This window comes from Gopherus flavomarginatus, chromosome 11, assembly GCF_025201925.1.
Source record: "Gopherus flavomarginatus isolate rGopFla2 chromosome 11, rGopFla2.mat.asm, whole genome shotgun sequence".
NCBI classification, from domain to species: Eukaryota; Metazoa; Chordata; order Testudines; family Testudinidae; genus Gopherus; species Gopherus flavomarginatus.
In genome coordinates, this window is record NC_066627.1 from 11,866,823 (window position 1) to 11,938,911 (window position 72,089).

Here is a 72,089-nt window from a genome sequence, read left to right on the forward strand (position 1 = left end):
TTAACTGGAGTGTAAACATCTGAGCTAGGGCTGACGACCAGGCTCTAGGATCCTATGAGATGAGAGGATCCCAGAGCTTGGGCTGCAGCCCAAACCAGAACATCTACACTGCAACTGAAAAGCTCCACAAAGCCTGACTTGGCTTCACGGGACAGTCACGGGTATCTAATTGCAGTGTAGACATACCCTACTAAGGTTGTGCACCGTCCCAGGACTGGAACACCAGAGGGAGCTGCAGGTCACACCAGTGATGCATTGAGAGACCTCTGTGTGTGTGTGTGATGGGGTGACTATGACTAGCATAGGGTTAGGATCCAGGGGAGCTGCCAGCATTGTGTGTTTGGGGCAGGACAGTCAGGACAGAAGGGGTGGTAGCTCATAACTGTGGTGTATTGGCGGAGTGGGGAAGTAGTCTGGGGCAAGGAATAGTAGTGGTGTTGTGGGTCAGGACCAGAGCTGCCCAGAGGATTCAGGAAGCCTGGGGAAAAGCAATTTTGGGGGCCCCTTCCATAAAAAATGTTGCAATACTATAGAATACTATATTCTTGTGAGGGCCCCTGTGGGGCCCGAGACAAATGGCCCCACTTGCCCCTGCCCCCAGGAAGCCCTGGTAAGAATGAACATTTAAAAACCTTCCGCATCTCAACGCAAACCCAGTTTTGAGAAAACTTCTTTACAATATATCACTGGTTCTCTGCATCAGCTAGTGCTAAAAGGCACTAAAGATCATTAAAAGGATTGGACAAATATTTTCCGTCAAAATTTTTTTTGGATTGAAAACTAGGGTTTTTTAAAAAGCAGAAAAAAATCATGGACAATGTCTGCTTTCCTTCAAAATGTGTTGTGTTTTTTTTAATTGAAAAGCTGAAATTTTAGTCTGGCAAAACATGAACATGGTTTGTGGTTTCGGAAGTGAGTGGCCAGATATTTGCTGCTTGCTGTGTTTGTTTAAAGAAACAATAAAAAAATTCTGCTTAAAAAAAATCTCAAACTTTTGAACCACCTCAGCTTGTGACCAAACACCTGAGCTCATCCAGTCAGAGATTTTTCCAGGTTTCTGATACCCTGCTGACTTCCTTGACTCATATCTGTCTCCATAACTTTGAGTTCATTTAGCTTAGCCTTAGAACATAAGAATGGGTCAGACCAAAGGTCCATCCATCCAGCTCAGGATCCTACCAACAGTGGTGAATGCCAAGTGCCCCAGAGGAAGTGAACCTAACAGGTAATGATCAAGTGATCTCTCTCCTGCCATCCATTTCCATCCTCTGACAAACAGAAGCTAGGGACAACATTCCTTTCCCCGTCCTGGCTAATAGCCATTAAAGGACTTAACCTCCATGAATGTATCTGTTTCCTAGAGACAGGCTCCACGGGGTCCCTCACAAACTGGAGATGGTTACTATGGGTTTGTCTTTAATATAGCTTGTGTACATACTCCACAAACTGAGCATTTGAGCTTGTTCCAGAATCTGGGATGAGCCTATGTTGCAAAAACTGAAATGCTCAAAATAGAACATGCATGTGAATGGACACAGGATGATAAAATTAAATTAATCCAGAGGTTCTCAAACTGGGGGTCAGGACCCCTCAGGAGGTCATGAGGTTATTACTGGGCGTCACAAGCTGTCAGCCGCCACCTCAAACCCCGCTTTGCCTCCAGCATTTATAATAGTGTTAAATATATTTAAAAAGTGTTTTTAATTTTAAGGCAGGGGGGTCACACTCAGAGGTTTGCTATGTGAAAGGGGTCGCCAGTGCAAAACATTGAGAACCACTGAATTAACCCCCCTGGAGCCTCGGGAAATGCAGGGGAGGGGGGACTCCCTTGGTAGGGTTGGGAAGGAGATAGGTGGCGTAGGATATTGCTCTTCTCATGTGATTCCTCCCTCACTGAAAAGACAACAGCTTGGCTCTTTGTGTTAAATAGCTGTCTGCAAGCCTCAAACTGCTAAAAGAGCTTTAGGGTAGGGAAGGCTGTGTCTCCTCAAGCAGCCTGGCCCTGCTCCCTATCAAGATCTAGACAGATGAGTGATTTATCACAGCAGCAGACTGGGAGTTGCTCTCCACAGCCCTGGCCTGAAATGTCCCAAAGGAAGAAGACAAGACATATGGTTGTTCTAGGCCTAGTACAAACCTTCGTGCCCTTTGGTACCTGAAATACATGATGTCAGAACAAGGAGACAGAGATACACTGTGGTACCAGAAGAACAAGATAGAAAGCTGATTGGTTAAACGTAGCTTCAGATGACAAAACAGGTTGAGTATAAAAAGATGGTTTTAGGGGTATAACTTTGAGAGCACAGCCTCTGCGGAAGGTGAATGTAATAACGCTGTACAAGATGGCTTCCTAGAGACTGGTTTCATATTGAACCTTTGCCCTGTACTATATGACTATTAGTTTATAGCACGGGTGTTGGAGACTTCCCAAAAGTTGGGGGAGTCAGGGGCTCCCCAGCTCCACTCTCACTCCTCATCTTTCCCGCGAGGCCCCACCCTGGCCAAGCCTGAAGCCAAAGCTGGGCCGGGGATTCCGCCCCCTGACTAGGGGAGGGGCCTAAAGCATCCCCCTGCCCGTGTCCCTGGTGTCTGAGCCCTACGCCGAGGGCAGGTGGAGGGTCTGCACCATCTCCCCACAACTGGCCTCGCAGCTCTTATCGTGGCAGGGTTACGGCTTCGAGGCCCTCACTCAGCCGGAGAGAGCCGGGTCGAAGATAGAGCCGCGTGGGCAGCTATAGAGAACTGGTGAAGAGTTACAGACCCTCCAAGTGCCCTGGGCTGGGCAGGGAGCCTGCAGGGTGGTGACACGGGCAGGGGGACTATTTTCAGCCTCACCCCACCCCAGGCTGGACGGGGAGTCCACATGGCTCCCACAATTGCCTGGGCTCCTTGGTCAGGTTCCACCAGCTGCTGGCCTGGCCAGTGGGTGGGGTCTTGGGGGGGAAAGAAGGGGAAGGAAGTGGGGTCTCTGGCCCTCCTACCCCATTGCAGTGCCCCTGGTTTATAGCAATCAACCTCGCTTGTTACTGAGTTGGTCTCTTGAATCTATTTCCCACTGAACCAAAGTGTGATCAAGCAACTAACCGCACAATTTATTCTCAGGTACTGGCAGAGTTGGAGGGAGGGGAACAGGGGGCAGGGCTTGACTGCAGGGTGTCTGTGGGTCGGGATTGAGGTGCAGCAGCAGCAGAGCTGTGTGTGTTGTGTATGTTAGCCCAGAAATGGGATAGAAGGCGGGGACTGCAATCAGCATTAATGGGCATCAACAGAGCTTTAGGGGACATGGAGGAGCCCAGGGCTGGGATAGCAGGAAGCTGCAGATCAGGACTGAGGGGCACTGGCAGAGCTGTGGGGTGGGGACAGTGCAGGGCTGTGACAACCAGGGGACTATAGGATCAGGATTGAGGTGTGCGCATGTAGGTCCAGAGATGGAATAGCATTGTGGGTAGGGGCTGTGGGTCAGGACTGAGGGGCACTGGCAGCACTGGGTGTCATGGGCAGGAGAGCAAAGCCTGTCACAATCCAGGTACTTTGGCACTCTAGTCGGCGGAAGATCCCACCCCTAAAATGGCACCCCCAACAGAGGCAGCAGAAGGTCCCTCCCCTGAAATACTGCCACCGACCATGGAGGCCGAACACCCGGCCACCGCAGTCTCCTCCCCCAAATGTCAGTGCCCTAGGCAACCGCCTAGGTCGCCTAATGGGTTGTGCTGGCCCTGGCTCCATGTCTGTGTGGGCCCAGAGATGGAATAGCATTGTGGGTAGGGGCTGTGGGTTAAGACTAAGGGGCACTGATAGCAGTGGTGTCATGGGCAGGACAGCAAAGCCTGTCACAATCCAGGTACTTAGGCTGATCTCTGTCACTGAGGCCTAGACACCTGGAATTGCCTTTCACTCACTGCACCTGGGCCCTGTGCCTCGGCTAACCCAGTGGGAATCTCATTAGTTTACATATCTGTTTCACTGCAATCCACCACCGCCACCACTCCCTACACACACACACCCGCCCACTGCATCCCCTAGCTAGGTGAGACTCTGGTGGAATTTATGAATGAAGGGATCACCCTTCACAGGAGCTGCTCAAACTGGCCTGACCCTTTTCACTTTACACATCAGGGGGCTCCTTGCCATAGGAACAAACCTTCCCCTTCCTCTGTCTAACATTAATCAGTGGTTCTGACTTTTCTTTCTAATCAGCCCCAATGGGACTGCTGCCGTGACCTGCATTTCCCAATAGTGTTTCCATTCTACTGGCCTCCCTGAGACCCATTAAAATGACGAGTAACTTTGTTTCTGCCACTGGCCCTTAACTCCTTGAGGGGTTTGTCAGATCCCCAGGCAGTGCCCAGGTCTCAGCTGGGCATAACATTTCTCAAGTGTTGATTAAGACATGAGGAGTTATAATGACCTCCGTGTTCTCCTGCAAATCCATATAGAGCCACAGGTGCTGCGTGGCTAGTTGGAGAGATTTCTCTTTAGTAGCTGTGTTGCTAAAGGGGATGATTTTAATGAGCACGTAACAAAGCAAGGATTTTTTATTTAATTATTATTTTTATCCTAAACAAAAGTCAATGAAATTAACATGTTTCAAATGGCACTGCCCAGGGTTCCTTCATGCTGGGGATCTGTCAGTGCAGATCTGCTATCAGACCTATAGAAACAGCTGCATCCTTAAGGTCAAGCACTTTACACCCTATGGACAGTTTGTTCATTGCCACTTGTCTGGTCAGCCACCAGGGACTGAGAAAGCTCTTGTTACAGCCTATCCCCTTGCCACTGATGCCCTTAGCAGAGTATCACAGTTCCACTGCAAGCCTCTTTCCAGCTCCAATTCTCACCTGCTTTGCTTGTGACATTAGTTGCCCTCAGAGTCAGAAGGAATATCCTTTAGCTACCAAAATCATGACATATTTTTTAATTAAATTTAATGTCCATGACTGTGAAATGTACCCACATAGCAACCCCTGCCTACACCATTCATGATTTTATAAACCTCTATCATGTGCTGTCTTAGTAGTCTCCTTTCCTAGCTGAATAGTCCCAGTATTTTTCTCTCTCCTCCTACTGAAGCTGTTCCATACCCCTAATTATTTTGACCTTCTCTGTATCTTTTCCAATTCTAATATATCTTTCTGGAGATGGGGCAACTAGAACCGTAAAGGTACAGTTCACTTTTTTGACTGCTGCTGCACATTGAGTTGATGTTTTCAAAGAACTATCCACAATGACTCCAAGATCTCTTTCTTGAGTGGAAACAACTAATTTAGACTCCATCATTTTAAATGTATAGTTGGGATTATGTTTTCCAAAGCACATTACTTTTCATTTATCAACATTGAATTTCATCTGCCATTTTGTTGCCCAGTCACTCAATTTAGTGAGATCCCTTTGTAACTCTTTGCAGTCAGCTTTGGACTTAACTATCTTGAATAATTTTGTATCATTTGCAAACTTTGCCATCTTACTGTTTACTCTTTTTATCAAATTGTTTATGAATGTGCTAAACAGCACTGGTTCCAGTACAGACCCTGCTACTTACCTCTCTCCATTGTGAAAACTGGCCACTTATTCCTATCCATTGTTTCCTGTCTTTTAGCAAGCTATCAATTCTGAGAATGTGGTTAGATGTTGATAGATGTTTGGCTGTGTGTGTGTGTGTTCCCTCTGTTTGCCACCCTAGACCTGTGCAGACAGGTGGCACAGGAGACCTTGAGCGAACTGCCCAAATGACCACAAGATCCGTTAAGGGATGAAAGCTCCCAGCCAGGTTTATTGTCAATGAAGCACAGTATTAGTATCCCCCAGACTCTACCGGACCACTAATACATGTATACCCATAACAATGGACCAGCTCAGTGAATGGCAGGACTTTCCATTCCTCCCACGCCAGACAATAATAACCCCTCTGAGGTAAATTTTTATACCCGATACAAACAAGTTAGTACTGCGCCTCTGACATAGTTAGCTACTGCCCCCTGACATGGCTAGTTATCACTCATCATCTTGCACATGTGTTTGCATAAGTACTCTCTAACTAGCACTTCTTAGGAATGTGTATTTCTGCAATATGAGCCCTGTTCTTGCCAAATTCTGTAAACCTGCAAGCAAGCAGAGCCTGACGTTTGCTCACAGCCTGACTTTTGCTAACTTTGCTTTATATTAGAAAAGCTTGCCCACTACTTTAACTCAGGACTTTTACCATGCCTCTGATACAAGGGCATATATCTTAGGCTCCCTTTCTACTACAGAGAGGACCTTCCCTCTTATCCCATGACATCTTACTTTGCTTAAGAGACTTTGGTGAGCGAACTTGTCAAAGGGTTTCTGAAAATACAAGCACACTATATCCACAGGATCACCCTTGTCCACATGTTTGCTGACACCTCAAAGCATTCTAACAGATTGGTGAGGCATTATTTCCATGTACAAAAGCCATGTTGATTTTTTCTTAATAAATCATGTTCATCACTGTGTCTGAGAATTCTGTTCTTTACTGTTTCAATCAATTTGCCTGGTGTTGAAGTTAGACTTACTAGCCTGTAATTACCAGGATTGACTCTGAAACTGCTTTTTAAAAATTGGCATCACATTAGCTACATTCCACTGAAGCAGAACTCTCTGTAACCTCGAAAGCTTGTCTCTTACACCAATAGAAGTTGGATCAGTGAAAAATATTACCTTGCCCTGTATAGATGGGCAGTTAGACAGATGGATAGATAATTGGGTGGACAAAAAGCAGAAGGAGGAAAAATGGACAGACATCTTGATGGACAGACAAAAAACAAGACAGACAATTAGGTGGATTGGTAAATGATTATACAGACAAATAAATAAATGGATAGTTAGGTGGACTGATAGATAATTAGAGAGAGCAGTGGGAATACAAGCTCACTTACTCATACATACACACACTCATGCTCCCATCAGGCAATGTGTTTCAAAAGTGACCCAAAGGAGATAATTTCTATGGACCAGAACCCAGAAGTTAGTTGACATGCCACATCTGTCTTCCCTTAATGTGACTTCTGAACCCACCAGTAAATAGGGCAATTGGCATCATACACAGTATTGTAGTTTTCATGTGGCTTCCTGTCAAGTTCTTCTACTTCTTAGCATATGCTACCTTAGGGAACATGTGATCAAGATTCTTCACCAAATTTGGTCCAATGATTGGATCATTATCTTCTCCAGCCTAAGGCCAGGTAGTGCAACATGAATGCTGATCCATGTCCCCTCCTGTCAACTCATAACTAGCGACTGATCCGGGCTGTGAAACTCAGTCCCGGGGCCTGAGACTCACCATATTTATTGGTATTCTTCAGATCCGAGGTTTTTTTCTTAGATGCTGGAGTCCAGGAAGCCTGTTTCTGCTGGGAATTAGACCAGAACCACTAAGAAATTCACAGAGAGGCCAGGACAGAGCTGTAAGATAGACAGTGACACTATCCAGGTGCTGCCAGGGATGCATATGGCCTCACTGATATATCAGGCCATGGTGCACTTACCATCAGCGATTTGCAGTGGTGGTACTGCGGAGCACAGTTCTGCCTGGACATCAATGCTCCACGGGATCAACCAAGGAGAAATGTGGAACTTCAGGACATAGCTTCAGCTGGCGAAAACGGGTGGAACTCAGTTGGCTTTCAGAGCTACATTCATATCCACCAGCTGAGGACCTGGCTTTAGTTGTCCATGCTACACAGCAGATCACAGTTCACACACACAGAGCAGGCAATATATTCACGCACACACACATATTAACCAAGCATTCATTCATTGATGCACATGCACACAAACAGGTGTATGCACACACACACACACACACACACTGCAGATCCACACAACACATACACTGCAGACACACATATGGAGGTACATACATACAGATTCAAGCCCCGAAATGCATGCACTCAAACACAGCCACACAAACACAATGCACACACACTATCTCTATTTCTCTGTCTAAGGCATAAGCACACGCACATAGAAAATCACTCTGATACATAAACCATCAAATACACACCTGTCCTTTCAGTAAGATATAGAAAGGCTGATTTTCTCACCCACACATTCACATTAATTAGTATATGTAGTCTTATGATTTAATTCTCCATTCAGATTAGTTTACGAAAGTGTAACGGTGGTCACACCAACAGATTTCCTCCTGGTTATGCTAACTAAAGCAAATGCACATAAAGGTATATGCTGTAAACCTAAAAAACTTCCACACTTGCCTACCTCTCACCCTCTGCTGCCCATAGTGCCCATTATACAATATAGCCGCCCCTTCCCCACCCCCACCCTCTGCTGCCCCAGTGCCCATTATACATATAGCCGCCCCTTCCCCACCCCGCCCTCTGCTGCCCCCTAGTGCCCATTATACAGTATAGTTCCCCCAGAAATGAAGAGTGAAGTGGCGACATTTGCAGATAATAAAAATTACTTATGATAGTTAAATCCAAAGCTGTCTGCAAATAGTTACAAAGGGATCTCACTAAAATTCAGGGACCAGGCAACAAAATAATAGATGAAATTCAGTGTATATAAGTGCAATGTAATGCACATTGAAAAAAATAACCCCAGCTGTACATGCATGGGGAGGAGGGATAGCTCAGTGGTTTGAGCAGTGGCCTGTTAAACCCACAGTTGTGAGTTTACTCCTTGAGGGAGTCATTTAGGAATCTGGGGCAAAAAAAAATAGTTGGGGATTGGTCCTGTTTTGAGCAGGGAGTTGGACTAGATGACCTCCTGAGTCCCTTCCAACCCTGATATTCTATGATACAAAATGATGGGATTTATATTAGATATTATCTCTTGAGAAAGAGATCCTGGACTCTGTGATAAAGTGGGAAAGTTATTAATCTTTTCTCTGAATACTGTGTGGGTGCCTCAGTTTCCCTTATGCATTTTTTAAGTATCTACATGGTGGGATAAGGGAGTATGATTGTTGCAAAGCCCTAGAGCGGCAGGGGTCTGCACAGAGAATGTCGGCCACCCTGTCTCCTGGCAACTCATGGCCTGGCCCCCTTCCCCACAAGCTGCCAACCTAGGATGTTGGAGAACAAAGAGATCAGGTGGTCTCCTTGCCCAGAAAAGAGACAAAGGCCAGCTGAAAATATGGATTGCATGGTAAACTGGATGCAAGCAATTAATAATATATGATTTAATGTGGTTAAATGTAAATGTATACCCACAGGAAGAAAGAATGCAGGCCTTACTCAAGGATTGGGGACTATAATCTAAGAAACAGTGACTCAGAAAAAGGTTTGAAGGCCATGGCACATAACCAGCAGAACATGAGCTCCCAGTGAGATCCTGTGGCGTAAAGGTCTAATGCAATGCTTGGATGCATAAACAGGGGAATCTCATGAAGGAGTAGAGAGGTTATTTCGGCTGTGTATTTGGAACTGGTGCAAACATTGCTGGAATCCTGTGCCCAGTTCTGGTACAGGCAGTTCAAGAAAGATGTTGATCAACTGGAAAGGGTTCAGAGAAACACCATAAGAACAACTGAAGGTTTAGAAAACACGCTCTAAAGTGATAGACTCAAAGAGCTCAATCCAGTTAGTTTAACAAAGAGCAAGTTAAGGGCTGACTTAATCAAAGTCTCTAAATTCCTAGATGGGGTACAAATATTTATAATGGACTCTTCAGTCTGGCAGAGAAAGTTCTAACACAATCCAGTGGCTGGAAGTTGAAGTTAGACAAATTCAGACTGGGCATAAGGTGTTAATTTTTACAATTAGTGTAATTAATTATTGGGACAATTTACCAAGGTGTGTGGCAGGGATTTTTAAATGAAGATTGGATATTTTCTAAAAAAAAAGTGCAGTAGAAATTATTTTGGAGAGTCCAGACTAGATGATCACAATGGCCTCTTCTGACCTTGGAATCCATGAATCTATGGATTTCTGTACTGGTGCTTTCCCCTGTTACAGGAGTGCTTTTTAGCTATATATCTGTAAATGGTGATTAGATCAGATGCTAGTGGATTGAGCTCAAGTATATGCAGCATAAATCTTTACTATTCTAGGACCCATAAAACTCACATATGTGACTTCTTTTAGGAGTTCTGTATCTGTGTCCAGCAACTGGGAGGCATCAAATTATGGTATTTATCATTATTTCACAGAAGGGGAAAATGAGGCTGAGGGAGGGGGCTGGCGTAACACACTGAAGTTCACAGTGCAAGAAGCATTTGGGAAAGACAGGGCTAGTGTGCTCGTTTCCTATGCTTTAACCAGGCTATCAGCCTGACTTAGCAGAATGTGTTACAAACCCTAGGGAAGTCTGTGACATTCTGCTGGGTTCACATGTCCCCAGAGGGATGGGGAGATAAGGGTGGAGTACAAAGCAGTTCCCCTCATGCGATCCTTTGGAGCTGCCTTTCATGGGGAAGGTAGGTAGGGGGTAAAGACAGTTGGATGGTGATGGAAAGAGATTCTAACCGATGTAGAGATCTACAGACTTTGAGAGAGTTCTCTGGTTGTGGAGTGGCAGATTCTCCTTTATATGGACTACGCTGCACACCACTCTAGCAGTGTACCAGGTTCATAAACGTGAAGTGATGATCACTGAGACTTTAAATCTGCTTGACACTGCTACAGTGGCATAAAATTACTGTCACAGAAATGAGAATCACCTATGAAATCTTCCTCCAATGTGTATATATATATGTATTTGGGGAAAGCAAGATATGCCATCCTATAATGCACCACTTAGCAGCAGTCAAGGCTGCTGTATGTCTTCTGGAGAGAAAAAGTTTGGGAATGAAGGGAGTTTATATTGACAAGCTCCATCAACACAGTTGGTAAGACAGATCCACTAGCCAGACACATCTGAAATTGTAAGAGAAAGTAATTGTAGTGTGAAATAACTTCACCTTTCAGGGCAATATGACCCAGCTGGAAATTGCCACTGTCGTTCTAAACGTCTGGCTGATTAAGGATACAGCTCAAATTTATTTTTTAATATAGTTTGTAGTCTAGGAAATAGCGTTCATTTTAAATTGTGTACCTAATAGAGTTAGTTGGGTTTTTTGCATCTAATATTTAGAGAACATAAGCACATAACATCAGAACGGCCGTGCTGGGTCAGACCAAAGGTCCACCTAGCCCAGGATCATGTCTTCTGACAGTGGCCAATGCCAGGTACCCAGAAGGAATGAACAGAATAGGTAATCATCAAGTGATCATCCTCTGTCACCTATTCACAGCTTCCAGAAAATGGAGGCTAGGGACACCATCCCTTGCTAATAGCCATTGATGGACATATACTCCATAAAGTTATTTTAATTTCCATCCAAAATTTTAATGTATTTTTTCATTGAAAAAATGATTTTTTTTGTTTAAAAACATTCAATTTTAAATTAAAACATTTGTTTGACAGGGTTATTGGTCTAGTGGATGGGGGGAAGCTGTTGATGTGATATATCTTGATGTAAGTCAGGCTTTGACACAAACTACAGAAATGTGGTCTAGATGAAATTACTATCAGGTGGGTACACAAAAGTGTAGTTATGAATGGTTTACTGTTGCACTGGGATGGCGTACCTAGTGGAGCCCTGCCAGGCTCAGTCCTGGGTCCAGACCTGTCCAATATTTTCATTAATAGTTTGGATAATTAAATGGAGTCTATGCTTAATAAAACTGTAGATGACGCCGAGCTAGAAAGGGTTTCAAGCACTTTGGAGGATAGGATTAGAATTCAAAACAACCCTGAAAAATTAGAGAACTGGTCAACAATCAGCAAGTTGAAATTCAAGTAAGATAAGTGCATTTTACTACACTTAGGAAGGGAAAATCAAATGCAAATCTACAAAATGGAGGATAACTGTCTAGGTGGTCATACTGCTGAAAAGTATCTGGGGAGTATAGTGATCCCCTTATTGATTATGAGTCAGCAATGTGATGCAGCTGCATAAAAGGGCAATATAATTTGGAGGTATACTCTATGATTCTGTGACACAAACAGGAATGTGGCAAGTAAGACAGGAGAAGTAATTGTTCCACTTTACTTTGCAGTGGTGATGCCTGAGCTGGATTACTGTGTTCATTTCTGGGAGCCACACGTTAGGAAAGATGTGGACCCACTGGATGGAGTCCAGAGGAAAGCAACAAAAATGATGAAAGCTTTAGGAAACTTGACCTATAAGGAAAGCTTTAAAAAACAGGGCGTGTTTAATCATGAAGAAAGAAGTCTTGGTGGAGGAGCGGGGAAATCTTATAACAATCATCAACTATATTAGGGTCATTGTCAAGAGGATAGGGATCAATTGTTTGCCATGTCCACTGAAGTTATGACAGGAAATAATGGGCTTTATCTGCAGAAAAGGATATTTAGGTTAGATATTAGGATAAACTTCTGAACTCTAAGGGTAGTTAAGATCTGGAACAAGTTTCCAAGGGGGGCTGTAGAATCCCCATCGCTGGAAGTTTGTTTAAATAGGTTAAACGAGAAACTGAAGTTTTCTATTTACAAAGATCCCATTTTTTAACTGTGAAAATATTTTTTGCTAAAGTCTCTAATCCCTCAAAAATGTTTAAATGGAAATATTCCAGGGGGTGCTAATAAATTAATCTCTTGGATTTACTTGTTTAGTAATTTAGATGAGGCAAATAGAGAAGAATTTATATATTTCTTTTTCTATAAATGAATATGAACAGCAATATTGGTTCAGACCAATGGTCCATGTAGCCCAGTATCCTGTCTTCTGATAGTGGCCAGTGCCCTATGTTTCAGAGAGAATGAACAGAACAGAGCCATGTGGAGTGATCAACCCCATTTGTCCAGTTCTATCTTCTGGCAATTGGAGGTTTCACGATGTCTATATCTGAGATCAGGCACAGGGCACAGAATTAGGAATCTGAACTCTTGTGTTCTACGCCCAGTTGTCTCTCAGATTTGGACAAATCACATCACCTCCATGACTCCCCTGGAAGGGAAAAAAATTTGTTAGGAAGCGTTGCAGACCAAGCTGGATAAGCAAGAGTCTCAAACTGGTGATTAAGAGAAAGCAGAAAGTCTACAAGAAATGGAAGATGGTATCCATCAGTAAGGAAGGCTACCTCTTGGAGGTCAGAAAGGGATAAAGTAAAAACTGCCAATATCCAAGCAGAGTGGGACATTGCAAAGGGAATTAAAACCAGTAGTAAAAGGTTCAATTGCCATATAAGTAAAAAGAAAACAAGGAAAGAAGTTGGACTGCTAAGCACTGAGGATGGGATAAAGATCAAAGATGATCTAAGCATGGCCTTACACCTAAAAAAGTACTTTGCTTCAGTTTTTAATAAGGCTAATGGAGAACTTAAGAGTAGCGGCAGAGTGGCTAATGGGAATGAGCATATGGAGGTAAAATTTCCATGTCCGAAGTGGAAGTCAAATTTAAACAGCTTAATGGACTAAATCGGGGGCAGGAGGAAGGGTATCATCTCCATCCAACAAAGTTAAAGGAATTGATATATAAAATTGCAAGCCCAATAGCAAGGCTCTTTAATGAATCTGTAAACTTGGGGGATGTAACCTATGAGTGAAAAAATTGCTAATATAGCTCCTATTTTTAAAAATACAAAAAAATGACCTAGGAAACTACAAATCTGTTAGTTTGACCTTAATTGTATGCAAGGTGTTGGAACAAATTTTGAAAGCAAAAGCAGTTAAGGACATAGAGGTTAATTGTAATTGGGACAAAATACAACATGGTTTTAAAAAAGTTTAATCATGGCAGAACAAAGTCACCTCTTTCTTTGAGAAGCCAACTGATACTTTAGACAAAAGAAATGCTGTAGATCTGCACAACCTGTATTTCTGTAAGGCATTTGATACAGTTCCACACAAGAAATTCTTAGTTGAATGGGAGAAGATGGGGATTATTATGAGAATTGAAAAGCGGATAAGGAACCACTTAAAGAGGAGACTACAGCATGTCATAGTGAAAGGTGAACTGTCAGGCTAGAGCGAGGTTACTTGCGGAGTTCCAATTTTATTTAACATGTTTAATACTGACCTTGGCACAAAAAGTGGGAGGGTGCTAATAAAATTTGTTGAGGACATAAAGTTGGAAGGTATTGCCCAAACAGATGAGGACCAGAATATCATACAAGATCTGGACAACCTTGTAAAGTGGAATAATAGTTGGCTGGAATGATTGTCCCTTGAGTGGGATGATTTAGTTGATGTTGGTCCTACTTTGAGCAGGGGATTGGACTAGATACCTCCTGAGGTCTCTTCCAACCCTATTATTCTATTATTCTATCTCATCTGTAATATTCTGTGTCCCATTTTTAAGAAAGATAAATTCAAACTGGAACAGGTGCAGAGAAGCGCCATAGGATGATCTGAGGAATGGAAAACCTACCTTGTGACAAAAGACTCAAAGAGCTTGGCTTGGTTAGCCTAACTGAAAGAAGACTGAGGGGAGATATGGTTGCTCTCTATAAATACATCGGGAGATAAACACCAGGGAGGGAAAGGAGTTATTTAAGTTAAGCACCAATGTGAACACAAGAACAAATAGCTATAATTGGCCATCAACAAGTTTAGGCTTGAAATTAGACAAAGGTTTCTAACCATCAGTGGAGTGAAGTTCTGCAACATCCTCCGAAGGGGGGGGGGGAACTTACTGGCTTCAAGACTGAACTTGATAAATTTATGGAGAGGATGGTATGATGAGACTGCCTACAATGGCATGTAGCCAATGTGCAACTGCTAGTGGCAAATATCCCCAATGGCTGGAGATGGGTAACTAGATGGGGAGATGTTAGGGTTTCCTCCCCACTCTGAACTCTAGGGTACAGATGTGGGGACCCACACGAAAGACCCCATTAGCTTATTTTTACCAGCTTAGATTAAGAACTTTCCCAAGGAACAAATTTCTTCCTTGCCTTTGGTATCGCTGCCACCATCAAGTGATTTAAACAAACATTTTGGGAGCCCTACCTCCCCCAAAATACCCCCCCTCAAGCACCTATACCCCCTTTCCTGGAGATGCTTGAGAATAATATCCTAACCAGTTGGTTACAAAATGAGCACAGATCAAATCCCCTGGGTCTTAGGACACTGAAAACAATCGTAAAAGAAGCTTATTTAAAAAAAGATAAAAGAATCACCTCTGTAAAATTAGGATGGAAGATAACTTTACAGGGTAACAAAAAGATTTAAAACACAGAGGATTTCCCCTCTAGGCAAATCTTTAAAGTTACAAAAACAGGGATAAACCTCCCTCTTAGCACAGGGAACATTCACAAGCTGAAACAAAAGATAACCTAACACATTTTTTTTGCTATTACTTACTATTTTTGCAATATTCGATGCTTATCTTAGGTATGGCTTAGGGAGATGTATTTTCTCTGCCCTGGATCCTTGTTGACTCCAGGAGACCCCAACAGTAAACTTTCCCCCACAATTTTGAAAGTACTTTTTTCCCTTATCGGTTCTTTTGGTTAGGTGCCACCCATGTTATTTGAGCTTCTTAATTCTTTGCAGGTAAAAAAGGAATTAACCCTTTACAGGGTAAAGAAGGATTTTATGCTACCCTTAGCTCTTTGTTTATGACAGGAGCGCTCTGAGTTACTACAGAGAATTCTTTCCCAGGGTCTGGCTGATGAGTCTTGCCCACATGCTCCGGGTCTAACTCAGGGGTACTCAATGCAGTGCATGTGGGCACCATGGCACCTGTGAGGGCATGTAAATGGGCCCGAATACTAACTGGCGGTCAAGTATCTGCAGAAATGCCGCCAAATTTCGGTGGATACTTGACCACCGCCATGGTCCTTCGTCTGGCGCCTGCCAGACGAAAAAGGGTGGGGACCACTGGTCTAACTGATCATCATATTTGAGGTCAGGAAGGAAATTTCTCCCAGGTCAGATTGGCAGAGACCATGGGGGGGTTTCACCTTCTTCTGCAGCTTGGGGCATGGGTCACTTGCCGGTTTAAACTAGTGTAAATTGTGGATTCTTTTTAACTTGAAGTGTTTAAACCATGATTTGAGGAATTTGGAAACTCAGCCAGAGGTTAGAGGTTTATTACAGGAGTGGGTGGGGGAGGTTCTATGATCTGTGATGTGCAGGAGGTCTGCCTAGATGGTCATGATGGTCCATTCTGACCTTAACATCTAGGAGACTTGAGACTTGGATGCCGCTGCTCTACAATGGGAACAATTACACTTGGCAAGTCAACTATTCACTCCACTGTGCCTTCAGTCAGGCTTCTAGCATGCCGGTGTGTTGTGTGGATGAATGGTCATTCTCTGCACAATGCAGCTATAAAGAGCTACACAAGTGCTAAGGATCATTATCTGTCTGAGGATTTCAAACAACACTACAGACAGAGGTTGGACATTGCAGCTGGGATGTTCAAAGAGCCTAAGGGAGTTTCTGGTGCACTTTCCACTGAATGTTATGGACAACTGGGTACCTGACTCCCCTAGATCCCTCTGAAAATACCAGGGTGCAAGGATGACCGACCATTTATTCTTCATGCCATAAACTGACATCTCTCTCAGCTCTGGGAGCAATCATCATTGTAAAATGTGACAAATATACATGCAATAGTGGGGTGAATTATAGGTTTCTTAAGCATTTGGCCTTGGAAAGTATTTGAAACATTATTCCTAACTCTTGTTCTGGTCTATCCCAGACCTTAAGGTTTGAGTGGAGATGATTTTCAGAGGAGTTGAGTAGAAGACGAGGGTTGTTATGTGAAAGAGAAATGGGGAAGCTATTGGTCTGTAAATCTTGGAAGCTGCATCTTTGGTGTTGGTTTCCACTGGTTTGTGTCTCTTGTCTTTTAGATTGCAAGCTTCTTGGAGTAGGGGTGGCTTCTATGTTATGTTTATGCAGTGCCAAGCACAATGGGCCTCCAACCACAGGTGAGACCTTAAGATTCTACCAGAAGACAACAAGAAATAATACATATAACTGCTAATTTCTATTTTTTCCCTATTAATGAGCATTTGATTTGGAGTTTTCAAAAGACATTAAGAAAAATGGAAATGAGAATTCCATTTTGTGAAAAATGGCATAGTTTTGCACTTTGTTTTCATTGCAATATGGAACAAAAATGACACTCAGATTGGGTCCCCTGCATTCCAAATAAGTACCCTAAATAATGGGATAGAAAGCTATTTTTTCCAGGTTTTTTTTTTTAAATTAGAAATTTCACTCTGTACCTGAGACACCACCTCGATGAGATTTTCAGTCAAACTTAGTGTGTTTTCATGAACTATTCCAGTTTCAACAAAACGGCATTTTTCAAAAAGGATACAGTTTTCAAGATTTTTTTTAACCACTCTAGGCTCACGTAACACAAGCCTGGTTGAAGGTCAGAAGACTGTAAAGAATTTAGGAGTAGAAATCCTGTCAACCTTCAATGAGACTTGTGCAAAAACTCCAACTCTGTCCTGAGTACAGAGCAAAGTTGTCTTCCAAGGTTAGTGATGAAAAGAATGGGCCAAATCCTGAAACTTTCTCAGGGATGAGTTGAATGGAGTTGATGGGCAAGAACCATTAAGACATGAAAGATACCATATGATGAACATGTATCCTCATGGGCCTTATAAGAATGATAAATTGAGATCTCATCTTCATTGTGGAAAGATGCACAAGGCAAGACGGTGTTGAGTAGCACCCCTTTCCCTTCTGATATCTTATCTGCATTAACAGATTGTGGTGCCTGCACTACTGCACATCCAAATGTGTGTTCAGCGTATTTAAATGCCTTATGATCTCTCATGTCTTGACAGATGGACGTCATGACTGGGACAGAAATAAGAAATCAAACCAGTGTGCAGGAGTTTATCTTACTGGGTTTTCCAGGCATTTGGTATTTCTGGATGGCCCTTGCTGTGCTGTTTTCTGTGATGTACTTCCCAACGATCCTAGGGAATGTGTCCATCACAGCCCTAGTGAGGACCCACCCACGCCTGCACACTCCTATGTACTTCTTCCTCTGCAATCTCTCTTTCCTAGAGATCTGGTACACCACAGCATGTGTCCCCAAGGCCATTGGCGTCATGCTGGGCACAAGCCAAACCATCTCTTTCACTGTCTGCCTCCTGCAATTGTTTTTTCTCCTCTCCATGGGCTCCACAGAATGTTTCCTCCTGGCCGTCATGGCCTATGACCGCTATCTGGCCATATGCCACCCATTGCACTACAGCTCCCTCATGAACACAACTTTCTCTGCTCAGCTGGTCCTCGCCTCTTGGCTGTGTGGGTTCCTGGCTATCTCTGTGCTCATGTCTCTAATATCCAGGTTGCCTTTCTGTGGCCCAAATGTCATCAATCATTTTATTTGTGACATAGATTCCTGGATAGCCCTTTCCTGTGCTGATATGCGCCTTGTTGAGCTGGCAACATTCATCGACTCATTCATTGTTGTCATGGTCTCATGTGCAATAACCCTGGTCTCCTACATTTTCATTATCTCCACCATCTTGAGAATCCCTGCAGCCCAAGGCTGGCAAAAGGCCTTTTCCACTTGCTCGGCCCATCTCACCATCGTGACTATCTGGTATGGCTCTGCCATTTTTCTTTTTCTCATGCCATCTGCACAGAACTCAATGAATTTGAACAAAATTGTCAACATCTTTAACACTATCGTAACTCCACTATTAAACCCTTTCATTTACACTCTGAGAAACAAGGAGGTGAAGGAAGCCTTGGGAAAGACAGTCAGTGAAATATTAAGTGGTTTTAGAAAAGTAGAAATTTCATCAAAATGACCAAAACTTTAATTATAATGTCCTGAAGGTAATTGATATAGGAAGCAAAAGTATTAAGTAATCGATTTTTCAAAGGACTGCCAACTCCTTTTCTTTTGCAATTGCAGTCAGACCTGCAGCCTACCCCAAATCCTAATGTAACATTTCCTTTGTTCACGTTGTTGTGTCTTTGTTTTACAGCTTTCCTCATTTACTATAACAACCTTGACAAATGAGCTCCAGTGGGTGGAGGAAACGTTTTTGTGTTTAAGATTCCAAGATGTTAGGTTTGAATGTCATTCAGAAGAATCTATATGGATGGATCCATTTTTAATTACATGAGAGCCAAGGGAGGGAGGTTTCCAACTTCCATTGGATGATATAAGCCTTGCTGAGGCCCTAGGCAGGCTAACATTCGTATGTGTGTGTGGTGGGGAGGTGGGGGAGGGAGGGACACTAGAGCAACCCACCACAGTAGCATTTAATTTCAGAAAAGGAAACTACACAAAAATGAGGAATTTAATTAAACAGAAATTAAAAAGCACAGTCACAAAAGTGAAAGGCCAACAAGCTCTATGGAGACTTTTTAAAAACACCATAATAGAGGTTCAAATTAAACGTGTAATCCAAATTTAAAAAAGCATAGTAAGAGGACCACAAAAGTACAACCATGGATAAACAAAAAAGTCAAAGAAGTGGCTAGAGGCAAAAAGAAAAAGGAAAATAGGAAATTAAATCCTATTGAGGAAAAAAAAAAGAGAATCAACTCTGGCAAGTCATTTGTAAAAGTATAATTTGGGAGGCCAAAAAAGAATTTGAAGAGCATCTAGCTAAAGTCTCAAAGACTAACACCAAATGTTTTTTAAGTACATCAGACAGGAATCCTGTCAAATAGTTGGTGGGGTCACTGCACAATTGAGATGCTAAAGGAGCACTCAAGTAATGTCAGGCCATTGCAGAGACACTAAATTAATTTTTTGCGTCAATCTTCACTGCAGAGGATGTGAGGGAGGTTTCCAAACCTGAGCCATTCTTTTTAGGTGATAAATCTGAGCAATTTTCCCTGATTATAGTGTCAATACAGATGTTGGAACACATTGCTAAATTGAGCAGTCATAAATTTCCAGGTTCAGATGGGATTCAATCTAGAGTTCTGAAGGATCCCAAATAGAACATTGCCCAGCTACTAAGTGTGGTATGTAACCTATCATTTAATAAGATTCTGCATCATATAACTGGAACATAGCTAATGTAACACCAATTTTTAAGGATCCAGAGACAATTCTGGCAATTACAGGGTGGTAAGCCTAATTTCAGTACCAGGGAATTTGGTTGAAACTGTAGTAAAGAATAGAATTATCAGACAGGTGGATGAACAGGATTTGTTTGTGAAGAGACAACACAGCTCATGCCTCACCAATCTATTAGACCTGCTTGAGAGGGTTAACGAACATGTGGATAAGGGTGATATAGTTGACACAGTATACTTGAACTTTCAGAAAGCTCTTGAAAAGGTCCTTCACAAAATCTCTTAAGCAAACTAAATGGTCATGGAATAAGAGGGAATGTTCTCTTATGGATCGGTAACTGGTTAAAAGACAGGAAATGAAGAGTAGGAATAAATGGTCATTTTTCAGAATGGAGAGATGTTAATAGCAGGGTCACCCATGGATCTGTATTGGGACAAGTGCCATTCAACATATTCATAAATAAACTGGAAAATGGCATAAAAACTGATGTAGAAAAATTTGCAGATGATACAAAGTTTCTCAAGATAGTTAAGTCCAAAGCTGACTGCAAAGAGTTTCAAAAGGAATCTCACAAAACTGGGGGACTGGGCAACAAAATGGAAGATGAAATTCAATGTTGAAAAACGCAAAATAATGCACATTGGAAAACATAATCCCAACTATACCTACAAACTGGTTAGATCTAAATTAGCTGCTTCCACTCAAGAAAGAGATCTTGGAATGATTGTGGATAGTTCTCTGAAAACATCCACTCAATGTGCAGAGGCTGTCAAAAAAGAGTGTTAAGAATCATTAGGAAAGGGACAGATAATAAGACAGAAAATGTCATAATGCCACTATCTGAATCCGTGGTGCAGCGACACATTGAATACTGTATGCAGTTTCAATTGCCCCATCTCAAAAAAGATATATTAGAATTGGGAATGGTACAGAAAAAGACAACAAAAATTATTAAGGCTATGGAACAGCTTCTATATGAGAAAAGGTTTAAAAGACGGGAACTTCTCAACTTGGAAGAGAAAAACTAAAGGGAGTGCCCACTGATTGATTTCAACGGTGAGTTACTGGTCTATAAAATCTTGACTGGTGTGAAAAAAATGAATAAGAAAATGTTATGTAATCCTGCACATAACACAAGAACTAGGGATTACCCAATGAAATTAATAAGCAGTAGGTTTAAAACAAACAAAAGGAAGTACTTCTTCACACAATCTACAGTCAACCTGTGGAATTCCTTGCCAGGGGATGTTGTAAAGTCCAAAAATATAACTGGGTTAGAAAAACAGATATGTTCATGGAGGATAGGTCCATCAATAGCTATTAGCCAGGATGAGCAGGGATGCAGCACAATGTTCTGATTGTCCCTGTCTGCCAGAATCATAGAACATCAGGGTTGGAAGAGACTTCAGGAGGCCATCCAGTCCAACCCCCTGCTTAAAGCAGAGCTACTCACCAATTACTTTTTTGCCCCAGATCTGTAAACATCTCCCTTGAGGATTGAGCTTACAGCTGTGGGCTTAGCAGGCCAATGTTCAAACCACTGAGCTATCCCTCCCCCCCTGGAGAAACTGGGAGTGAATGACAGAGGATGGATCACTCAGTTGCCTGTTCTGTGCATTCCCAGTAAAGCACCTGGCAACAGCCACTGTCAGAAGATAGGATACTAGACTAGATGAGTCATTGGTCTGACCTAGTATGGCCGCTCTAATGTTCTTATGTTCTTAAGCAGAGTAGACCTTGTCAGAATATCAGTCAACCAAATAAACATATTCCTGACCAAAGAACATGTTGCAGGAACACACAGAACTCTTAAGTAACTACATAAATACATTGCTAACAAGGTGGTAGAGGAACACACAGACCCCTTGTAAAGAGCAGGATAGGACGACAGGGTAATAGACGAGAATATTTTGTTAGAACTACCAGGTACAAGGCTGGTAACAACCTACTGTAATATGTAACTTGGTTGTGTCAATGTATGAAAGGAAGAGTGTTATGAGGGATTATAGAATTTGCCCAGGGGACAATATTATGTTGACTGAGTGAAAATCTTGTCACAGGGAAACGTGTTAGTAAAACTGTAGCTTAGTGTGTGGTACCATTTGTTGTTGACAATAAACCTAGCTGAGCCTTTGCCACCAAACTGAGTGTTGGTCTTTTTTTTACTGCTGAGTCAAAAAGCTGCAAGCTACACTGGTGCAGCCAACACCAGAGCTCCTGGCACAGCACAGGAGAAAAGCAAATACACACAACAGCATTCACAACAGATGTCAGATTCAGTTTCATGGTGGCATTTTCAAAGGAGCCTGTGGGAATTAATTTCCAATACTTAGTAACACAGCACTGCCCCCATATTCTTCATGAGAGGTCCTCCAACATGCTCCTGGCCAAGATCCATGAGAACATTGACTCGCTTCTGTACTCAGACCTCTTCAATCAGTTCATATGTCTTTTAGACGCCCTTTCTGGTCACTTATGCAACAACAGGACAGGATGACAGAATCTGCTTGGTGTAACGAGTGGTGAGTGAAGACAGTCGTTAATCACTCTCTAGTCACTGACCCCAACAATCTGATCTTTGGGGTTTGACCAGTAAAGGCACATGTGGTCTTCCCTGAACTGGTTTTGAATATGACAGGGAAATTGTGTGGCCAAGCTCTTCAAATGGAGTTTCTGTAATGACCTGCACTGTAGAGGAAGTCAACTTCAGACTATGTAGCATATCCTTGACGAGTGCCCATTGACTGATTTCAATGGTGGGTTACTGGCTCTTCATCTGGCTGGGCACACTGGGCATACTCTGATTATGAGAAGTTAGGAATTTTAGAAAATTGATATGTGTAAGCTCTAAATCTTGCCTCTCCCACCAACAAAAATTGGTCCAACAAAAGATGTTATCTGAGTAACCTTGTCCCTCTATTATCCTGGGACTGAAACAGCTATAACAGCACTGCATACATAAAAGTTTACGCTTTCAATAGTTTACTATTAAACTATTAAGATTAATAGCTTACTATGGTCCTGCTGGCATTGGTTCTTGACACTGTGCTTTTTAACATTTTTATAAACAATTTAGATTAAAGCATAAAACAATCACACAGTTGCAGATGATGCAAAAATTGGGGGAGTGGTAAATAATGAAGAGGCGAGGTCCCTGATATAGGGAAATATGGATGTGTGGTAACCTGGATGTAAGCAAATAATGATATGTGTTTTAATGTGGTTAAATTTAAATGTATACCTATCAGAACAAAGAAAACAAGCCATACTTACAGGATAGGGTCTCTATCCTGAGAAGCTATGACTTAGAAAAAGTTTTGCAGGGTATGATGGATAACCAGCAGAACATAAGCTCTCAGTGAGATGCTGTGGTGTAAAGGTCTAACAATGCTTGGATGCATAAACAGAGAAATCTCAGGAAGGAGTAGAGAGATTATTTTTTCTTTGTATTTGTAACAGGTGCAACCACTTCTGGGATACTGTGTCCAGTTCTGGTGTTTGCAACTCTAGAAGGATGTTGATAAACTGAAAATGGTTCAGAGACGAGTCACAAGAAAAATGAAAGGATTAGAAAACCTGCCTTATTATGATAGACTGAAAGAGCTCACTCTAGTTAGTTTAACAAAGAGAAGGTTAAGGGGTAACTTGATCAAAGTCTTTAAGTTCCCAGATGGGGCACAAATATTTATAATGAGCTCTTCAATTTGGTAGAGATAGTTCTAACATGATCCAATGGCTGGAGATTGAAGCTTAGACAAATTCAGACTGGACATAAGGTGTTAATTTTTGCAATGAGTTCAATTAATTATTGAAAGAATTCACTAAGGGTGGGAAGGAGACTCTGGAAAAATTCCACCACAATTTCAACAGCTTCCATTCCACCATCAACCTCAGCCTGGACCTATCTACATAGGAGGTCCACTTCCTAGTTACCACGGTGCAAATAAGTGATGGTCACACTTAAATCACCTTATACCAAAAACCTACTGACCGCTATGCCTATCTTCATGCCTCCAGCTTCCATCTTGGGCACATCACACGATCCATTGTCTACAGCCAAGCACTGAGGTACAACTGCATCTGCTCTAACCCCTCAGACAGAGACCAACACCTACAAAATCTTCACCAAGCATTCTCAAAACTACAATACCCGCACGAGGAAATAAGGAAACAGATCAACAGAGTTAGACGTGTACCCAGAAGCCTCCTACTGCAAGACAAACCCAAGAAAGAAACCAACAGGCCTCCACTGCCAATAACATACAGTCCCCAGCTAAAACCCCTCCAATGCATCATCAGGGATCTACAACCCATCCTGAACAATGATCCCACACTTTCACAGGCCTTGGGTGGCAGGCCAGTTCTCGCCCACAGACAACCTGCCAACCTGAAACATATTCTCACCAGTAACTGCACACCGCACTATAGGAACTCGAGCTCAGGAACCAATCCATGCAACAAACCTCGATGCCAACTCTGCCCACATATCTACACCAGCGACACCATCACAGGACCTAACCAGATCAGCCACACCATCACCAGTTCATTCACCTGCACTTCCACCAATGTAATATACACCATCATATGCCAGCAATGCCCCTCTGCTATGTACATCGGCCAGACTGGACAGTTTCTACGGAAAAGAATAAATGGTCACAAATCAGATATTAGGAATGGCAATATACAAAAACCTGTAGGAGAACACTTCAACCTCCCTGGCCACACTATAGCAGACCTTAAGGTGGCCATCCTGCAGTTAAAAAACTTCAGGACCAGACTTCAAAGAGAAACTGCTGAGCTTCAGTTCATCTGCAAATTTGACACCATCAGCTCAGGATTAAACAAAGACTGTGAATGGCTTGCCAACTACCAAACCAGTTTCTCCTCCCTTGGTTTTCACACCTCAACTGCTAGAACAGGGCCTCATCCTCCCTGACTGAACTAACCTCGTTATCTCTAGCTTGCCCCTGGAAATTTCCACTACATGCATCTGACGAAGTGGGTATTCACCCACGAAAGCTCATGCTCCAAAACGTCTGTTAGTCTATAAGATGCCACAGGACTCTTTGTTACTTTTACTAAGGGCATCAGTTTTCCATCAATCTTTTTTAAAAAGATCAGATTATTTTTTAATAAAAGATTTGCTGTAGGAATTATTTTGGGAACATTGTATGGCCCGTGTTATGCAGGAAGTCAAACTAGATGATCACAATGGCCCCTTCTGGCTTTGAAATTTATGGATTTATGAAGTGGTGCTTTTCCCTGCTTCAAGAGTGCTCTGTAGCTGTGTATCTGTAAATGGTGACTATCAGATGAAATTAGGTGCTAGTGGATTGCACTCAAGTATATGCAGCAGAAATCCTTGCTCCATACTTATAGTTGTGGGGTTTTTGAGAACGTTTTGTGCCCAGCAAGTGGAACGAACCAAATTATGGCATTTCTCGTTATTTCACAGATGGGGAAAATGAGGCTGAAGGAGGCCTCAGATTAGACACTGACGTTCACGAAGCGTGGGAAGCATTTGGAAAAGTGTGCCTGTTTCCTAGCTGTTAGTACTGGTGCTTTAATCAGGAGATGAGCCGGACATAGCAGAATGTGTTTTACCTTCTAGGGAATTCTGTGAAATTCTGTTCTGGTCAGACATCCCCAGGGTGATGGGTAGGTGAGGGAGGAGTACAAAACATTCCCTCTCGTGCAGCCAATTTGAGCTGCAGTTCATTAATATGGTAGATAGGGCTTAAAGCAGGTGAGTGGTGATGGAAAGAGATTCTAACCAATGCAGATGTCTAGACTTTACTAAAGTCTTTTGGTTTTGGAGTGTCAGGTTCCCCTTTATAATAACAATAGCTCACACTTTCCCAACAGTGTAAAAAGTGGAAGTGATTTAGACTCATCGCACACAATTTAAGCCCCCTGAACATTGCTACAGTGGTGTAGAGTAACCCTCATGGAAATAGCAACAAAGAGTCCTGTGGCACCTTAAAGACTAACATATGTACTGGAGCATAAGCTTTTGTGGGTGAGTGCTTCATGGAAATGAGCATCAGGTGAAAAATCTTCCTATAATGGATATATATTTAGTGTTGGGAAAAGCAAGATATACCCCCATACAATGAACCATTTTTCAGGATCCCCAACTGTTGTGTGTCCTCTTGAGAGAAAAAGATTGGGAACAAAGGGAGTTTTTATTGACGAGCTCCGTCAACAGAGCTGGTAAGTTAGACCTGCTGGAATTGTAATTAAAAGTAACTGTATTGTGAAATAACTTTGCCTTTCTTGGTAATGTGAGCTAACTGGAAATCCTCCAGCCATTCCAAAAATTTTCCTCATTGAGGAGTCAGCTGACTCATTCTGTTAGAATGGGTACAGCTTACTCCTCTTGTTTAGTATCAGAGGGGTAGCCGTGTTAGTCTGGATCTGTAAAAGCAGCAAAGAATCCTGTGGCACCTTATAGACTAACAGACGTTTTGGAGCATGAGCTTTCGTGGGTGAATACATGTACATGCATCTGAGGAAGTGGGTATTCACCCACGAAAGCTCATGCTCCAAAACGTCTGTTAGTCTATAAGGTGCCACAGGATTCTTTGCTCCCCTCTTGTTTAATGTACTATAAAGTCTAGGAAGAACAAAAGGAAATAGTGTTCATTGTACTCTGAATAATTAATAGAGCCAACTGATTTTTTTCATCAAATATGTGGTTAAAAATAAAAATATTTTAGTTTTCATTACAATTTTTCATGTACATTTTTGAGGTTTTCATAAAAAAACATTTTTGTTAAACTAAAAATGTTCATTTTTAAATCAAAACATTTCTATGACAGGGTTGTTGGCCTACTGGATGGAGGGAAGCATTATATGTCATATATCTCGATGTAAGTAAGGCTTTGACACAGCTCCTCATGACATTCTCATAGGCAAATTAGAGAAATGTGGTCTAGATGAAATTACTATTAGGTGGGTGCCCAACTGGTTGAAAGACTGTAATGAAATAGTAGTTATGAATCGTTCTCTGTCAAACAGGGAGGATGTATCTAGTGGGACTCTGCAAGGGTCAGTCTTGGGTCCAGTAGTATTCAGTGTTTTTACTAATGACTTGGACAATGGAGTGGAGAGTATTCCTCTAAAATTTGCAGATGACACTAAGCTGGGCAGAGTTGCAAGCAATTTGTAGGGCAGGATTAAAATTCAAAATGTCCGTGACAAATTAGAGAATTGGTCCAGACTTAGCAGGATGAAATTCAAGAAAGACAAGTGCAAAGTACTTATCTTAGGAAGGAAAAATTGAATGCACACCTACAAAATGTGAGTTAAGTGGCTAGGTGGTAGCATGGCTGAAAAAGATCTGGGGGTTATAGTGGATCACAAATTTAATATGAGTCAACAATGTGATGTAGTGGCAGAAAAGGCTAATGTCATTCTGGGGTGTATAAACAGGAGTGTGATATTCAAGACATACCAGCAGAGGGGTAGCCGTGTTAGTCTGGATCTGTAAAAGCAGCAAAGAGTCCTGTGACATGCATCCGACAAAGTGAGTATTCACCCACGAAAGCTCATGTTCCAAAACGTCTTTAGTCTACAAGGTGCCACAGGACTCTTTGCTGCTTTTACAGATCCAGACTCACACGGCTACACCTCTGATTATAATGTATAGCCACTCCTTCCCCACTTCCACTCTCTGCTGTATCCTAGTCATGTTTTATTACAGTATAGTAACACCATTTGCATCCCTTAGCCTTTGCTTCTGTGTAATCTCTGCAAAAAGCAGAGATCCTCTGATTTTCCATGGTCTCCCACTCTTTGCTGCTTAAGACAGAGCAGGTCATTGTCTCACTCTACTTGAGGCCTTAGCTGGAGTAATGTGTCTAGCTCTGGGTGACACACATTAGGAAAGATGTGGACAAATAGGAGACAATCCAGAGGACAGCAACACAAATGATAAAAGATTTAGAAAACTTGACCAACGAGGAAAGGTTAAAAAAAAACTGAGCATGTTTAAATTTGAGAAAAGAAGAATGAAGGGGAGCATCCTAAGAATCTTTAAAGGGGATAAGAGCTGCTAATAGTCCCAAAGTGGTTTTGGACTATTTAGAAAAACTGGACGAGCACAAGTCCATGGGGCTGGATGCGCTGCATCCAAGGGTGCTAAAGGAGTTGGTGGATGTGATTTCAGTGCCATTGGCGTTTATCTTTGAAAACTCATGGCGATCGGGGGAGGTCCCAGATGACTGGAAAAAGGCTAATGTAGTGCCCATCTTTAAAAAAGGGAAGAAGGAGGATCCGGGGAACAACAGGCCAGTCGGCCTCACCTCAGTCCCTGGAAAAATCATGGAGGAGGTCTTCAAGGAATCAATTCTGAAGCACTTAGAGGAGAGGAAAGTGATCAGGAAGAGTCAGCATGGATTCACCAAGGGCAAGTCATGCCTGACTAACCTAATTGCCTTCTCTGAGGAGATAACTGGGTCTGTGGATGAGCGGAAAGAATTCCTTGTGTTTAGCAAAGCTTTCGATACGGTCTCCCACAGTATTCTTGCCAGCAAGTTAAAGAAGTATGGGCTGGATGATTGGACTATAAGGTGGATAGAAAGCTGGCTAGATCGTCGGGCTCAACGGTAGTGATCAACGGCTCCATGTCTAGTTGGCAGCTGGTTTCAAGTGGAGTGCCCCAGGGGCGGGCCCTGGTGCTGGTTTTGTCCAATATCTTCATTAATGATCTGGAGGATGGCGTGGACTGCACTCTCAGCAAGTTTGTAGATGACACTAAACTTGGAGGAGTGGCAGATATTCTGGACGGTAGGGATAGGATACAGAGAGATTTTTAGAGGAGTAGGCCAAAAGAAACCTGATGAGGTTCAACAAGGACAAGTGCAGAGTCCTGCACTTAAGACGGAAGAATCCCATTCACTGCTACAGACTAGAGACCAAATGGCTAGGAAGCAGTTCTGCAGAAAAGGAGTCCTAGGGGTTGCAGTGGACGAGAAGCTGGATATGAGTCAACAGTGTGCCCTTATTGCCAAGAAGGCTACTGGCATTTTGGGCTGTATAAGAAGGGGTATTGCCAGTAGATTGAGGGATGTGATCATTCCCCTCTATTCGACACTGGTGAGGCCTCATCTGGAGTACTGTGTCCAGTTTTGGGCCCCACACTATAACAAGGATGTGGAAAAATTGGAAATAGTCCAGCAGAGGGCAACCAAAATGATTAGGGGAGTGGAGCACATGACTTATGAGGAGAGGCTGAGGGAACTGGGATTGTTGAGTCTGCAGAAGAGAAGAATGAGGGGGGATTTGATAGCTGCTTTCAACTACCTGAAGGGGGGTTCCAAAGAGGATGGATCTAGACTGTTCTCAGTGGTACCTGAAGACAGAACAAGAAGTAATGGTCTCAAGTTGCAGTGGGGGAGGTTTAGATTGGATATTAGGAAAAACTTTTTCATTTAGAGAGTGGTGAAGCACTGGAATGGGTTACCTAGGGAGGTTGTGGAATCTCCTTCCTTAGAGATTTTTAAGGTCAGGCTTGACAAAGCTCTGGCTGGGATGATTTAGTTGGGAATTGGTCCTGCATTGAGCAAGGGGTTGGACTAGATGACCTCCTGAGGTTCCTTCCAACCCTGATATTCTATGATTCTAGGATTCTATAAAGAAGATGGTGATCAATTTTCTGCATGTCCACTGAAAGTGCCAGCAAGGGAGATTTAATTTAGGTATTAGGAAAAACTTTCTAACTCTAAGGGGAGTTTAGCTCTGGAATAGGCTTCCAAGGGCAATTATGGAATCCCCTTTATTGGAGGTTTTTAAAAACATGTTGGACAAACAACTGTCAGGGCTGGTTTATTTCTCCATCCAACAGTGCAGGGGGCTGTACCAGCTGAACTTTGTGAGGTCCCCTCCCGCCCTACATTTCTATGATTCAGTTACCAGTAATGAAACTTTTCAGTTTATTAAAAAAAAACAAAATTGCTTCATGGGAATCCTTTTTTTGCTGAAGTCTCCATGTCATCAAAAAGACAAGTTTCCATCCAAAAATATTGAAATGGATATAGAAATGTTTCAAGGATCACTAATGAATTAACCTCTTGAAATTTACTGGGTCAATAATTTAGCTGTGGCAAATATAGAAGAATATATATGTTGTTAGTTAGCTTGTGTGCGTGTGTTCTTTCAGGGTGCTTTTCCAGCACGGTGCAGAGAACTGGTTTAGCAGACCTCGAAAATACTACTCAGTGTGGTTAAGAGCTGAAGGTGGGATTATAAAATTCAACCAGAAGACACATAATCAATAATGAACAAAAAAATTGCTGGTTTCTAATGTTGTTTCTTATTGCTGAGAATTTGGGGTGAAGGTCTCAGAAAGAACTAAGCAGAGCTGGCCAGAAAACAAGAATCCCTTTTGTGAAAAATGGTACAGTTTCACACTTCATTTTCATTGCAATATATAATAGAAATAAGAATCAAACTTGGTCCCCTACTGTGTCAGTGGCAGACCAGATGCTATCTTCTGCCTAGGCCCCTAGGCCTCACTAAACACTGACAAATGCACAGCTGAAAACCAGTCTGCTCACCTGGTGTTAACATTGTTCAAATACATGTTAAGTTTATAAGAATGTATTTAGTGTTTGGATTTTATGAAATGCTGGTGAGTTGCTGCATGCTTTAATCTCACCTATAATATCTGAATCTCATTTTATAAGGATTTAAGCCTTTGCTTTGCAACTATGAAATGTTTGCAATTAATCTGTAAACCCCACAGTCAGGAGAGGAGCGTTACCATGTGTGAACTACGAGTTTACTACAAGAGGTGTCATTTCCTGCCCAACAAAAGAAGGCCTGTAGACACCAGATGAACCATTGCGTAACATCAGTGGGGAAAATACTTTGTTGATTGCTCGCTCCGCAACCATGAAGAGGGGACGTGCACAAAGCCTCATTCCCTCACAGTTTGAATTTTGGAGTAAGGGAATAAAAATCCCTGACCAGAAAGGACTGGATCATTATGTTGCATGGCATTTGGAGAGGACAATATTTCTAAACATAAGCAAGGGATCCCCAAACTGCTTACCTTGGACCTAAAGCAGTTGTTCTCAAAGCTGGTCCGCTGCTTGTTCAGGGAAAGCCCCTGGCAAGCCGGGCCAGTTTGTTTACCTACAGTGTCCACAGATTCGGCTGATTGCAGCTCCCACTGGCCGTGGTTTGCTGCTTCAGGCCAATGGGGGCTGCAGGAAGCAGTGCGGGCCGAGACATGAGCTGGCCATCCTTCCTGCCACCCCCCATTGGCCTGAAGCAGCGAACCGTGGCCAGTGGGAGCTGCAATCTGCCGAACCTGCAGATGCGGCAAGTAAACAAACCGGCTCGGCCAGACAGAGGATTTCCCTGAACAAGCAGTAGACCGTCTTTGAAAACCAGTGCTCTAAAGGATGTAGAAAGATGACATATTACAGCAGCTTCTATCTCCTTTTGAAACCTAGGACTATAACTCATTTGGAGTGTATGTTTATCTGCCTTAACCTTTTAAATAATTCTCTTCTCTCTTTTTCCTAGTTAATACATATATAGTTAATTTATTATAGGATTGGCTACAAGTGTTGTCTTTGGTGTGAGATTTAAGGTGCAATTGACCTTGTGTAAGTGACTGATCCTTTGGGACTGGGAGTTACCTGAATATTATTGTGATTTTTGGTGTAAGACAAGCTGACCTGGGTGGCAAGAAAGACTGGAGTGTGCAAGGAGACTGTCTGTGACTCCATGGTAAGGCTGTAATAGTGCTTGAGGCACTCATGCTTGGTAATTAGTTGGAGAGATCTAAGTATAGAACACACAACCAGTTGTGGGGGTTGTGTCCTCGTTGGTCACAGTCTGCCCTGAATTTGGCCCTCATGTTAGTGAGCCAATCCAGACAATATAACATCTATATCCCAAACAAATGACCTAACCACTAGGCTAGAGAGATAATTTCTTTTTCAGGTTTTCATTTTGATCAGAAATTCCATGCTGGAACTGAGAAACCATCCTGATGAAATTTTCAGCTAAACCCAATATGTTTCCTTGATATGCCTGCCAGAGAATGTTGTGAAGGCCAACGCTATAAAGGGTTAAAAAAAGAACTAGATAAATTCATGGAGGATAGGTCCATCAATGGCTATTAGCCAACACGGGCAGGGATGGTGTCCCTAGCTTCTGGTTACTAGAGGCTGGGAGTGGGCAGCAGAGGATGGATCACTTGGTGATTGCCTATTCTGTTCATCACCTCTGGGGCACATGGCATTGCCACTGTCGGAAGACAGGATACTGGGCTATAGTTTGGAATTTTTCAATGGGAAACAGTTTTGTAAAAAAAAAAAAATTGACAAGCTCTAGGCCTAAGTGATGTAAGACCCACTGAAAGTCAGAGGAGTGTATGTGACTTAGGAGTAGAAATTCTAGAACTGTCAATGGGACTTGTGAAAAAAAATGCCTACTCTGTCCTGAGCAGAGAGCAAAATTATTGTCAAGGTGAGGCATGAAGAGAATGGGCCAAATCCAGATGCTTTCTCAGGGGTGAGTGGAGAAGGGTGGATGTGCTAAATCATCAAGACAGAAAAGATACCATATTGTCAGCCACCCACTGCATCCTCGTGGGCCATAGAGGACTGTTGAGTGGAGCTCTCATCTCTATTGTGGAGGTGGAATGTTGCACAAGTAAGAACGATGTTCAGTAGCACCCATTTTCCCTTATCTTCTATTAGTTCTAGTCCCAGATTTCTGGGTCTTCACTTTAGCACATCCAAACATGTATTCAACACATTTAAATGTCTTATGATCTTTCATGTCTTTACAGATGGACGTCATGGCTGGGACAGATATAAGAAACCAAACCAGCGTGCAGGAGTTCATTCTCCTGGGCTTTCCTGGCACTTGGTATTTTCAGATATTCCTTACTGTGGTGTTTTCAGTTATGTACTTCCTAACCATCATAGGGAATATGTCCATCATAACCCTAGTGAGGACCCACCCACGCCTGCACACTCCCATGTATTTCTTCCTCTGCAATCTCTCCTTCCTGGAGATCTGGTACACCACAGCATGTGTCCCCAAGGCCATTGGCATCATGCTGGGCACAAGCCAAACCATTTCATTCACTGTCTGCCTCCTGCAATTGTTTTTTCTCCTCTCCATGGGCTCCACAGAATGTTTCCTCCTGGCCGTCATGGCCTATGACCGCTATCTGGCCATATGCCACCCATTGCACTACAGATCCCTCATGAACAGAACTTTCTCTGTTCATCTGGCCCTCCTCTCTTGGCTGTGTGGGTTCCTGGCTATCTCTGTGCTGGCAACTTTAATATCCAGATTGTCCTTCTGTGGCCCTAAAGTCATAAATCATTTCCTTTGTGACATTGATGCCTTGATAGCACTGTCCTGCACAGACACATGCTTTGTTGAGCTTGCAACGTTCATTGTCTCAATCATTGTTGTTGTGATCTCATGCGTGATAACCCTGGTCTCCTACATTCACATCATCTCCACCATCTTGAGAATCCCATCATCTGAAGGCCGGCAAAAGGCCTTCTCCACTTGCTCTGCCCACCTCACCGTTGTGACTATTTGGTACAGCTCCACCATTTTTCTGTATGTCAAGCCTTCTGCACAGAACTCATTGGATTTGAACAAAACAATCAACATCTTTAACACTGTTGTAACCCCACTATTAAACCCTTTCATTTACACTTTAAGAAACAAAGAGGTGAAGGAAGCAATGCGAAAGGCATTAAGAAGGATGCTAAGTGGTTTTGAAAAACCATGGATTTAGTAGAATTGTAATCCAAAGGACCAAAAATTTAAATAAAATGTCTGATGGTCATTGATATAATTGAATATGAGGCAAAAGGATTAAGTTATAGATTTTCAAATTACAGTCTACTCCTTTTCTCTTTCAATTGAAGGTGGACTCCTGCATCATATCTCAAACCCAAATGTAACATTTCCTTATACTGTATGTCACTGTGGCTTGTTTTTACAGCTTTCCTGAATTACTATAACAACAGGCTATTCACTCACAGATGAGCTCAAGTGGGAGGAGACTATTTGTTTTATGCTGAAGATTCCAAGATTCTAAGTGTCAGTGTCACTTAGCAGGATCTCTATGTATGCTCCCATTGTTAATTAAATTATGCCCAAAGGAATTATGTTCCCAACTCTTATTGGTTGTTAGAGCTAGATCAAACTGCCATTTTCAAAGTAGCCCATGTGAATTAATAGCTTACTGAATTTAAATAGAAGTTAGGTTTCTAACTTTCTTAGCTGCTTTAAATTCCATCGTTCACACTCAAGCTCCCCTTCTTATGTTTACCATATAAGCCTTGTTTTCCAGTAGTGGGAACTTAAATGATGTCATGGAACTTCAAGGAAGAAGGCCATACCAGTTAAAAACTGACCTGGTTTACAGGGCAAGTGAAGGGAGTTATAAAAAGTAAAAAGTAAAAATAATATATAACAAACAAAAGAAAGGGGAAGTTGATAGCAATGGGTATAAATCAGAAGTAAGGAATTGTATAAAATTAATATGGGAAGATAAGGGACATAATGAGAAATCTTTGGTCAGTCGAGTTTAGGATAATGTTTGTTTGTTTGTTTGTTTGTTATAAGGAACAAAAAGATATTGTCTCTTTCTAGCTAGAAAAGCTACAATTATAATAAATAATGCAGAAAGTGCAAAAGTGTTCAATTAATATTTCTGTTCTCTGTTTGGGGAAAACATATTATATAGTCTTTTCATATGGCCATGAAAAAACTCTTTCTCTTCCCTGGTATTTCAGGAGGATGTTAAATAGCAGCTACTAAAGTTAAACATTTTAATCAGCAGGTCCTGATAACTTGCATCCAGGAGTTATAAAAGAGCTGGCTGAGATACTCCTAGGACTCTTAGTATTTATTTTCAGTAAGTCTCAGAGCAGTGGGTGAGTGCTAGAAGATTAGAATAAAGCTAAAGTTGTGCCAAATTTTAAATGGGTAAACAGGATGTCCCGGGTAATTATAGGCCAATCAACATGACCAATCTCAGGCAAGATAATGAAGTGGTTGAAATGAGACTCAATTAATAAAGACTTAAAGGACAGTAATGTAATCAAATGCTAATTTACATGGTTTTATGGCAAATAGATACAGTCAAGCCAACTTGATCTTTTGTATATGTATAAAGTGTTTGGTTAACAAAAGTAATATTGTCGATGGAATATAATTAAACTTTTCTAAAGAGTTTGACTTGGTACAGCAAGAAATTTTGATTAAAAAACTAGAATAATATAAAATAAACCTGACAGAGAAATGGATTGAAAATTGGCTGATAGGTAGGGTATCAAAGTGAACCTGTAAATGGGGAATTGTCATCTAGTGGCTGTGTTTCTCTTGGGGTCCCCAGAACATCACTTCTTAGCCCTACACTATTTAAAATTTTTATCAATGACCTAGAAGAAAACATAAAATCATCACAGATACAGTTTCTAGATGTCAGGAAAGTCGGGGGGGGGGGGGATAAAAGAAAAGAAGAATTGCCGAGAAAGCCTTTGACGGTCTGGAGTGGGAGTATCTCAGACATATTTTGGTAAGCTCTGGTTTTGGAAATCAGTTTTCTAAGGGCATATTAGTCCTGTAAATTCAACCCGGAGCATCTGATTTGGTTAATGGTCACCAGTCCCCATCTTTCAATTGGTTATGTGTACAAGACCAGATTGCCTCTTACCGCTGTATTGTTTGGATTAGCAATAGTGCCATTTGCAATAGATGTGAGAAATAGCCCCTTGGTAACAGATATCAAAGCATCTTCTGGTATAGAACACAAAATAGCTCTGTATGCTGCCAATGTCTTACATTTGCAGGATGATCCAGAAGCCTTGTTAAAGATTACTTTGGAAATTGGTCAGAGATTAGGCTTCAAAATAAACTCTGAGAAATCTGAAAATTTAGGAATGAATACTCCTGAAAGGGTCAAAACCAACTATTGTCAGCTACATACATTTAAATGGGTAAAGGTGTCCTTAAGAATTTAGGAATATATAGTTGAGAAGAAACATAAAAATCCGTTTAAGGCAAATTACCCTCCACTATGGAATAAAATAGTAAAAATTTGGAGGAATTAAACAAATATGATTTTTTTTTTGGCTAGGCAGGGTAGCTTCAGTAATGAAGAATGTCCCCGCCCGCCGCATAAGTTATTATTTTTGTTTCAGTACATCCCTGTTGGTATGTCTGAAATGACATTAAAAAGATGGCAGAGTGCGCTATTAAAATTCATATGGAAACATAAAAGACAAAGGGGGAGTTCTAAAGTTCTGCTTAAACCTACAAAGAGGGGTGGATTACCTTTCCTAATCTGGTTTATTATTATTATTCATCATAATTAAAAGATGTGATCATCTGGCTTAACAATAGGTCATCAAATACAGGGTTAAAATCAAACAAGGCTGGTGCAGAAATTAAGCTATTTATAGTAATTGTTGGGTTAAAAAGAAATTTAGGTCATCAAAAATTTTTAAAAATCACCCATTCATCTAGACTACATTAGCAGAAAAATTCCAACTTTGTTTTAAATTTCTGTTGCCGATGCTGAAACCCTCCCTTAATGGCTTTCATTAATAATCAGGAATTTATCCCTAGAATATATCAAAGTGAGTATTCATAGAATCAAAGAACTATAGGTTATCTAATCCAGTCGTGTGTAAGAGTTGAGATTACTCAATTCAGACAGCTGTTCCTGAATCCTGATTTGAAATCAAACCAAAAGTTATATAAAATGGTAAATAACATAAAGATCCTGTATTTTCAACATTTACAAGTCAAACGTTTTACTGTGTAATCCGTGTCTATTTAGCCTTTTAACCACATTTGAGGAGCTGAATCAAGAGCAAGCTGGAACAAAAAGTTTAATTTGTAAGATACATGCTATTTTGTTTGAAAAGGGTGTTAATAAGAAAACAACCCAGATAAAATGATGGGAGAGGGATTTGGACCTGGATTGAGTGGAAATTGACCTGGATGAGTGGGTCTGTACACAGGAAAGAAGATATCTTCTTCATCTTCAATTTGTGTAGCTCATGAAGAAAATGCTTATGAATTAATGTGCGTATGGCATTTGACTCCAGTCATGATCCACCACATTTTTGCTACTATGAAGGCACACTGTTGGACAGGTTGCAGGGAAAGAGGAACATACTTGTACATGTTGTGATTGTGTATAGGAATTAGCCAATTTTGGGAGGAAATTATTAAAGAGATTCACTTTATGACAAAATGCCAGTTTCCCAGAGATCCCTTGGACTACTTACTTAATTCTCTAGTAAAGGCTTTACATTTCAAACAGAACATGTTAATTTCTTTTATTTAATTGATAGCAGTAATACTCTATATTGCACAATATTGGAAAAATATGATGTCTCCTCCTATGGAACTGAGATATTGTCAATGGATTTTCCTTGTAATTGAAAAGCTTTCACACCAAGTACATACACAAGAGAAGTACCAAAGAGAGGCTAGTCAGGGTTAGACTAGATGACCCTTGTGGTTCCTTCTAACTCTATGGCTCTATGATTCTGTGAGAAGAAAGGCTCCCCAACCAGCCAGAATCTTGAGCCAGATTCTTTGAATATTAACCTGACCCTGAATAAGTAATGTAAAATAAAATAAGTTACTGTTTTATTGCAACTTTGCAGTGATAAAAATCTTCAAAAAGAAAAATATATTAGTAGTATTCCTGGAAGGAAATGTTCAGAGATGCATAGGATTGTTTCTGATCTCTTGAAAAGACATATAGACATGTTGCAGCTGTTCATTAGAGCCAAACCAACGGTAATTGTTAATGGAGTTCTTGTTTTCCTCCACTGAATTATTTGTGAATTTATGTTGATTTCTTTTAATGTTTTGCCAAATAAATTGGATGGTCAATCTCTTTTATGGGTTGTTCTTTCATGAGCTGGTCATTTTGACTCTTTTTTGAAATTCACACTTGATTGCTAACATCCATTGCTAATTTTGCTTTAGAGACATCAAATTTCTGAAAGCATTCCTTATACCTGCAGACTTTTTCAGGGCTTCTTGACTTCCTCTCCACTGAACCTCCAGGACACCTGAAATGCTAACTACTCTCTGATTTCAGTCACTTGGTCACCTTATGGGATGTTGCTCTTCTTTAGAAAAGTGAACACTTTGCTTCCAACCTTTCGCAGGGCACATTTGACCTCCTTGTTCCTCAGGCTGTAGATGAGGGGGTTGAACATGGGAGAGATGACTGTATAGAGCAGGGAGAAGGCCTTATTTAAAGCTGGTGACTGGTTACATACAGGGTCTCCATAAACAATAATGATGGTGCCATAGAAAATCAAAACAACCAGGAGGTGTGAGGAGCAGGTGGAGAAGGCTTTTTGCTTCCCAGTGGTGGAAGGGATCCTCCGGATGGTCAGAATGATCCTACAGTAGGAAGTCAAGGTTAGTAGAAATGGGACCAGGGTCACACAGGCAGACACTGTGAAAGACAGAAATTCAACCAAATGGGTGTCAGTACAGGAAAGTTTTAACAGAGGCATGAAATCACAAAAGAAATGGCCAACCTCCTTGGAAGCACAGAAAGGCAACGTAAAAGTCAAGACCATCATTGCTATAGGAGTCAGGAAGCCAGTTATCCAATAACCAGCTGTTAGCTGAAGGCAAACCTTAAAGTTCATAACCGATGCATAAGACAAGGGATGGCATATTGCTAAATATCGATCATAGGACATGACTGATAAAAGGAGGCACTCAGTGACTGCCAAAGATCCAAAAATGTACAACTGGGCTACACAACCCATGAATAAAATCACTTCCCTCACTGTAAGGAAACTTCTTAGCATCTTGGGGACAATGGTGGTGGTGTAGCAGATCTCCAGGAAAGATAAGTTACCTAGGAAGAAGTACATGGGGGTATGTAGATTGTGATCAGCTGCTATCACCAGAACAATTACAATGTTGCCGGACATGGTTAGGGTGTAGATGAATAAAAATGTCACAAAGAGTAAGGGCTGCATTTCAGGGAAGTCTCCAAACCCCAGAAGAATGAATTCTGTGATAGCTGTTTAATTCTCTTTTTCAGTTACACCCATATGCTCCATCTAAAGAAAAGGAAATGGATACAAAGGAAAATTAAGTGATTCATAGATTTCAAGCTCATAAGAGACCTTTGTGATTATTTAGTCTGACCTCTTGTTTAACACAGGCCAGAGAACATCACTGATATAATTCATTTTGAACTAGAGCTTATCTCATAAATGTTATTATTCAATGGAACCTTGTCAATTACAATCCCTTTAAAGAAAGTACAAGTGACAAGACTATGCTTCATCTGAACCAAACCCCCAGCTCCAACCATAGAAATAACAAATATTTAAAGAGAAAAAATCTCAACATACCTCATACGCACATCCAATATCATCAGAAAATATGGGTGAAGTTTAGTAGGATTGTTTGTCTACTTCAATAGTGCTAAAGAAGAGACCCAAAGGTAGATCTCTCTCTCTCTCTATCTATCTATCTACCTATCATAGATACAGAAAGTACAATGAAGTAGAAACTGAATAACAAATACAGACAATAGTATTAAATATGATATAGACTATTATGGTAGTTATCCCCATGCAGAAATGCAGAAATTAATACAAAATAGGTGTAAAATGCTACTGTCATAACATTTTTCCCAGATTTGGACCTTAGCGTCCAAAATATGGGTGTTAGCATGAAAACCTCCAAGCTTAGTTACCAGCTTGGACCTGGTAAAGCTGCCACCAACCAAAAAATTAGAGTGTTTTGGGGCACTCTGGTCCCCCCAAAAACCTTCCCTGGGGACCCCAAAGACCCAAATTCCTTGAGTCGTACAACAAAGGGGAATAAACCATTTCCTCCCCCGCCCTTCTCCCTTCCAGGTGTTCCCTCCCTGAGTTCCTGGAAAGATACACAGAAGCAAGCTCCGTGAATCTAAATAGAGGGACTCCACCCTCCCCGTTTCCAGTCCTGGAAACACAAGTACTTCCCTCTTCACCCAGAGGGTATGCAAAGTCAGGCTTAGTAAATTTAACACAAAGAGATTTTCCCCCTGACTTCTTCCTCCCACCAATTCCCTGGTGAGTTGCAGACTTAATTCCCTGGAGTCTCCACTAAAAAAAAACTCCAACAAGTCTAAAAAAGAAAGCTTTAGATAAAAAGAAAGAAAAATACATAAAAATGGTCTTTCTGTATTAAGGTGACAAATACAGGGTCAATTGCTTAAAAAAATATGAATAAACAGCCTTATCCACAAAGAATACAATTTAACACATTCCAGCAACTACACACATGTAAATACAAAAAAAAAAAAATAAACCTTATTGCCTTACTACTTTGGTACTTACAACTTGGAAACAGAAGATTAGAAAGCTGGAGATAGAAAAATCACTCTCATAGCCGAGAGGGTTAGACCCAAGACAAAGAACAAAGAACTCACACACAAACTTCCCTCCACCCAGATTTGAAAAAGTCTTGTTTCATGATTGGTCCTCTAGTCAGGTGTTTCAGGTTACTCCTTTCCAGGTGAAAGAGACAATAACCCTTAGCTATCTGTTTATGACACACACCCCAAATTGAAGACAGTGGGGAACCTCACTGGCTGCGATTTCCTCCTAGAACTTTAAAATAAACAGATTAATACAACACATGCATCTTTACATATACCACTAAGTATATAACTAACAGACTTTTACATTTTAAGAACACTTTTTAACTACTGGATTCTGGGAAACTCTCACGGGAGAGAGCATTGGCTACTTTGTTAGAAGCTCCTGAAATGTGCTGAATTTCAAAATCAAAATCTTGGAGAGCTAAACTCCAACGAAGAAGTTTCTTGTTGTTCCCCTTGGCAGTATGAAGCCACTTTAGCTCAGCATGGTCAGTTTGTAGCTGGAACTGCCGTCCTCAAACATATGGGCGTAGCTTTTACAAGCGTACACAATGGTATAGCATTCCTTTTCAAAGACTGACCAGTGACTTTCCCTCTCAGACAGTTTCTTGCTGAGAAACACGACAGGATGGAAGTTGTGATCTGTTGCTTTCTGCATGAGAACTGCTCCTATACCACTCTCAGATGCATCCGTGGTTACTAGGAATGGCTTGTCAAAGTCCGGGGCCCTGAGCACAGGGTCAGACATGAGCGCTGCCTTAAGTTGGGTAAAGGCCTTTTGACACTCATCAGTCCACTTAATTGCATTTGGCTGGGTCTTTTTGGTCAGGTCGGTCAGTGGGGCAGCGATTTGGCTGTAGTGTGGTACAAATGGCCTGTAGTACCCGGCCAAGCCTAAGAAGGATTGGACCTGTTTCTTTGACTTTGGGACAGGCCACTTTTGGATAGCATCCACCTTGACCTGTAGGGGGTTTATGGTTCCTCGGCCCACCTGGTGTTTCAGGTAAGTTACTCTGTTTTGGCCTATTTGACACTTTTTGGCCTTAACATTTAGTTCGGCCTGCCTGATGCACTCAAAGACCTTTTCCAGGTATAGTAGGTGTTCAGGCCAGGAGTCTGAAAAAATGGCCACATCATCGAGGTAGGCAACTGCATATTCACCCAGTTCTGCTAGTAGACCATCTACCAGCCTTTGGAAGGTGGTGGGTGCATTTCGCAGCCCGAAAGGAAGGACATTAAATTTATACACCCCTGCATGGGTGACGAATGCTGACCTTTCCTTGGCAGGTTCATCTAGCGGTACTTGCCAGTACCCCTTGGTTAAGTTTATTGTAGAGATGAACAGGGCACGTCCCAACTTCTCCAATAGCTCATCGGTGCGTGGCATTGGATAGTTGTCTGGATGAGTTACAGCATTTAGCTTACGGTAGTCCACGCAAAAGCGTATTTCCCCATCTGGTTTGGGTACCAGAACCACTGGAGATGCCCATGCACTGGTAGATGAGCGGATTATACCCATCTGTAGCATGTTCTGGATCTCCTGTTCTATAGCAGCTTGGGAGTGAGGAGACACCCGGTAGGGTGGGGTCCTAATGGGGTGAGCATTACCTGTGTCAATGGAGTGGTATGCCCGTTCAGTCCGTCCTGGGGTGGCTGAGAATAATGGGGCGAAGCTAGTGCACAGCTCCTTGATTTGTCGCCGCTGCAGACTTTCCAGGGTGTTTGAGAGGTTCACCTCTTCCACGCCACCGTCTTTTTTCCCGTCGTAGTAGACACCGTCAGGCCACTCAGCATCATCTCCCTGGACTATAAACTGACAAACCTGTAAGTCTCTGGAATAGAAAGGCTTGAGAGAATTAACATGGTACACTCTGGGCTTTAGTGAGGAATTGGGAAATGCTATGAGGTAGTTCACAGTTCCCAGGCGCTCTTGGACCGTGAATGGCCCTTCCCATGATGCTTTCATCTTATGGGCCTGTTGCGCCTTCAAGACTATAACCTGGTCTCCTACCTTGAAGGAACGTTCTCTGGTATGTTTGTCATACCAGGCCTTTTGCTCTTACTGAGCATCCTTTAGGTTCTCTTTAGCAAGGGCTTAAATAGTGTTGGAGGGTGTTTTGTAGGTTGCTTACAAAGTCCAAAATGTTAGTACCTGGAGAAGGCGTAAACCCATCCCATTGCTGCTTCACCAATTGTAATGGCCCCTTAACCTCGTGACCATACACAAGTTCAAACGGTGAAAACCCTAAACTGGGATGTGGTACAGCCCTGTAGGCAAAGAGCAACTGCTGCAACACTAGGTCCCAATTATTGGAGTGTTTGTTGACAAATTTACGTATCATGGCCCCTAAAGTTCCATTAAACCTTTCCACCAGGCCATTGGTTTGATGGTGGTACGGGGTGGCAACCAAGTGGTTTACCCCATGAGTTTCCCACAGTTTTTTCCTGGTCTCTGCCAGGAAATTAGATCCTGAATCTGTAAGGATGTCAGAGGGCCAACCTACCCTGGCAAAAATGTCTGTTAGGGCCAGGCATACCATGTTAGCCCTGGTGTTGCCTAGAGCTACTGCTTCCGGTCATTGGGTAGCAAAGTGCACGAAAGTCAGTACGTACTGCTTTCCTCTGGGCGTCTTTTTTGGGAAAGCCAATCAGGAAACAAGACTTTTTCAAATCTGGGTGGAGGGAAGTTTGTGTGTGAGTCCTTTGTTCTTTGTCTTCTGCCTGTATTCTCTCGGCTATGAGAGGATTTTTTCTGCCTCCTGCTTTTCTAATCTTCTGTTTCCCAGTTGTAAGTACAAAAGATAAGACAGTGATTTATATGTTTTTTTTTATTTTGTATTTACATGTGTGTAGTTGCCGGAGTGTTTTGTATTGTGTTATTTGAATAAGGCTGTTTATTCATATTTCTTTTAAGCAATTGACCCTGTATTTGTCACCTTAATACAGAGAGACCATTTTTATGTATTTTTCTTTCTTTTTACATAAACCTTTCTTTTTAAGACCTGTTGGAGTTTTTCTTTAGTGGGGAACTCCAGGGAATTGAGTCTGTGCTCACCAGGGAATTGGTGGGAGGAAGAAGTCAGGGAGAAATCTGGGTGTGTTAGATTTACTAGCCTGACTTTGCATTCCCTCTGGGTGAGGGGGGAAGAGAGATTAGCTCTCGGTAATTCTGTTTTCCAGGACTGGAAACGGGGAGGGTGGAGTCCCTCTGTTTAGATTCACGGAGCTTGCTTCTGTGTATCTCTCCAGGAACCCAGGGAGGGAACACCTGGAAGGGAGAAGGGGGGGGGGAATGGTTTATTCCCCTTTGTTATAAGACTAAAGGAATTTGGGTCTTGGGGTCCCCACGGAAGGTTGTTGGGGGGACTAGAGTGCCCCAAAACACTCTAATTTTTTGGTTGGTGGCAGCTTTACCAGGTCCAAGATAGTAACTAAGCTTGGAGGTTTTCATGCTAACACCCATATTTTGGACGCTAAGGTCCAAATCTGGGAATATGTTATTGGCCAACCAGGTGAAGCGGGCCAAGACAGTGGGAATGGTTACACGCAGCCAAACCAGGCAAGCTTCCAGACCCATTCCTGTTCCTGAGCTGTCCACAGACGCCCCGTCTGCGTTACCAGAGACCCAGACACCGCTGCCACCATGTCATAATATTTTTCCCAGATGTGGACCTTAGCGTCCAAAATATGGGTGTTAGCATGAAAACCTCCAAGATAAGTTACCAGCTTGGACCTGGTAAAGCTGCCACCAACCAAAAAACTAGAGTGTTTTGGGGCACTCTGATCCCCCCAACAACCTTCCCTGGGGACCCCAAAGACCCAAATTCCTTCAGTCGTACAACAAAGGGGAATAAACCATTTCCCCCCCCTTCTCCCTTCCAGGTGTTCCCTCCCTGGGTTCCTGGAGAGATACACAGAAGCAAGCTCCGTGAATCTAAATAGAGGGACTCCACCCTACCTGTTTCCAGTCCTGGAAACACAAGTACTTCCCTCTTCACCCAGAGGGTATGCAAAGTCAGGCTTAGTAAATTTAACACAAAGAGATTTTCCCCCTGACTTCTTCCTCCCACCAATTCCCTGGTGAGTTGCAGACTTAATTCCCTGGAGTCCTCACTAAAAAAAAACTCCAACAAGTCTAAAAAAGAAAGCTTTAGATAAAAAGAAAGAAAAATACATAAAAATGGCCTTTCTGTATTAAGGTGACAAATACAGGGTCAATTGCTTAAAAAAATATGAATAAACAGCCTTATCCACAAAGAATACAATTTAACACATTCCAGCAACTACACACATATAAATACCAAAAAAAAAATAAATAAATAAACCTTATTGCCTTACTACTTTGGTACTTACAACTTGGAAACAGAAGATTAGAAAGCTGGAGATAGAAAAATCACTCTCATAGCTGAGAGGGTCAGACCCAAGACAAAGAACAAAGAACTCACACACAAACTTCCCTCCACCCAGATTTGAAAAAGTCTTGTTTCCTGATTGGTCCTCTGGTCAGGTGTTTCAGGTTACTCCTTTCCAGGTGAAAGAGACATTAACCCGTAGCTATCTGTTTATTACAGCTACCAAATCTGAATTCTCCACCCATTTACACCCCTGGTGGCACTTTACACTTCTGATGCATTTGCTTTGAATAGGTGTAAATGACAACACAGAATACAAAATTGGAAAGAATCAGGCCCAAAAGTTTTCCTGTAGTTTTGTATTATGGTTCAGTTGCCTGTAGTTCACAAATGCCTGAAAAGTCTGATTATATTTATCCTGATCAACAACTGAAGCCACTTTTACCTTCTGGCTGTGGGCGTTATATGTAATTGTAACCCTTGCTTTCACCTCTCCAGCAATCAGAATCTTGTTTCTCTGGTTCCTTCTTCTCACAGCATGTTGTTCTCTAATGTAAATAAGAGTTACATGAAAATATGCATCATCCCCATTTTTGACCTTCGAACAGTGAATTGTGTATTAGCAGTCCCAACTCAGAAATATATAAAGACATATTGTCTCATCTGATAACCCAAAAGGGACTAATTAAACTGTTTATAGACTGTGATCAGCACTGTTATTTAAGCCAGACCACTAGGCCTTGTGGGGATATTCTCCTGTCAGACACCATATCTCAGGGCTTGGTCCAAAGCCCTTTGAACTCATTGGAATGGTTCCCACTGGATCAGACACTAAGCTGTTGCAGTTAAAAGGTGAAAATTATGCCCCTTTTGGCTTAATCTAGCTACCTTTCTACAGGAGGCCAGATTCACCTCTGCGCAGATGGCTAGCACCCTAACAATGGGCTCTGAGAAGGGAATTAAAGCAATTACATTCCCCCAACCCATTGTATTACAACATGGATTGGGATGCTTAGATGTCAGTAAAGATGCTCTCCATGTCTTTCGTTCCTTCAGGGATGTTGGAAAGTCCTTAAAAATAATAAAGTGCTTGCATCAATTTTGCATCTATCTATCTATCTATCTATCTATCTATCTATCTATCTATCTATCTATCTATCTATCTAAATTCCTCCCCATCATCCACACCCCAGAGCAGTGAGGAACATTGAGGAAGGAAGTAGGTGGCTTTGCAACAAACTGGACCTAATTGTCCTCTCATTCACATTGTTTCTCCATTGACACAACGCCACTAAAGTCAAAGTCAATGTAGGGACTGATATCCTAAGAGATCTGAGGGGTTTATGCACCCAACTCCCACTGTCTTTCAATTAGATTTAGGTACAATTTAAAAACCTCTAAGTGACTTAGGACTAGATTTTTTATGGTATTTACCTGCTTCAAGATCCTGCTGGGTACATAACAAATGAGAGGTAGGCACCTTCCCTGCTGAGGTGCTATGAAAAATCTCACTGTCATAGATTAACAAAGTCTGGTCTATGTCCCAATCTTTAACCAGTCTTCTGGAAGTGCCCCTTTAGGGTACTGGACCCTAAGGACACACACTGGCTCACTGGGAAATCCTCTGGCCTCCACAACTTTCACCAATTAAGACTTCCCAATGTCTTTCCAGATTCTCCACTGATATTTATTGATTCCAGGCCAGATAGTTCTAGTGGCTCTATGTCTCTGACATGTAGCCTGCTCTCCCATGTCCCGGGAGAACATCATTTCTTTCCCCGAAGGGGTAGTGACTCCAAGGGGGCTGGTACAGAAGCCATACGGGAATTCCCCACATTTTCCGCACCCACTAGGGGATAGATTAGGAACCACACTGCTGAGCATTATGATGTCTAATCTTTAGGCACCTAGACAACAGAAAAACCTGAGTTAGGTGTCCAGGCTGCCTGTGTAATGCAAAGAGAGAGATGGGCACCTAAAAATGGGATCCACAAAACCCAGCAAACTGGGTGGCTCCCCCACTAAGCCAGATGCTGATGAGAGGAGGGTGTCCTAGGCTCCGTTCCTCTTCGGGAAGTTGGCACCTATTTCTGCTTGGCACCCACAATCATAAGTACTCTCCTAGAGTCAGGTGACTTATCATACACAAAGAGTAAGTCAGGCACCTTCTGTTCAAAATGGCTTTCAGTTTCAATTAAAGGGGAAAAAAGTGAAAGCAATGTCTTCACATGAGAGAAAGAGACAGAGCATGGTGAGTATGATTGTTCAGTAAAAAGCTACAGCAACTCTGGGAAACATTTTTCAAAAGCACAAATGGTAGTTAAGCACCAGACTCCCAGGAAAAGTCAAACGCTTCTAGGTGACTAGTTGCCATTTGTGTCTGAAAATCTCCATCTCTGAAAACAAAATGACATTTAAATGAACCAGTAGAATAGAGTAGAACAGAATGAAATAGATGATTTTTTTACACAATGTTTTTATAACAAAAAATCCCATTATATTCCGAAACTTACCTTTTAGCAGAAAAATTGACTGCATCTTCCAAATTTCCCTTTTTTCCCCATTCTAAGATAATCATCATTACTCTTACGTATTTTTGGGTACTTGTAAATTTTAGATAATTAATCTCAATTTTATTCTGAAACAAAAATGTTAAAAAAATATTGATTTGAAATTAATGCTGGTCTGAAAATGCTGAGTTTGTTCTGCAGAAAATTTTAACTTTGCATCAAAAAAACAAAAAACTGAAGGTCGGCCTATTTTTTTTAGTCATAAACACAATTTTTTGGCAGAAAACTTAATATACAAAAAAATTGTAGAAAAGAAAAATAGTGTTGTTCAAAAGCTTCATAAAAGCTGCCTTGCATTCTGTTTTCCAACCAAAATATAAATGTTTTTGATGAAAGCACACAGTTTGCACAACATTATCATTTAGTCCCACACCTAATTTTTCGTTGGAAAAACAGTTCAGTTTGGAGTCAGAGTTACGAGGTTGCTTGCACCTATATCCTCTTTCTGGTCTCTCCATATGCACCTCCTCAGGTGTTGACTCTCCTCTATCATGTCTAGAGCTTATTAAAGTACATTATGAAGATCCTTGACAAAAGTTTCATGTACCCAACTCAAAGCAAGAGGAGGAAGAAGGGTTAGTCTTGGATCCTCAAAGGCACTTTGGTGTTGCACCATTGACTGTTGCAATGCCTAACTTTTAGGCACCTAGCTACCCGGTGAATTCACAAACTGTGGCTAAGGGGCCTGGGCTATCTATGCAATGCATGAGGAAAGAGAGACACCTAGCAAAGCTATCCACAAAAATCAGCACACTGAGCAGCACGCTCCCTAAATTAGCCAATAACAGCAGCAAAGAATCCTGTGGCACCTTATAGACTAACAGACGTTTTGGAGCATGAGCTTTCGTGGGTGAATACCCACTTCGTCAGATGCATGTAGTGGAAATTTCCAGGGGCAGGTATATATATGCAGGCAAGCTAGAGATAATGAGGTAGTTCAATCAGGGAGGATGAGGCCCTGTTCTAGCAGTTGAGGTGTGAACAACAAGGGAGGAGAAACTGGTTTTGTAATTGGCAAGCCATTCACAGTCTTTGTTTAATCCTGAGCTGATGGTGTCAAATTTGCAGATGAACTGAAGTTCAGCAGTTTCTCTTTGAAGTCTGGTCCTGAAGTTTTCTTGCTGCAGGATGGCCACCTTAAGGTCTGCTATAGTGTGGCCAGGGAGGTTACAACCGCATCTGCTCTAACCCCTCAGACAGAGACCAACGCCTACAAAATCTCCACCAAACATTCTCAAAACTACAATACCCGCATGAGGAAATAAGGAAACAGATCAACAGAGCCAGATGTGTACCCAGAAGCCTCCCACTGCAAGACAAACCCAAGAAAGAAACCAACAGGACTCCACTGGCCATCACATACAGTCCCCAGCAAAAACCTCTCCAATGCATCATCAGCGATCTACAACCCATCCTGGACAATGATCCCACACTTTCACAGGCCTTGTGTGGCAGGCCAGTCCTCCCCCACAGGCAACCTGCCAACCTGAAACATATTCTCACCAGTAACTGCACACCGCACCATAGGAACTCTAGCTCAGGAATCAATCCATGCAACAAACCTTGATGCCAACTCTGCCCACATATCTACACCAGCGACACCATCACAGGATCTAACCAGATCAGCCACACCATCACCGGTTCATTCACCTGCACGTCCATCAATGTAATATACGCCATCATATGCCAGCAATGCCCCTCTGCTATGTACATCGGCCAGACTGGACAGTCGCTACGGAAAAGGATAAATGGACACAAATCAGATATTAGGAATGGCAATATACAAAAACCTGTAGGAGAGCACTTCAACCTCCCTGGCCACACTATAGCAGACCTTAAGGTGGCCATCCTGCAGCAAAAAAACTTCAGGACCAGACTTCAAAGAGAAACTGCTGAACTTCAGTTCATCTGCAAATTTGACACCATCAGCTCAGGATTAAACAAAGACTGTGAATGGCTTGCCAATTACAAAACCAGTTTCTCCTCCCTTGTTGTTCACACCTCAACTGCTAGAACAGGGCCTCATCCTCCCTGATTGAATTACCTCATTATCTCTAGCTTGCCTGCATATATATACCTGCCCCTGGAAATTTCCACTACATGCATCTGACGAAGTGGGTATTCACCCACGAAAGCTCATGCTCCAAAACGTCTGTTAGTCTATAGGGTGCCACAGGATTCTTTGCTGCTTTTACAGATCCAAACTAACACGGCTACCCCTCTGATACTAGCCAATAACAGATGCTGATATGTCATAAACTGCACCCCTTTGGGGAGTTAGGCACCTAAGTCCAAGTTAGAGGGAGGCATCTGTTTATGCTTGGGATCCCCAGCTGGGAATCATGTCCTGGAGTCAGGTGACAAAGCTGTTTCTTATGAGAAAGGCTTCAGCCCATATTTAACTCAAGCAAAGTGACTGGGGATGGGGGAGAGATATGAATGAGAAGTCCTGCCCCTTTATAGCCCCTAATCTTGTGGTTACGGAACAAACATAGGGATGTGAGAGACACCAGTTCAGTTCCCTTCCTTGCCTGATGTGGTTAAGGAATTTGAAGTTAGAGCACTTCCACCTCTTAGGTGAGTGCTGTAACCACTGAACTATGAGATAGCATGAAGTGGGTCCTTCCTGTTGAAATGGTTTCACTATGCATAAATAAATATACTTTGGGCCAAAGGGAGAATGAGAATGGCTCTGTGTCCATCCAGTGGTTAAGCACTCTCCTTTGAGGTGGGTTGCCTATTCAAATCTTCACTCTTCATCAAACAGAGAAAGGGATTGAACTGGGGGTTGCCCATATCCCACGTGAGCTCCCTAAGGGAAATTGCCTATGCCTCTTCTCCTCCCCCACAGACATGTTAGGGGTGAGACGGAGAACACCTACCAGATCAGGTGAGATGGGCAGTGCAACATCTAGTTTCATCTGCTTTGAGGAGCCCAGTGGGGCTTAGGTGTGAGAAAGGCAGCAGGGTGCATGCCCAATGACAAAAATTTAAGCTCCCTCAGGGACTTTAAAGGCCAAATGTAGGTGACAAGGGGTATTTTGGGCCTGCAGGGTTAGGCAGCATCTTAGCAGGGTTTTGGAGGACCTCAGTGGCACCTAAATGTTAGACTTAGGTACCTAAGGTGGGAAGTGAGGTGTCACTTTCAGAGTTCACTGCACCTTTGACTCCACTTCACACCAGGTCTTCTTCACAGGCACCTCCTTAAAGTTTCACACTCCCAGTTGCCCTCTCTGCAGTGGGGTCTCATGTTTGTCTCCCTCCAGACCCGGGGTTTAGACTTGCAGTCCCTCTACACCTCGCTGGGCTTTCCCCAGCAGGACTGATCAGGGTCAAGCTCCTGTGATCAGCCTTTCCCCAGAGACTCCAATAGTGTATCCCAGGCACCAGTCAGCCTTCATGAAGCAAAATGCATTTATTCTTGGGGTAAAGCATTACAGAGACAACATTAAAAAAAAACAATAAAAGTTCATGTTTTATATGTTCAGCAGGCAGGATCGAACCTGGGGTCTCTGGAGCCAAATGCATGAGCCTCTACTGCATGAGCTAAAAGCCACATGGCCCTTAGCTAAAGCTGTAGCAGACTCATTAATCTCTCTCTAAATGGTCTCAGTGCCACTATATGGGACAGAGCAACACACTCAGCTGGTGTGGGAGTTATATATGCTCAAAACTTACCAGAGGTCACCTATCAAACTTAAGGATTGCTAGTAGGCCAAAGTTCATCCAACCCTTCTGAAAGGATAGGGGGCCTCTTTGAAAGAGGGTCCTGTCTGATTTCTGAATCAAAAGACCATGCTGTGTCAGTTTAAACTCAGTCTTTTTATACTAAATGGCCTTTCTTTGTGTGTTGGTCTCTAGAAACCCAGTTTGAACCAGTATATGTAAGCATCTGTTTGGGGTTGTTTACAACCTGAGATGACACCTTAATCTCTCTCTCACTCTGTTTTTGGTTCTTGGAGAAGCTGTGGCAACCTTTCCCCTGGAACTAGCTTCAATCTTTGAGTATCCATAAACTTAATTTAATACGTTATCCAAAGAAATGGGGTTTAATATATGTCACGCTAGTGCCTTAGTCCTTTGGTGGATGTGAGTCTTAGTGAATTGAACTAGCTGAAAATGTTTTTAGTTGAAAGGCTTTCCGGAGTGAAAATTATGCATTTGTCAAAATGGACGTGTTCCTAAAAACTATCCACCTTCATTGAATAAAAGTTCAGGCTTTTCTTGTAAAGAATTGGTGAGGAATATTTGACTAGTCAGGGAAAGGGATGACCTTGCTTATGAATTTCCTCAATGCTTCTTTAACCTCCTTGTTCCTCAGACTATACACAATGGGATTGAACAGTGGAGTCACAACGACATAGAGCAGGGAAAGGATTTTGTTGAGATGAATGGACTGAGATCCTGTGGACACAATGTATATAACGGTCAGCGTCCCATAGAAAGTGGTGACTACTATGAGGTGAGAGCTACAGATGGAGAATGTCCTCTGCTTCCCACGCTTTGATGGGATTTTGAGGGCAGCCAGGAGGATATGAATGTAGGATGTGATGGTCAGAAGGAAGGGGATCAGTGATACAGTGCAACATGAGACAAAAATCGCTACCTCCACCATGTAGGTGTCAGAACAGAACAATTTCAGCAATGGCGTCAAGTCACAAAAGAAATGGTCAATTTCATTAGGGTCACAAAGAGTTAAAGATTTTTCCAGAAGCAATTGCAACACAGCAGCCAACAGAAATCCCCAAACCCACAAGCCAGCAGCCAGCTTAATGCAAAGATTCCAGTTCATTGAGTCTGCATAGTGCAGAGGCTGACAAATGGCCAGGTACCGATCATAAGACATGAGCATCAGGAGAAAACACTCAACAGTCCCTAATGCACAGAAGACATATAACTGTGTGATACAGCTGGTAAAGGAAATACATTTGTCCTGTCTCAGTAAGTCCACAAGCATTCTAGGGGCAATGTTAGAGGTGTACAGGATCTCCGGGAAGGAGAAGTTACCCAGGAAGAGATACATAGGAGTGTGAAGACTGCGATCAGCTGATATTGTGATTATAATGAGGATATTCCCCGCCGTGGTTGCTAGATACACCATGAAGAAGAGGGGAAAGAGGAAAATCTGCAGATCATGGAGATCGTCAAAGCCCAGGAGTATCAATGTGCCCACAATGGTTTCATTTTCAATTCCAGGGTCCTCCATTATTTATTTCTAGACGCAAATAAAGAAATAATAGTAATAACAGAAGTTATAAATGTAACCCAACTAAAGCTTTTTATTTATTGCCTTTTATTTGGATTTGTAAATAATAAAAGTGCAATCATACAAAATCTCTGTGTGTCCTCCTTTAATTTACAAGTTATAATTAAATAATATACAAATTATACAGGGGATGTTTTATATAGTGTGTTAGATATCTCTGATGGCAAACAAGAGGGAGCGTTGGAGAGAGAGAGAGTGTGACTGATAGATACATTTGGTAGCACTGTGTAAGCTGAAAACTTCTCTCTCTCACCAACAGAAGTTGGTCCAATAAAAGATATTACCTCACTCACCTTGTCTCCCTCCAATACTACAGTATCAAGGGGTAGCCGTGTTAGACTGTATCCACAAAAACAACAAGGAGTCCAGTGGCACTTTAAAGACTAACATATTTATTTGGGCATAAGCTTTCATGGGTGAAAAACCTTGCATCTAAAGAAGTGGGCTTTTTAACTCTGAAAGCTTAATGCCCAAATAAATCTGTTAGTCTTTAAGGTGCCACTGGACTCCTCATTGTTTTTGTTTCTAGACGTAACGTGCTAGATAGATAGATAGATAGATAGATAGATAGATAGATAGATAGATAGATAGATAACCTTTATAACTGGCTGATTGGGAATCTCTGTGCATTCAGATTTTCCATCTCTGATGGTTGAAGAAAGCATTTCACTTCTTAATGTGTGTACACATTCCTGTAATGTGTGTACATATTCAATGAAGCTGATTGTTGGCTACATCAGTGTATCTCACTATCCTATGTGGCCCTCATTATTGGAGTAGTCAAACACCTCACAATTATTCATGGATTTTATCCTCACAACCCCCCTGAAAGCTTGCCCTACGCAATGCTATTCTGGTTTGGTTTGGCTTCCTAGATCTTTATAAGCTCTCCTCCTCAATTTGCTTCATTTGCCTTCTTCATTCATTCCGCAAGGAGCATTATTATCTATGTCTAAACAGAGCTGGCTGTGCCATCTGATTTATATATTCCTCCAGGTATTTTTTTTTTCACATAGCACTTGGGATGCATTCTCCAGAGGCTGAAAAGAAAAGTTCTGCAACATTATAGTGAAATAAAGAATTCTTCAATGTCTAATTTGAGCTCCCTCACACCAGTTCCACACCAGCCTTCTTTCCAATTCACTCCATGGTTATGTGGAGCAGCTCTTACAGTCATGGGTGGTTTAACGAAATAACAGCTTATTGGCTATTTTGGAAGGTAGGTTCCGGACTGCAGGAAGCTGTAGGTTGCAGATACCACTATACCTTGGAGACTGTTGAGTTAGAGTTAGGTCTTGTCACCAACTCTTGCAATTTTATCATGAGTCTCATGCTATTTACATAAAGCCCCGGCTCCTGGAGGCACATGATTAGGTGACAATCCCAGCTTTCACTAAAAACAAACAACAAAACATTTGAAGCCTTCATGGTTGTAGAAAAAGCTTGAAAAAGTAATCCCTAATGACTCTGACACTGGAAGGCAAATAATACACACCTAAAAATCATTATTTTTGAAAATCTCATGATTTTGGGGGCCTGTCTCATGATCCTAGAATTGTTAGGGTTGGTGATCCTGGTTATGTAATGTATAAATACTAATCAACTGAGTATTAAAAACCCTAAGAAGAACAGCAAATTAACTTTACTGAAGCCTCTTTATGATAGTCCCCATCCTGGTAGTATCTAAGCCACTCACAATCTTCACAAAGGGATAGAGGTGTTGTGATGCTCACAACACTTAACTTCCAGGCACCTAGAAAATCACAGGAACAACTCTGTGATCTACAAAGTCTAAGCTAGGTGCCTGGGCTGTCTATACAATGTATGGAGAGAGATAGACTCCTTACAGCATGATCTACAAAAAGCACATACGCTAGGCGGGAAGATACCTAGACTAAGCGGTGGGAGCCTCCTTAGCTCTGTCCTTAGTCTCCTGGAGATAGCTGCCTGAGTCAGGCTGTGTGGAGGTGCCTCTCTCTGCTTGAGATTCACAGCCAGGAACCCCTCTCCTGGTAACAGGCAGTTTGGGGACCTCAATTGTTTCTTGTGACACTGAGCTAGGTGCCTGCCTCGCTACCCACAAAATGTCTGGAGCAGGAGGATAGAGCCTCCACTCACCTCATAACGTTTAGCCCAGTGGTTAGAACACTGATGTGGGATGTGAGGGTCTTCCTGATTATACCCCTGCATGCTTGAGCAATATTTTTATACTCCTCCACAGTCATCTGTCCAAGTTTCCACTTCTTATAAGCTTCCTTTTTGTGTTTAAGCTCACCTAAGACTTCTCTGTTAAGCTAAGCTGTTCACCTGCCATATTTGCTATTCTTTCTACACTTTGGGATAATTTGTTCCTGTGCTTTCAAAAAGGCTTCTTTAAAATACAGCCATCTTGGATGAGGGAGAATTGAACCTCCCACATCCCTAGTGAATGCTCTAACCACTGAGGAAAAGCTATTAGGGAAATAGCAGCAGACATGTTTTGATTGGGTCCCAATCTGATAAGTGGTCTTTGAGATGGATTGGGTCCCGTACGCAAGTTGGGCAGATAAATGCCTATCTACCCCCAGTTCATGGATCCCTTCTGGAACTTATGCGGGAGGTGAAGCAGAAATGCACATGACTAGAGTGAGAAACTTAGGTGCTAAGGGAACTGCTACTAAGAATACTTGGGTGTTGGGTGAGTTTCGGTGCCTATATGGCTCATTGGGAGTTTTGTGAATCATAATGGAGATGAAAATTGGAATTTACGCACCTAAGTACCTCTCTCAATCCCACCTAAAGTGATTTGCCTAAGATCACACAGAGAACCTGAAGCCTGGTCTTTCAAGTCCTAAACTAACACCCTAGCCACTTGGACCATCTTTCCTCTGCTCAGCAGAATCACATCCCCAGAGAAAAATAAAGATCACAGGCTGGGATTTTCAAAGCAGCCAAGGTATGTGTAAGTTGGGCACTTAATTCACAGCAAAATTAAATAGAAGTTGGGAGCATCTAACTTCCTTAGACTATGTATCCAGCCAGGATACCTCAAATCTGTAGTGACTGGAAGAAGGACTTCAGAATAATGACACCATGGAGCTGAGTCTTTTTGTGTAGCTCAGATTCTAGATCAAATGGGCTCAGTTCACAAAGGCAGGCCCTTATCCAAAACTCAACGTAGACAATAGAAAGTTCTCCACTGACTTCAATGAGCTTTGGATTAGACCTCCAGTTCCCCACCCCATCCCACCCCCAAAATGCTACCCTTGCAGGTTCACGGGGGATCTGAGAGTCAATGTGAGTCCTTTGTAGTTCACACGTTACAGAACACAGTAACGTGAGGCTGGAAGGGACTTTGAGAAGATAAACAAGTCCAGCCCTTTGTGCTGAGGCAGGGACAAGTTGACCTAGACCTAGACCATCCCTGACCATCCAACCTGTTTTTATAAGCCTCCAATGACAGAGATTCCACAACCCTCTCTTGGAAGCCAATTCCAGAGCTCAACTACCCTCATCGTTGGAAAGTTTTTCCTAATATCTAACCTAAGTCTCCCTTGCTGCAGATTAAGCCCATTTCTTATTGCCCTATCCTCAGTGGACACAGAGAACAATTGATCACTGTCCTCTTTATAACAGTCCTTAATATATTTGGAGATGGTTATCTGGTCCCTCCTCAGTCTTCTTTTTTCAAGACTAAACATGCTCAGTTTTTTTAATCTTTCCTCAATAGGTCAGGTTTTCTAAACCTTTTATCACTTTTGCTGCTCTCCTCTCGACTCTCTCCTATTTGTCCACATTTTCCCTAAAGTGTGGCATTCAGAACTGGACACTACACGAAATGAGTCCTGACCAGTGGTGAGTACTGTGGGACAATTACCTCCTGTGTCTTACATATGACACTCCTGTTAAATCCCAGAATGATACTAGCCTCTTTCACAACTGCATCATGTTCTTGACTCATATTCAATTTCTGATCGACTATAACCTTCAGATCCTTTTCAGCAGTGCTACCGCCTAGCCTGTTATTCCCTATTTTGTAATTTTGGATTGGATTTTTCATTCCTAAATGCATTTTTCTTTATTGAATTTATTGAATTTTATTGCCTTTGCATTTGTCTTTATTGAATTTCATCCTATTGGTTTCAGACAAATTCTCTAATTTGCCCAGATTCTTTTGAATTCTAATCCTGTTCCCCAAAGTGCTTGCAACCCCTCCTAGCTTGGTCTAAATTTAAAATCTTATAAACAGGCTCTCCATTCAATTATGCAAGTCAATAACAAAAATATTTAACAGACCCAGGAGTGACCCCTGTGGGACCCTACTAGATACACTCTCCCTCTTGGAAAGAGAACCATTGATAACTACTCTATGAGTACTGTCTGTCAACCAGTTGTGCACCAACTTTATAGTGATTTTATCTAGACCACATTTCCATAGTTTGCTTATGAGAATGTCATGTGGGATTGGGTCTAGCAAGATATAGCATTTCTACTGATTCCTCACCAATCCCTAGGGCAGTCACCCTGTCAAAGAAGGAAATTAGGTCAGTTTGGCACAATTTGTTAATGACAAATCCATGCTGACTCTTGCTTACAAACCTGTTATCCCCGAGGTGCTTACAAATTGAACGTTTAATCACTTATACCAGTATCTTTCCAGGTATCGAAGGCTTATTGGTCTATAATTGGCTGGGCCCTCTTCCCCTTTTTAGAAATAAGTAGCATGTTTGCCCTTCTCCAGTCCTGAGGGAACTCTTCGGTCCTGCATGAGTTCTAGAAGATAATTTCTAATGGTTTCATGATTGGTTCCGCTAGTTCCTTAAGTACTCTAGTATCATAGATCCACAGGGTCCGGTCTATGCCCCAGCCTGTGCCAGGCTCCAAGGTTCCACACAGAGGTCTGTGTCCCCCAAGTCAGGCTGGGCCTTTGAGACCAACAACCCCCTTCTCTGTCCATGACTTCCCTCAGTGCACCCAGCCTAGCCAGACTCCTGCAGTGGCTTATACTGTACCCCTTCAGGGCGCAATGCTGTCAGTGAGTATTTGCAGCGACAGCAGGTAGTCCTTCCAAAACAAGGTAACCATATATTAGTCCTCTGGTATACAGACTCTGAAAGTCCATAGGTTATCATACAGAAAGAAAGGTTAAGACATAATCCATGCTGGCCTACCCAGTGCCACCACCCAACCAATCTACTATGGACTCATTCCTATTGCTGTTTCTCTCTATCAGTCCCTTTCCCACTCCCAAAACCAACTGCTCTCCCTTCTGTCAATTCTCTATTCTCAGACTGGGCCTCTCCTTGACTTCCTGTCATGATATAATTCCCCACTCCGAACCTTAGCGTCCAAAAGATGGGGTACCAGCATGAAGTCCTCTAAGCTCAATTGCCAGCTTAGTACTTGTAGCGCTGCCACCAACCAGGAATTCCAGTGACTGGTACGCTCTGGTCCCCCCAAAACCTTGCCCAGGGACCCCCAAGACCCAGTCCCTCTGGATCTTAACACAAGGAAAGTAAACCCTTTCCCTCACCGTTGCCTCTCCCAGGCTTCCTCTCCCTGGGTTACCCTGGATGATCACTGTGATTCAAACTCCTTGAATCTTAAAACAGAGATGAAAATTCACCTTCCCCCTTCCTTCTCCCTCCCTCTCCCAGACTCTCCCTGAGAGAGAAAGTAATCCTAACACAGAGAGAAACTAATCTTTCTCTTCACCTTCCCGCCTTTCTCCCCACCAATTCCCTAGTGGATCCAGACCCAGTCCCTGGGGTCTCACCAGAATAAAAAAACAATCAGGTTCTTAAACAAGAAAAGCTGTTAATTAAAGAAAGAAAAAACAGTAAAAATTATCTTTGTAAATTTAGGATGAAATATGTTACAGGGTCTTTCAGCTATAGACAGACACTGGGAATACCCTGCCAGACTAAGTATACAAGTACAAATTAAAATCCTTTCAGCAAAATACACATTTGAACTTCTTCCAGCAAAATACACATTTGAACTCCTTCCAGCCAAATACACATTTGCAAATACAGAAAACAAACATAACCCTAACTCACCTTATCTACCTAGTACTTACTATTCTGGACATATAAGAGACCGTATCAGAGAAATTGGAGGGAAACCTGGTTGCACGTCTGGTCACTCTCAGAAACCAGAGAGAACAACAACCAAAAACTAACAGCACACACACAAAAACTTCCCTCCCTCAAGATTTGAAAGTATCCTGTCCCCTGATTGGTCCTCTGGTCAGGTGACAGCCAGGCTCACTGAACTTGTTAACCCTTTACAGGCAAAAGAGACATAAAGTACTTCTGTTCTATTAACCCTTAACTATCTGTTTCTGACACGCCCCCCAAATCGCTGATATTGTGGAACCACACTGGCAGTGATTTCTCCCTAGAACTTTAGAAAAACAGATTAATAAACACATACATCATTACATATACTGCTAATTATGAAAAACTACAAGATTCTTCACACTGTAAGGACAATTTTTAACCAGTTGATTCTGGGAAACTTTCACGGGAGAGTGCATCAACTCCTTGATCTGTTGCCACTGCAGACGTTTCAGAGTTGTGGAGAGGTTCACCTCTTCCACACCACTGTCACTTTTCCCTTCATAGTAGACACCGTCAGGCCACTCAGTGTCATCTCCTTCCTTGGCTGTAAACTGACAAACCTGTAAGTCTCTGGAATAAAAGGGCTTGAGAGAATTAACGTGGTACACTCTGTGCTTTAGGGAGTGTCATGGTATAATTCCCCACTCTGAACCTTAGCGTCCAAAAGATGGGGTACCAGCATGAAGTCCTCTAAGCTCTGTTACCAGCTTTGTACTTGTAGCGCTGCCACCAGCCATGAATTCCAGTGACTGGTACACTCTGGTCCCCCCCAAAAACCTTGGCCGGGGACCCCCAAAACCCAGTCCCTCTGGGTCTTAACACAAGGAAAGTAAACTCTTTCCCTCACAGTTGCCTGTCCCAGACTTCCCCTCCCTGGGTTACCCTGGAAGATCACTGTTATTCAAACTCCTTGAATCTTAAAACAGAGAGGAAAATTCACCTTCCTCCCTTCCTTCTCTTTCCCCCTCCCAGACTCTCCCTGAGAGAGATAGTAATCCTAACACAGAGAGAAATTAACCTTTCTCTCCCCCTTCCCTCCTTTCTCCCCACCAATTCCCTGGTGGATCCAGACCCAGTCCCCTGGGGTCTCACCAGAATAAAAAAACAATCAGTTTTTTAACAAGAAAAGCTGTTAATTAAAGAAAGAAAAAACAGTGAAATTTATCTTTGTAAATTTAAAAAAATGGAATAGGTACAGATTCTTTCAGCTATAGACACTGGGAATACCCTCCCAGCCCAAGTATACAAGTACAAATTAAAATCTTTTCAGCAAAATACCAGTTTGAACTTTCAGCCAAATACACATTTGAACTCCTTCCAACCAAATACACATTTGCAAATAAAGAAAACAACCATAAGCCTAACTCGCTTTATCTACCTAGTACTCACTATTCTGAACTTATAAGAGCCTGTATCAGAGAGATTGGAGAGAAACCTGGTTGCATGTCTGGTTTGTCTCAGCCCCCAGAGTGAACAACAACCAAAATCTAACAGCACACACACAAACCTCCCTCCCTCAAGATTTGAAAGTATCCCATCCCCTGATCGGTCCTCTGGTCAGGTGACAGCCAGGCTCACTGTTCTTGTTAACCCTTTCCAGGCAAAAGAGATATGAAGCATTTTTGTTCTATTAATTCTTACTTATCTGTTTATGACAGGGAGGAATTGGGAAATGCTATGACGTAGTTAACAGCTCCAAGGCGCTCTTGGACTGTGAATGGCCTTTCCTATGATGCTTCCATCTTATAGGCCTGTTGCGCCTTCAAGACCATAACCTGGTCTCCTACCTTGAAGGAACACTCTCTGGTATATCTATCATATCAGGCCTTTTGCTCTTTTTGAGCATCCTTTAGGTTTTCGATAGCAAGGGCTAAAGAGTGTCGGAGGGTGTTTTGTAGGTTGCTTACAAAGTCCAAAATGTTACTTCCTGGAGAGGTTGTAAACCCCTTCCATTGCTGCTTCACCAACTGTAATGGTCCTTTAATCTCGTGGCCATACACAAGCTCAAACGGTGAAAACCCTAAACTGGGATGTGGTACAGCCCTGTAGGCAAAGAGAAACTGCTGCAACACTAGGTCCCAGTCATTGGAGTGTTCATTTACGAATTTACGTATAATGATCCCCAAAGTTCCATTAAACCTTTCCACCAGGCCATTGGTTTGATGGTGGCAAAGGGTGGCAACCAAGTGATTCACCCCATGAGTCTCCCACAGTTCTTTCATGGTCTCGGCCAGGAAATTTGTCCCTGAATCTGTAAGGATATCGGAGGGCCAACGTACCCTGGCAAAAATGTCTATTAGGGCCTGGCACACAGTTTTAGCCCTAGTGTTGCCTAGAGTACTGCTTTTGGCCATCGGGTAGCAAAGTCCACGAAAGTCTGTATGTACTGCTTTCTTTTGGGGGTCTTTTTTGGGAAAGGACCCAGAATAATACTCACTGAAATGGGACCTCAATTATGGGGAGTGGCTGAAGAGGGGCCTTGACCTGGTCTTGGGGCTTTTCCACTTTTTGGCACACCTCACAAGACCAGACATACTTGGCAACATCCTTGCCCATCCCCTCCCAGTGGAAGGACTTCCCCATCCGGTCTTTGGTTCTGTTCACTCCAGCATGACCACTGGGAGGATCATGGGCTAAGCTTAAGAGCTTCCCCCTGTACTTAGTTGGAACCACCAACTGTTTTCGTGGATGACAGTCTTCCTGATGCCCACCAGAAAGAGCCTCCTTATATAAAATCCCTTGTTCTATAACAAACCGGGATCAGTTAGAAGAATTGAGAGGCAGTGGGGTGCTCCGTGCCACTGCCCAAGCTTTCTGAAGGCTGTCATCTGCTTCCTGCTCAGTCTGAAACTGTTTCCTGGAGGCTGGAGACATCAGTTCTCCCTTAGACTGTGGACTTGGGCTTGGTCCTTTGGGAAGCGATGTAGGTGATGGGGTTGTTTTCGTTCCTGGTGAACCGCTCCCCGCTGGTGCACCTGAGGATATTTCAGGCTCTGGCTGAGCCTCTTGGGTATGGTTATCTGCTTCTTCTGCCAGTTCAGGTTCGCTGGCGCCCTCTGGCATTGGGGTTGAAGATGCATTTGCAAGCGCTGACGTCAGTGCTGGCAATGGTTCTAGTGCTGGTTGCGTTTCCAGATCTGGGTCTGGGACTGGAGGTACTGTGGCTTTTGCAGTTGTAGGCAGGGGATCCGGGTCCACTACCTCTGTCTGTGTCTCTGCTAACACAGACAGGGCCCCTGTGGATGGCTCAGGAACAGGAATAGGTCTGGAAGGTTGCCTGGCTTGGCTGCGTGTAACCATTCCCATCCTCTTGGCCTGCTTTACCCGGTTGGCCAAGACTTCCTCCAGTAGCATGGGGATGGGATAATTGTAATAGACTGCAAAAGTCCACATTCCTGACTAGCCTTTGTACTGGACAGGCAGTTCAGCTGTAGGCAAGTTTACAGCTTGTGACATGAAGGGATAAATTGTTACTTGGACCTTTGGGTTGATGAATTTGGGGTCCACTAAGGATTGGTGGATCGCTGACACTTGTGCCCCCATGTCTCTCCACACGATAACCTTCTTTCCGCCCACTCTCAAAATTTCCCTTCACTCCGAGGGTATTTGAGAGGCATCTGGGCCTGGGGATCTTTGGAGTGATGGAGATATAATGAACTGCACTCGGTTGGGGTTCTTGGGGCAGTTGGTTTTTATATGTCCTAGTTCATTACACTTAAAGCATCGCCCAGCTGACTGGTCATTGGGCCGAGGTGGGTTACTGGAGATTAGTGAGGTGAGAGAATAGGGAGTCTGGGGTTTTCCTTGGGTTGTAGGTGGGGTCCTGGGTTGCCCTCGGTGATAGGGTTTATTGTCGGTGTGACCCCTGTGGTATCCGCTCCTCTTGATAGTAGCTCTTCTCTTTTCTGCCATTTCCACCCATCTGGCTCCAATCTCCCCCACCTCGGTGACAGTTTTGGGCTTCCCATCTAGGATGTACCTTTCTATTTCCTACGGAACACCCTCTAAGAAGTGTTCCAATTGTATTAGGAGGTGCATGTTGTCCAGAGATTTAACATTGGCTCCTAATATCCAGGCATCATAATTCTTTCCAATGTGGTAGGCGTGTCGGGTGAATGACACATCTGGTTTCCGCCTTAGGGCTCTGAACCTCCGACGGCCATGCTCAGGTGTTAGCCCCATTCTGATTCTGGCCTTGGTTTGAAAAAGTTTATAATCGTTCATGCTTTCCTTAGGCATTTCAGCCACCGCCTCTGCTGGGGTCCACTGAGCAGTGGCCTCAGTTCTATCATGCACTGGTCTTCAGTGATGCTGTACCCATGGCAGGTCCTTTCAAAATTTTCTAGGAAGGCCTCAGTGTCATCACCTGCCTTGTAGGTGGGAAATTTCTTGGGATATGGAACAATAACTAGAGAAAGGTTGTTAGGGTTGGCTGTGTTATTCTGTTTAGCCCATGCTAATTCCAGTTCATGCTTTCTCTCTTTTTCCCTCTCTTCCCTCTCTCTTTCCCACTCTCTTTCTTTTATCTCCAGCTCTCTACTGTGGGCAACCTCTCTTTCTCTTTCTCTCAGCTCCATCTCTTTCAGTTTTATTTCTAGTTCTTGTTGTTTCTTTTCCATGTCTCGCTTGTGGTCTGCGTCTTTGATTTGTTCCTCTGCCACCAGTTTTGCCCGTTCCTGTTTCAGGGTGTCCTTGGTACTCATGGTTTCTGCTTTCTTGTGTTGGGGCACCCTCTGCTGTTTACTGCCTGAAATGCTGCTTCTCTGTTGCCTCCTTAGGGTTGCTTTGCAACAGAGTCTTTTTTTAACTTCTTCTACCTGGCTATTCCTGACAGAGTTAGAAAGAAAGAAAAAACCTTCATTTGCAAATGTCTTTTGCTGGTGTATGGTGACTCACAACTGGAGTCCTTTGTTTAACAAAAGGCCCTTGTTAAACTTAATGTCTCTGCCTTCAGGCATTCTCTCTGCACAACCAGAAAGGAGAAAAGGAAAAAAAATTCTGGCTGTAGTTTTAAAAACCCTCTCTCCTGCTTACAAACAGCTAACAGAGAGAAAAGAGAAAGAAAAAATCCTACTGGCTTTTGCTTCTAAACCCAAACCTCTCAGTCTGCCTGTAGACAGCAAGCAGGGAGGGAAATAAAAACCTTACTGGCTTTTGGATTCTATCTTATCTATCTATCCCACATGCTGCACACCATGTCATGGTATAATTCCCCACTCTGAACCTTAGCATCCAAAAGATGGGGTACCAGCATGAATTCCTCTAAGCTCAATTACCAGCTTAGTACTTGTAGCGTTGCCACCAACCAGGAATTCCAGTGACTGATACACTCTGGTCCCCCCAAAACCTTGCCCGGGGACCCCCAAAACCCAGTCCCTCTGGATCTTAACACAAGGAAAGTAAACCCTTTCCCTCACAGTTGCCTCTCCCAGGCTTCCCCTCCCTGGGTTACCCTGGAAGATCACTGTGATTCAAACTCCTTGAATCTTAAAACAGAGAGGAAAATTCACCTTCCCCCCCCCTTCTCTCTCCCCCTCCCAGACTCTCCCTGAGAGAGAAAGTAATCCTAACACAGAGAGAAAATTATCCTTTCTCTTCCCCTTCCCGCCTTTCTCCCCACCAATTCCCTGGTGGATCCAGACCCAGTCCCCTGGGGTTTCACCAGAATAAAAAAACAATCAGGTTCTTAAACAAGAAAAGCTTTTAATTAAAGAAAGAAAAAACAGTAAAAATTATCTTTCTAAATTTAAGATGGAATATGTTACAGGGTCTTTCAGCTCTAGAACCTCGGAATACCCTCCCAGTCTAAGTATACAAGTACAAATTAAAATCCTTTCAGCAAAATACACATTTGAACTCCTTCCAACCAAATATACATTTGAACTCCTTTCAGCAAAATACACATTTGAACTCCCCTAGCCAAATACACATTTTCAAATAAAGAAAACAAACATAAGCCTAACTCGCCTTATCTACCTAGTACTTACTATTCTGGACATATAAGAGACTGTATCAGAGAAATTGGAGAGAAACCTGGTTGCACGTCTGGTCACTCTCAGAAACCAGAGAGAACAACAACCAAAAACTAACAGCACACACACAAAAACTTCCCTCCCTTGAGATTTGAAAGTATCCTGTCCCCTGATTAGTCCTCTGGTCAGGTGACAGCCAGGCTCACTGAACTTGTTAACCCTTTACAGGCAAAAGAGTCATGAAGTACTTCTGTTCTATTAACCCTTAACTATTTGTTTATGACACTTCCCTACTGAGAAGTGGGAGAAGATCTCCTTATTGGTTGTTGGTTGCTAGGCATCATTGTTCTGGCTATTGGGAGTTTCATTGCTTTCTTGGATTTTCCACTGGTAGGGGTTAGCCTGGGCCAGCCCTTTAATGACCCATTCAGTCTACTCCAAAAAGCAAGACAACACACACCCCTCATACTTCCTTTGCTGCCCCAAGAGCAGACGTAACTCTTTTGCATCCCATGTGTAGCAACACAAAATACGAGAGAAACAGAGGCAAACGGAGACTTAATGAAAATACTACAGTAAATGCAGTAACCGCTAACGGTTCTGAGATTGCTTCAACTAGTTCCTTACATACCCTTAGATAATCCCCTTAGAGCAAAATTTTGCAAACTTACCTATGAGATTTAGGAAATTTAGCTCCATTCATTTCCAATTATCCTTAAGCAGCTAAGGGCCAGACTTTCAAAGGTACTCAGGCATCTGAAGATGCAAACAAGTACCTAATAGATTTTGAAAGGTATTTTGGAACCTAGTGGGATTTTCAAAAGCATCTATCTGCCCAAAACTCATTGATATCAATGGGAGTTAAGTGCCTAGATATTTCTGAAAATCCCACTAGGCATTTAACTACCTTTCAAAATAGACAGCAGAGCTTTAAGCTCTCCATCACATACCCCCATCTTTTTTCAGATAGAGTAAATAAGCCATAGCTCCATTGGGTCAATGGATCAGATCCCCAGCTGGTGTAAATGGATGTATGCCGATTTATCCCATCTATGTATCTGGCCTCCATTGTCTGAAGAGGGATCAGCATTAAAAGGTAACTTGCACATGCTAGAAAAAGAAACATTTTAATGAAGTCTTTGGAGAAGCAAATTAGAATGTGAGGCTTGTACAAGAAAATGCATCAGAACCTATAAAAGACTCAAACTCTGGGAAAATATTATCTGCCTAAATTCTTGGTGGCAGAAAGCAGACAATACATGACCCTGGGAAGAGATTGAAGGCAACACAAGAAAAAGCAAGAAAAGGGGAACTGAAGATACCAGTGGATGATCAGCAAATACCCAAGAAAAGTGTAAGATGTCCTAAAGCAGCATGAGAGGTGAATATGACTGAACTTTTTTGCTGAGAAAGAAAATGTGTAGGGTCAAACCCAAGGGGTCTTTATTTGGGTCTTGTTCAGGTTGGTTAAAGCTGTCCAAAAAATGGCTTATTTTATCTGCAAAAAAAATTGTGGGGCGGGAATTTCATCAACATTTTCAGAAGAAAATTTGTCCTTTTCATCCCCAAACTGAAAACTGGAAATTTTGGTCTGAAAATCAAAGAAATAGGACAATCCAATTTTCCTTTAAAAAAATTCTAGTGGAAAAGTTTTCACCATCCCTGCTCAGACTAAGCATGTTATGTGCATGCAGGGGTGAGGGATACCACAACAATACATAAGTACTCAGGTAGCCTCAACAACTTCAATCAGTAGGAATGAACAACAGTGGCTGGAAAAGTTTAGACTTTAATATTAATATTTCTCCCAAAATTTTGTCAATATTTCATATGGAAAAGAAAAAGAAAAACTGAGAGCTGGTCAAAAAAAGCACATAAATTTCCTTCTCTGCTCCATTTTTTGTAGTGATTTTTTTTTACAAAAGTAAAAACAAAAGTGGATTTATCCTAATTTTAATCAAACTTTTGAAATATTCAAGCTGGAATTTTCAAAGGAGCTTGAGGGCAGTTTGATGCCTAATTTGCCTTGCTCATTGGAAAATCCGACCATAGGAATTCAATGGGAATTCTGCTTAATTTCAATGGAAGTGGAGCACCTAACTCTCTGAGGCTCCACTGAAAATCTCAATGTCAGGCTTTTCCAACTAGCTGTAGAGTCATCTTATTGCAGCGTTAGATAACACTTTTGGGGTAACATCTTAATCTGCATGAGATGGAAACTGATACAAAGGAAGAAGAAGAAGAGGAAAATGAAGAAGAAGCAAAAGAGGGACAAAGGGATAAGAGAATTAGAAGAACAATGCTGAATTAGAGAGAATGAGGATGCCAGTTGAGGAGCTACTAACTGATGATGTGGCAAAACCAAAAATGATTAAAGGTATAGAAAACATGACCTGTGAGGGAAGATTGAAAAAAAACCTGGGTTTCTTTATTCTGGAGAAAAGAAGACTGAGAGGGGACGTGTTAACTATTTTCAAGTACATAAAATGTTATTACAAGGAAAGGGAGGAAAATTGTTCTTCTTAACCTCTAGGACAAGAAACAATGGACTTAATTTGATCAAGGGAGGTTTAGATTGGACATTAGGAAAAACTTCCTAACTATCAGGGAGGATAAGCACTGGAATAAATTACCTAGGGAGGTTGTGGAATCTCCATCATTGAGGATTTTTAAGAGCAGGTTAGACAAACACTTGTCAGGAATGGTCTAGATAATACGTAGTCCTGCCATGAGTGCAGGGGACTGGACTAGATAACCTCTCAACGTCTCTTCCAGTTCTATGATTTTATGATTATAACATTATTTGATCATGAAAGGGTGATCACAAAAGTGTGTCTTGCAATGTCTCCCAGGACTGAGGTTCAAAGGCTCAAGGACACCTCTCTTAAACCAAACATGGCCAAACTACTCAGGCTAAATCAAAGAGCCATCAATGGATTCATCCTTTTAGGATTCTCCGATCTCTGCAAGTCTCAGGTGCTGCTCTTTCTGTCTTTTCTCATTATTTACATTGCAACGATCACGGGAAATGTCTTGATTGTGGTAACAGTTCTGTTCCAGCATCGCCTTCATACCCCCATGTACTGGTTCCTCAGCAATTTGTCCTTCCTGGAAATCTGCTACACCACAAATATCATCCCCAGGATGCTATTTGGTTTCCTGTTGGAGAAGAGTATAATATTATTCCCTGTCTGCATGATACAGTTCTACCTCTTTGCTTCATTGGGAACCACAGAGTGCTTGCTCCTTGGTATGATGGCTTATGATCAGTAAGTGGCTATATGCTATCCACTGCACTATGCAGCTGTCATGACTGGCAGGGCCTGCACCCAGTTAGTAGCTGGTTCCTGGGCATGTGGTTTTCTGATACCCATAATAACAGTATCTGTAGTGTCCCATCTGACATTCTGTGGTCCCAATGAAATCAACCATTTTTTCTGCGATTTCAAACCTCTCATAAAACTCTCCTACATGGACTCCTACTCAGTCAAAACCACTATTAGCATCTTGTCCTCGATTGTAACCTTGGTCCCATTTCTCTTAATCCTGGTGTCCTACACTCACATCCTCAGGGCCATCCTGAGAATTCCTTCCACTACCGGGAGGCAAAAGGCCTTCTCCACCTGCTCCTCCCACCTCATTGTGGTCATCACTTTCTACGGGACCCTGATTGCCATGTACGTGGCCCCCTCAGCAAATGACTAGCCAGCACTTAACAAGGTCTTCTCCTTGCTGTACACCACAGTGACCCCATGTTTAATCCTATCATATACAGCCTCAGAAATCAGGAAGTTCGAGAGGGTGTGAAGAAACTCCTAAGGGCAATGGTTTTGAAGGGTGGCAAATTCAAGATCACATTATGCAAATAAGAATGGGAGTATCTATCTAATCTATCTATCTATCTATCCAATACACCCTACACCATGATGTCTATGTGATCATCCTTCTTTTTTAACCCCTCTTGAAATCAGTCACAAACATTGCAATGACCTTGAAAACCCTGACAGTCAGGCGATTTGGTGAGTAAGTTATGATGAAGGATTTCTGGAGCTACCTATAACCCTTGGAAATGATAGAAATGCTGGGGAAGTTGATTGTAAATTAAGAATGGCCCTGTAGCTAAAACAGAGGACTGACAGTTAAGAGATTTTGATGCTGGTCCTGATTCTGCTGGCAGTCTCATTTTGCAAGTCACTTCCTTTCTCGGTGCCTCAGTTTCCTTATGTGTAAAATGTATTGTTATTAATCTCTGTAATGTATAGCTTTAAAATCCTTGTGTATTAGACTTCATAGAGAGGATATTATGTATTAATATCATTGTTGTTGTTACAGTTTCAGGGTTAAATGCAACATTGACCTTCTTCCCCCACACCTCCTTGAGGGCATCTACTTCAGGTTTTAGGCTTCCAAGCTGTCACTTCTTTAAACTGGGGGGTTTAAAGCTTGCAGTCCTCTGAACCTCAACAGGTCTGACTGGTGTCCAGTACCAGTGGTTAACAATTTTTATTTTTGTATAATTGGAGATATACCAATCTCCTAGAACCAGGAAGGACCTTGAAAGGTCATTGAGTCCAGCCTGCTGCCTTCACTAGCAGGACCAAGTACTGATTTTGCCCCAGACCCCTAAGTGGCCCCCTCAAGAATTGAGCTTACAACCTTGGGTTTAGCAGGCCAATGCTCAAACCACTGAGCTACCCCTCCCCCTTCTTCAAGGGCAATAACGGTGTATAGCAGTTGCCAACCAGCCTTTAAAAAGCAAAATACATTTATTCTTAGAGCAAAAGCATACAGAGAAATCATGTAAAAAACAATAAAATAATCTATATCAGCAGTTCTCAACCCACTGCCCACAGGCTGCATGCGGCTTAATTAGCACACACCTGTGGCCAAGCTGTGTGCTAAAGGCTGTAGGGCTGCATGGGGCCAAGTTACCAGCTGCCTTGCTGCCCACTGCCGCGGGGTCTGGTATGCCCGGCTGAGCAGGGCCAGGGGTCAGGGTCACCGTCCGGCCTCACATGGCAGGGTCCAGGGCTGCTGCCTTGCCAGTGCCAAATGGTGGATTCTGGAACTGCTGCCTGGCAGAGCGTCTAGGGTCAGCATTGAGACTGTTTGCCAATCCATGGGGTCAGTATCCGGGCTGCCGCCTGGCTGCCCTGGCCCCATGTGGCCAAGCCCAGTGTCGAGGCTGCCACCATGCCCTGCACAGATGGGTCCATAGTGCTTGCGCTCCTGGCCCCACTTTGGGAGGCACTGGGCATAGGGAGCCTAGGGGGGGACAGAGCTGGGGAGGACATGCTGTGGTTCTCAACCTGCAACCCAGATGATACATTGTGGCCCACATGCTTCCCATAATGATAAATAGGTTGAGAACCACTGATCTATATCCATGCCAAAAGTTTACCAGAGGTCACCCCCCCCCACGCTCCAGCCTAGGCTGTGGTGTCAGTTTTTCAACCCCCACAGCTGGTTTTGTCCCCTTCATTACAAGTGCAAGTCAGTTTTTAAACCAGGAATCAGACCCCAACTGGACAGTTCATCTGTTTCTTTATGCAGCTATGGCCCTTGATTTCCAAGCCTCTTGGAACAGGTAATCACCAGCCAATTACCCTCTCTTCATCAAGGGCATAGCTGAGATCATTCAATTTTCATTAACCTACCACCCAGAGATTCCCCAGGAAACCCACTTAAAGCTTATATTGTCCCGAAAGTCCATGCCAGTCTAGCACATTTCAATACAGTCATTTGAACTTCTTGCACTCCCCAGGTCCCCCATTTGTTACAGTTACTAATACTCCAATGGAAGTGTTGCACCGAATAACTGCAGATATACTTACAGGCAACTGAGAGCCCATAGTGCCATGAACTGAGGCATCTGAGTCAAATAATTCACCCTCTGTACAGCCAATGAAATTGCTGCATGCAAATTAGCTGTAGGGATAAGGGGATTGGTTGAAATACCTCTGATATCACAACAGTCTAGGACTCCTGGGCTGAATGTAACTGAAAGCACATGCTGTGACATGGGTGTAATTCTGAAAGTCTAAACGGCTGAGTACTTAAAAATTGGAAGATAAACAAAGGCAAGTCATGCCTGACTAACCTAATTGCCCTCTATGAGGAGATAACTGGGTCTGTGGAGAGGGGAAAGCAGTGGATGTGTTATTCCTTGACTTTAGCAAATCTTTTGATACGGTCTCCCACAGTATTTTTGCCAGTAAGTTAAAGAAGTATGGGCTGGATGATTGGACTATAAGGTGGACAGAAAGCTAGCTAGATTGTTGGGCTCAACGGGTAGTGATCAATGGCAGCCGATTGCAAGTGGAGTGCCCCAATGGTTGGTCTTGGGGCAGGTTTTGTTCAATATCTTCATTGATGATCTGAAGGATGGTGTGGACTGCACTCTCAGCAATTTTGCAAATGACACTAAACTTGGAGGAGTGGTAGATACGCTGAAGGGCAGTGATAGGATACAGAGGGACTTAGACATATTAGAGGACTGGGCCAAAAGAAACCTGATGAGGTTCAATAAGGACAAGTGCAGAGTCCTGCACTTAGGATGGAAGAATCCCATTCACTCTTACAGACTAGGGACTGAGTGGCTAGGAAGCAGTTCTGCAGAAAAGGTCCTAGGGGTTACAGTGGACAAGAAGCTGGATATGAGTCAACAGTGTGCCCTTGTTGCCAAGAAGGCTAACGGCATTTTGGCCTGTATAAGTAGGGGGCACTGCCAGCAGATTGAGGGATGTGACCATTCCCCTCTATTCGACATTGGTGAGGCCTCATCTATAGTACTGTGTCGTTTTGGGCCCCACACTAAAAGAAGGATATGCAAAATATTGGAAAGAGTCTGGCAAAGGGCAACAAAAATGATTAGGGGGCTGGAGCACATGGCCTACAAGGAGTGGCTGAGGGAACTGGGATTGTTTAGTCTGCAGAAGAGAAGAATGAGGTGGGATTTGATAGCTGCTTTCAACTACCTGAAAGGGGGATCCAAAGAAGATGGAGCTCAGCTGTTCTCAGTGGTACCTGATGACAGAACAAGGAATAATGGTCTCAAGTTGCAGTGGGGAGGTTTAGGTTGGATATTAGGAAAAACTATTTCACTAGGAGAGTGGTGAAGCACTGGAATGGGTTACCTAGGGAGGTTTTTAAGGCCCGGCTGGGATGATGTAGTTGGGAATTGGTCCTGCTTTGAGCAGGGGGTTGGACTAGATGACCTCCTGAGTTCCCTTCCAACCCTGATGTTCTATGATTCTATGAACAGACCAGAAAACCCACCCCTGGCTCCTTGTCCCAGTCCCATTCTACTTGCCTACTCAGTCCAGGTCTCCACTGCTTAAGGCTTGTCATCTCAGTCCCAGTCTCCTTGCCCAGGCAGTCCAATTCCCTCTTCCTAGCTGGATGTGAGGAGGACTGTCTGGCTGGAGCGGTGGGGTGAAGAGTCTGGCTAGA

General features: G+C 42.6%; 4 protein-coding genes and 1 pseudogene across 4 annotated transcripts; 3 read left to right on the plus strand and 2 right to left on the minus strand.

The window, feature by feature from the left end:
* The first annotated feature begins 17,774 nt into the window (after window positions 1-17,774).
* On the plus strand, window positions 17,775-18,722 carry LOC127031838 (olfactory receptor 6F1-like). The gene has a single exon (XM_050918856.1). The coding sequence runs from the start codon at window positions 17,832-17,834 to the stop codon at window positions 18,720-18,722; it is 891 nt and encodes a 296-aa protein (XP_050774813.1). The 5' UTR covers window positions 17,775-17,831.
* Window positions 18,723-32,771: 14,049 nt separating this feature from the next.
* On the plus strand, window positions 32,772-33,734 carry LOC127031839 (olfactory receptor 6F1-like). The gene has a single exon (XM_050918857.1). The coding sequence runs from the start codon at window positions 32,772-32,774 to the stop codon at window positions 33,732-33,734; it is 963 nt and encodes a 320-aa protein (XP_050774814.1).
* Window positions 33,735-38,085: 4,351 nt separating this feature from the next.
* Window positions 38,086-47,266, minus strand: LOC127031840 (olfactory receptor 2D2-like). The gene is made up of 2 exons (XM_050918858.1): window positions 47,242-47,266; window positions 38,086-39,020 (listed from the first exon to the last, which is right to left on the minus strand). The coding sequence occupies exons 1-2, from the start codon at window positions 47,264-47,266 to the stop codon at window positions 38,086-38,088; spliced, it is 960 nt and encodes a 319-aa protein (XP_050774815.1).
* Window positions 47,267-51,550: 4,284 nt separating this feature from the next.
* On the minus strand, window positions 51,551-52,504 carry LOC127031841 (olfactory receptor 10A2-like). The gene has a single exon (XM_050918859.1). It carries the CDS (start codon window positions 52,502-52,504, stop codon window positions 51,551-51,553), a length of 954 nt encoding a protein of 317 aa, XP_050774816.1.
* A 15,028-nt stretch (window positions 52,505-67,532) lies between these two features.
* Window positions 67,533-68,506, plus strand: LOC127031842 (olfactory receptor 11A1-like; annotated as a pseudogene).
* Window positions 68,507-72,089: the final 3,583 nt, after the last annotated feature.

Excerpts from the sequence above, each read along its gene's own strand:
- LOC127031839 (XM_050918857.1), top strand. The coding sequence starts at position 32,772 with ATGGCTGGGACAGATATAAGAAACCAAACCAGCGTGCAGGAGTTCATT.
- LOC127031840 (XM_050918858.1), bottom strand. The coding sequence starts at position 47,266 with ATGCAGTCAATTTTTCTGCTAAAAG. Across the intron at positions 39,021-47,241 it reads GTCAATTTTTCTGCTAAAAG|CTATCACAGAATTCATTCTT; the intron begins GTAAGTTTCGGA and ends AGAATTAAACAG.
- LOC127031838 (XM_050918856.1), top strand. The coding sequence starts at position 17,832 with ATGGCCCTTGCTGTGCTGTTTTCTGTGATGTACTTCCCAACGATCCTA.
- LOC127031841 (XM_050918859.1), bottom strand. The coding sequence starts at position 52,504 with ATGGAGGACCCTGGAATTGAAAATGAAACCATTGTGGGCACATTGATA.